The sequence below is a fragment of the Haemaphysalis longicornis genome, unplaced genomic scaffold, assembly GCF_048455015.1.
Source record: "Haemaphysalis longicornis isolate Haplotype H1 unplaced genomic scaffold, Haemaphysalis longicornis Haplotype H1 scaffold_12, whole genome shotgun sequence".
Taxonomy (NCBI): domain Eukaryota; kingdom Metazoa; phylum Arthropoda; class Arachnida; order Ixodida; family Ixodidae; genus Haemaphysalis; species Haemaphysalis longicornis.
In genome coordinates, this window is record NW_027526225.1 from 6,747,846 (window position 1) to 6,816,486 (window position 68,641).

At 48.4% G+C, this 68,641-nt stretch overlaps 1 protein-coding gene across 1 annotated transcript; it reads right to left on the reverse strand.

Moving 5' to 3' along the window:
- Window positions 1-46,086: 46,086 nt before the first annotated feature.
- On the reverse strand, window positions 46,087-60,314 carry LOC144161851 (receptor expression-enhancing protein 6-like). The gene is made up of 4 exons (XM_077692436.1): window positions 60,025-60,314; window positions 55,301-55,394; window positions 54,096-54,434; window positions 46,087-46,198 (listed from the first exon to the last, which is right to left on the reverse strand). Exons 1-3 carry the CDS (start codon window positions 60,140-60,142, stop codon window positions 54,098-54,100), a joined length of 549 nt encoding a protein of 182 aa, XP_077548562.1. The 5' UTR covers window positions 60,143-60,314; the 3' UTR covers window positions 46,087-46,198; window positions 54,096-54,097.
- Window positions 60,315-68,641: the final 8,327 nt, after the last annotated feature.

The window sequence follows — 68,641 nt, forward strand, 5'->3', positions numbered from 1 at the left end:
AGTTTAAGATAAAAAAAAAACACTATGTGCTATTCGATATACGAGTACGCTTTGAACTGGATTTGTGTTCAGGCGCGTAGATATATTGCTGATACGCTCACAGGTAAGAGAACACGCGCTTTGCATGTTCACCTCTGAATGCGACCATACTGAGCGTAAATGCAATGCACATGTCGGTATTTGTTTGTATACGTGTAGCGGGTAAAGCGCGTTGTCCAGGTTTTTGAAAGCCATAGCCACAACGTTTCGGGCAGCGGTCTGCAAACATGAAAAAAGGCACTGAGCCGCCTTAACAGTTCCGAGTTTTGTATTAGTGGGTTCATTTATTACGTTTTTTCTCCTGTGCCCAGCCTATTCCCCATAAGCATCGTAAAATGTAGTTTGCAAGTAATGTAATTTGAGTGATTACAAATATTCGTTTTTCTTTCCTCAAGCGATTAGGGTCTTTCGAAGTCAGCACAGAGAGAGAGAGAGAGAGAGAGAGAGAGAGTTCTTTGTGATCAGAGAGGTCTTCCGTCATGTTGTCGCCTATATGCTAGGAAAGGCGGGAATAGGGGCATTACAAAAAGCAATACGGGAGACAGAAAAAGAAAGGAGGAATCAAAAGAGGAGAAAAAAGTAAAGAAAAAAGCAGTTAGTCCGCAAATTTGCAGGTGTCACGTAAGAAGTCCTGACGGTTTGACACGGTGATAAGTAACCAAACAAAATCACCTGTTGTACACTAGAAAGATGTTCTCTAGATTTGGTTCATTTTTGCGTGTAATACAGTGGGTGATTCTACACAGCAAGTTGTCTTGTCTCGAGGGACTTATCATTATGGAGGAGTAGGCCAACGTGTAGCATTCACAGGGACTGGGGGCTCGGTAGGACGGCTCCTGGAATAAATCATGAGCGTACGGAAAGAGTCAATTCCAGAGCTCGCATGTCGACATCTACGTAATATGCTGCTGACCGTACGCGCATGGTGTTACCAGCTTTCTAGGTATACGCTATTGCTCTAGCATTACGTAACACACATTGAAATTTTTGGGCGTGTGGGTATTGCTTTAGGGGAAGTTATAGCCCATACTGGAGGAAGAAAACACACTTGAAAAGACTGGGGATCAATACCAAATTTCTCATTCTGAAGAAAGAAGGTGCCCATTCATTCATTCATTCATTCATTCATTCATTCATTCATTCATTCATTCATTCATTCGTTTTTTCCTTCCTTCCTTCCTTCCTTGCTTCCTTCGTCCGTGCACTTATTTATTCATTCTTTAGTTCATTGATTGATTGATTAATAATTAATTAATTATGTGTTCATTTATTTTTATTCATTCATTCTTTCAGTATTCATTCATTCATTCATTCATTCATTCATTCATTCATTCATTCATTTATTCATTCATTCATTGACTCATTCATGCATGCATTAGTACTGTTTGTCCGAATTGGGGACATTTACAATGTCAAAGGCACATACATTATACATAAAAATAACGTATCACTATAAAAGCAGCAACACGATTCATAAGATGTTTTTTCGGGGTTCTCATGAGCACCAGCAGCTGAAATACGCATACTGAAATTATATAGGCATACAGAAACAGTCGACGCTCTGCATCTTCTACAGATCTGCACAAAAATACGAAGACCATACGCACATCGTACGATTAACAAAAGAAGCAAATAATCATACTTGCGAAAAAGAGAATAAGCCACTATCTAATCACGTTACTGTTGAGCGAAATGGCGGTTGATATTTCTTCAAATAAACGAAGGGACAAACATTCGATTATAGACACACGCAACACATTCCACGCTTCGATAACACGTGGGACTAAGATTACTATAAAACAGTCATTCCGTATGATTAGTGGCGGCGTACACGTCCTATGGCGAGGCCTGGTGTGCTCTTGTGCGCTAAACTAAACAACAAAAATGAAGAAAGCTGAACTTGAAGGTATCCAAGGTGTACGCAACCTTCACGACCACCACGGCGGTTTAAGTTTACGATTGCAGCCGATTTACTTTTTCTCCGCTGCCGCAACGACCTTTACTCTATCATTGTTGCTATGAGTGTGAGCTTCCTTCATTTTTTTTTGAAAATGATAATCGTTAGACATCACCTTGTAGGGGCGTACGCTGCGACGTGTCTTTCTCGTTCCGAGCAACGGTTACAACGATTACGGCGAACGCTAGATTTTTTTTTTTATCTTGGCCAATCTCCCTAAGTGGGCGTGCTTGGCTTGACAAAAGTGAGCGGGGGTGCTGGGCTATCGCCGCGAGGCACACGCTCACGTGCTCTCATCATTTTCTTGGTATTTTTAACTGCGGACACGCAAAAGAACGATTTCCCAAACAGCTTCCCTGTTAAAAAAACTGCTAGATTTATCCTAAACGGAATACAAATAAACTAAAAATGAATTATATCCGCTTACTACTCAACATAATTTATATGCATTCACGACCTGGTATAATGCAAAGCTCGGCAGAATATTAATACCAGCGATCTTTATCGAAGAAAAAACCTAGCACTAAGCCGCTGTACACCTGCTGTATTATGCAGTTTGACTCTGTGTAAGGACACCTTACGATTTTGTAATATTGAATAACGGAATTTTTACGGTTTTACACCATCGCCTAACGCAAGTATTATCAGCAGCACTTGTGTTGGTGAACAGAGACAACATTTCGACCCATAAAATTTCATATTATGCTCGTGGCCATGGCAGATTACGGGAGCACAACATTCGTATGTTTAATGCTAACGTGCCGCTCTAGCGTTTCGTAGCGTCTAACATAATATTATGATAATTTTTTTCTGAACCATGCTCGTGCGTTTATTTTCATGCCTATGCTAATCGCATCGCCCGAAATGTGGTAGTCCGCCAAAACTTCGTCGTCTTATATTTAAACGAGTATGCGACGTGCACTCTGAGACGTGTATAGAATCACTATTCCGTTGAAACCATGTCAATATTTTCTCCGCTTTCAAAACGCCTGAAAATTCAACATCTGTGCCACGCGTGCATTCAGCGCTTTCGATGTTATCGTCATTACTTTAACGACTCCATATATAACGCTTCAGTTTACAGAGGTACGCTGTTTGTCGCTTTTCCAGAGGCAGTACCGCGACTTTTATTGCGATAGCGCCGTAAAACTCTCTACGAGCTCATTGTGGACTTTAAAACGCCTCTAATGGGTGCTTAGCTGCTCCGTTCACTGATCTAAGAGCTTAGCTAAACGATCCAATTTTTGACCTCTCGCCTGCCGTTCGGCTGGTACTAGATTGACGATGAGTCGTTTTATTTCCAGCTTGCAAGCGCCGCTCATTTAAGTACAAACAATAGGCGAAAAAAAGAAGGTGTATACAAAACTGGACAAAACGCGCTAGCAGACGATCAAAGCCTCGCCGCCTTCGTAGCAGCCGCAGTGGCAGCGGCTGCAGCAGCAGTAGCAGACGATACGACGCACCCCGCTGCGGTGCGTGTTGTATCGTCTGCTCAGACAAACGGAGCAGACGAACTTCATTTCCGGCGTATTCTTTGCTCCAGGGTCGCAGAAGGTTCCGAGACTTTTCCAGAGTGCAGGCGACACGTGGCGTTTTACGCACGGGGCATAAATGAAACGTAAACCTTTTTCGCGTAGCTTTTTTTTTTTTTTTTACGACCACGCTTGCACCCGAGTCCTCAAGGCTTAGTGAACAGTTCGCCTACATCCCTGTTCTCTAAACACGGAGTTAAAGCAACGCCGTTGGCCCAAGCTGATCGTTACAAACGCGGATGATTAAGACTCACAAGTCTTATACATCTCGCTGACGGAGTACAAAAAATTTAATGGCGCGTGGGCGAAAACGGAAAGCGGGTGTGCTATTCCAGTTCCGTGAATGACTCGTTAAAGTTTCGTTGTTTTTCTTGTCGGCGCATTGTAAGTCTGTTCTAAGGTTTCATCTTATTTATTTCATCTTACCTCAAAACTCTGTTTCATCGTCCTCTCGCCCTTTTTTATGCCTCGTGTCGTATATTCAGACGTCAATCCTTTCGTACCTACTGGAATCGCAAAAAATAAGTTACTGGAGAATGGACAAGCACGTCTGTATCAGCCCACGTGCCTCTGCTAGACAATTCAGATAAATGAAATATCTTCCAGCCTTGAGGTCATAACAGGCGAATCTTTCCTTTTTTTGCTATCTCGATAAAATTTATTATATAAATTCGCGTATTTTAGCGCGTTCCTTATAGCCGCCACCCATATAGGCCACTCGGTCGCTTCAACGTAGTATGAAGTCTGGAAATAAAAAGCATAAACGACACACATAATTAGGTGAAGAGTATGCATAGCCGTGTAATTTAACTATCACCTTTCGAACGCAGCAGATGGTTTTTTGTCTATTTCAGACTTACGTGATGGCGCCAAAGTGATTATAGAAATAGGTATTCCAAAGGGCAGCCTTTCTTTCTCGATACTAATATATATGCGCAATACCATGACGTCTACTCAAAGCGATCGGTAGAACGTTAGGTAACGCTCAAAAAGACAAAGGCCTTGCAATGAAGAAATGTTTTATGAAATTTCATATTTTAAGTCCAATTTGGTAATAACCGACGGGACTGACGATAAGAAGCGGACCTAATTGACGTCATTTCTCGACTCATTTTTCGACACTTTGCGTCCTTACTAATCTCTTTTGTTAATCCCTCCGTCATCTATTACTTCAAAGGGCAAAAATCCTTGCAGGGTTACCCTTTCAAGATGTAAGCGATTCAAGATTCTTCAAGATGTAAGCGACGAGTCAGGAGAGGTAATCAGCTTTAAAAGCGTGCGCGGCTCAGACCTATACCGTGATCTCAGAAGCAGGCGACTGACGTCCTCAATTGGCTAGTTCCAGCTCCCTGCCTAAAGTTCAGGGTGAAATATTTCACTTTCGAAGGACTGCCAAGAGCAGAACATCGGGACAATTGCCACGAGACGTCTCGGACGCAAGCAGAGATACGTGATTTTTCTCCCTCAGAAACTCCGTAAAGGGAGGAGCAGATCATAAATTTGCACCCTAAAAAACTTCACCATTCACAAGAAACGCGACAGGTTTTTCACATCAAAACTGCGTCAAAAGCGTCCGTCTCCGGCGGTTGAAGCTTACGCCAAGCATCTTTTGTGGACGTGCGCGGGAACAAGGACAGCTCGTGACGATGCGCTCAGAAAGGTTGGTCTCCGGTTCGATAAACGGGATGACTACAACCGCTGGGTTCAGGACGATAAATACTGCAGGTCACTGATAGACTTTCTGCACGCCACTGGACTGCATGCATACCTGTAGACTTGAAAACCTGTGGGTTTCGTGACCTTCTGTGCTCTCGGCAGCCCCTCTCTCCCTATTTTCTTCTCTTTCTCTTTCCTTCCTACTTTCTTCCCTCATCCCATCTTTAAAGCGCCTCTGATATGCCGCGCGGCAAAAACTCGAAGTTAAAAAAAAAAAAAGCCTTCGCTGAGAGTGCAGGCCAATCGATCGTCAAATCTTCTAAGACCAAAATCGCAAAGGAAGAACCAACCCATCGACGATTTTTCGCGCGCTAAGTAGACGCATGTACGGACAATCTAAATGTATGCCGATGCGAGGTTTACGAGACAAAGTTATACCAATGTACTCGTTCTTCGTAATTGATGCGTGCCTTATTGTCACGTCTGGAAGCGTTCCTTTTTCGCGATTTTCAAGCCCCGCTTTGACGCAGTGTTAGCCCGGTTTCGCGCGTGCGCCGTATGCCCGGAAATTTTATCAGAGCTTTTCAGTCGACCAACTGGCCTATGCGAAAATGCATCAGTTTTCGGACAGAACGCCGTCCCACTAAGAAAGCTTTATTTTTAAAAATTCTTCAGAAATTTAGTGCCATCCGATATACACGACGGCATATGCAAGCACTGCTCCGAAATTGCAAGCTTGACTCACATGTTATGGGAATGCCCCAGTGTCCAGAAACAAGATGTTAGCAATACCGAAGGAACATTTATTATAACTAGTAAAGAGCAATGGGAGACCCTGCTACGCAGCGCAAACCCTGACATCCAGCAGTGGGCCGTCCAAGGGCCGAAGACGCCGCCAGGAGTCAAGATATTTTGGTCGTCGTCTGAGGCGCCACGGGCCTGAATAGGCCTGTTCTTTGGACTAAATAAAGTTATTTCCTTCCCCTCCTCAGAAATTTAGTGAATTATCTATGTGTAGCATTCTTATGCCACTTGTCTCTAGTGTGAGTTTTCTCCAGCAAATGTTTTTCGTTTTTCTAAATTCTGCCCGACCAATTATCGCCATTTACGCTATTTTAGCGATTAGAAGTGGAACTTTCGCGAAATATGCATCATTGTGGAAATGCCGTGCGATATACGTTTTGCTTATTTCCGTACTTTTTAAATATTTGTCTTATTTTTTTGTTTTTCAAAATTTCGTTCGACAAATTATCTTCATTTACGCTATTATAACGATTACAGGTAGAACTTTCGTGGCATCTTCATTATTGTGGTAATGCAGCGCGTTACGGGTTTTTCCATATTACGTCTTTTTTATATTTTTCTTATTTTTAGTTTTTCAAAATTTTGTGCGATGAGTCATCTCTATATACGCTATTATAGCGATTACATGTGGAACTTCCGCGATATCTGCATTTTTGTGGAAATGCAAGGCGTTACACGGTCTTGGCTATGCAGGTACTCGGCAAAGAATGTCACGCATTAAAACACCTATCAATGCATGAGACTAAGGCGGTATGGAGGCGGACCACTACGATCGCCGAATGCGTAGAACGAGAGGTATGGCTAAAGCAAGAAGTAATAAACAGGGGGCCCTTACGTGATAGGATAGTGCGTGACAAGAGAGACGAGACAATCGTGCCATTCGCCTTGCGAACCCCTGCTGAACTGCGCCCCGTTACGTTCGATACCCTCGTAACATCCCGAGTAATATACATTGAGCTCCGAGTTCACGTGGCCCGCTTCGTTTAAGGGCACTCGTGTCGCCCGTTACGAGTCTAGGCGGCAACGTGCTGATGCTACTCGCATAGCACCAGGTGTGAGTGCGCGTGTCAATATTGTGTTACCTGGGAATCTAAAAGGGCGGCTGAATGATTCGGGGTAGCAAAAGGGGGACATTCTCTGCTTGTTCGCAAACGTGCTTACTGTTTGTCCTTACTTACTGTTTGTCCTTACTTACTGTTGGTCCTAACTGTATTGATTGTCCTTGCTGTTTATATGTACTATTATGAGCAATATGAAAGGGAACACAGGAACACGTAGAAAACACCCTCAGACCCAGATATGAGTGATACGCAGCGGCCGTCGTCCGAAACAAAGTGGAAAGGGGGACGCTGTTCTAACAACTGTTCCCATTCCCGCCGCGCGTCTTATCGGCTGTCCGACGATACCATATTATCGGTGAAATGACGTAAGCTGCGGCTTTGTAGAAATGCCACCGTGGTAGGGGTGCACAGTTAGTGGAAGAGCGCCCTCCTTTCCCCCTTCGTTTTTCACAGCGCCATCCGGGTATCACTACGAGTCTGTTTCGAGGCTGTTTGCCACGCGTTCCTGTGTTCCCTTTCATATTGCTCTCAATAGTACACTATAACTGAAATATTTTAACTTCAGGCTCGCAATGTTGATGGTTATAATGTATGCTATGTAACATATCGGGCCTGATATGTGTTGTTGTGTATACTGCTGTATGAACTACATGTATTAATACTTAACTATCCTAATGTGTCTGACCAATGTAATGGCCTAAAGGCTAACAGTATTCTGAAATAAATAAAGAAATAAAAAAAAATTAGCAGTGGCTTAGCTCGGCTATGCCAGGATAATCGTAGCGTGAGCTAAGGTTCAGCTGGTTATTCTTAGCTTTCCTGGTTGTCTAGGATTAGCTTGATTATCATGCTTACTGCTGCTTCAATGACACGCACATGGTATACGCATTATGTGACACGTGTATTTATTAAGCGGCTCCGGCGCAGCGTCACCAATCGCCCCAGAACTAAGCTGGTTCCACAGGCGCACGCCGGTGTTGCTGCGACGCACGAGCCATCGGTTCCACACCCGGCCACCCCTCGCATGATCATCAAGTGGACCGGGCCGCCACGTGCGGAACGGAGGTCGGCGAAGACGCTGGGCGCGTGGGGTGCGTGAGAGACGCCGAGCAGCGAGAAACGTTCTGTCCGCCGTGTGACGTCACTGCTCCTCGCGCATGCGCGGCACGGCTCTCCAGGAGCCATGCGAAACTGGGAAACTGCTCAATCTCGGCCAGTGTAGCTCACGCTACAATAAATAAATGTATCCCACCCTTTCTGCGTCCGAGGGAGGTGGGCTACGTGTTTATGTACGTTGCTGTATCAATGTTGGAAAGGTATGGAAGAGGCTTGCGTATCGGCTGCGTTGAATGGCCCGAGGCGCAAATCGGTAGACCCAGAACCAATTTACGTCCGAGTTTTAGTGTGGTTAGTTTTCGGTAAGTACGGAGCTATGATTGGCCTACTTAGTTGCCACAATTGTGCGGTCAAACAATGCGAAGGCCAGTGATGAATTATATCATATGAAGCTGTGCACAATAACCTGCAATTGTAAATATCACTGCCTTGCGCTTTGTCAAGCTCCTGAAGTGGCAAGTACGGTCATTATAGTTATACAATAAGACGAAAAAAAATCACGTATCTCCACGAAGTGAATCATGACGAGTGGGCGAAGCACTGGGGATCGTTCTTACCATAAACCACCCGTTGCATTGCCCACTCGCGCATGTAAATGAGTGACAACGCGTGCGTACAGTATATACAATTCCAATCCGATCTAATCCGATACAATTCAATATAATCCAATCCGATCCATTTCCATCCAATCCAATTCAATCCAATCAATTTCAATCCAAATCGAATCCAATCCAATCCAATTCTATGCTCCTCACGCATGCGCAACACTGTGTACACGGACGCCAAGCCCCGGACAAAGCGAGGTCCTGAGGTGCTTCGCGCCTAAAAAATATCTCTGTGGGGGAACTGCCCGAACTTTTCCCTAAATTGGGGACTTCCTTGATTTCTAGTGGCGTCAAGGTCAGCACCCCACCCCCTTCCCAAGCAGCAGCGCCGCTTCTTGTGGCAAAGTCGCGCAGTGCCGCTCCACGAAAACGAAGAAGGCCTGCGTTAGCTCTAACTTCACGCTCCAACGTGCTAATGCTTACACGCAATTCTTGGTCTGCTCCTTCTCGCCTTTTTCGCCACTTCCTTTCCCAGAATGCCCGCTTCTGCCTGTGGGGAACAACTGGATTGAGAAAATTATGCGAGCTCCTTAATGCGTTATCTTCAAAATCGCGTTAGGCGCCCGTGGAAATCCGGTTAGTAGAGAAGAACTTGAACTTGAATTTTTCTTATGCCATCTGCGGCCACTGCGCGCACGCGAGCTTTCCGAAATTGGCTATTCCACGCACGCCTTCGTCGTCCCTACAGTAATTGTTATTCGTAGTGCCTTTTTGTCCCCAACATGCGGAGCAAGAGGCACGTTTGAAGGGATGCACGAGCGGACGAAGTCCCGCTGAAACCGAAACGAGGGGCGAGAGGAGAACTGAAGCCGCAAGGGAAAATAAGTGAGTGTTAAGGGAAGTTGGAACATGTTAGTAGGGATACCGAAGGTCACAATGGGAAGAGCACAGCACTGCTCCTCATTCCACGCTAAAGCTTCACACGTGAAGTTTCGCAGGGAAGCAGAGATTTATGAACGTGGGGAGGCAGGAAGCATAGGTGCGCGGAAGTGAATCAGAATAGGAGAAATCAACTTCGGTGGTTCTGTTCAAGCAGCGCCGAACGGCGCCTCTTTTAGAACGAAAGCTCGACTAGCCCAGGTACAAACTCAGAAAACAGCCCGTTCCTCGTAGCGTCCATCTGACCTTCACGCTCAGCTAAGGTCAAGCGGCGCGATTGCGCAGTAAAAGCGCTTAATTGTTCGTTCGTACTAAGGTGCGGAGAGGGAAATGGAAGACAAAAGCAAGGAGGCATTGGATGCATCCAAGCTCCCTGCTCGATCACGCCTACATCACCGACTGCACCGAGCCTCGTGAATTCAAATTTTGCGTGCGCTGCATACTTAAACGAGGGACAGGGCCAGTGGAAAAGACATACCTAACATAAGTGCGCAGACTTGCAAATGGTTTATTGAAAGTATTGATTCACACATACAACCGTACGATGAGGTGTTGTATGGTGCAGTCTTGTCAAATAGATTAGATGAAATGAATGAATGAACGACTTTATTTGCCCTGGGAGGTTATTCAAAATATCCACTTGCGCGTGTGTTGCGGGCATGGACCATCGGATTTTTTCTTCTACACCATTGTGATCTCCCTACAGTAAGTGCTATTGAGCGCCCGCTGACACAATCCCCATGTGCTTCTGCACGCTGAATTTGAATTCAAGACTGTACCAGCTAGTCATTAAACAAGCCTTTGTTATTCGAGGAGCGTCGCTGTTTTGTCTTTCGATGCAGTTGTGTGCGCGTTCACTGCGCGCACTGGGCGCGAAAACGGAGCTTTAGCTTGATAAACTTGGTTTGGCCGCGTTCAACTTAACCACGGTGATTTTGTAGCGTGAGCTACATTGGCCGAGGTTGAGCAGTTTCGCGTGGCTCCTGGAGAGCTTTGCTGCGCATGCGCGAGGAGCAGTGACGTCACACGGCGGACAGAACGTTGCTCTCTGCCCAGCGTCGCTCGCCCCCCCCCCCCCCCCCCCCCGCGCCCAGCGTCTTCGCCGACCTCCGTTCCGCACGTGGCGGTACGGTGCACTTGATGATCATGCGAGGGGTGGCCGGGTGTGCAACCAATGGCTCATGTGTCGCAGCAACACCGGCGTGCGCCTGTGGAACCAACTTAGCTCTGGGGCGATTGGTGACGCTGCGCCGGAGCCGCTTGATAAATATTCATGCGTCACAGAATGCGTATGCCGTGTGTGTCATTGAGGAAGCAGTAAGCAGGATAATCAAGCTAATACTAGACAACCAGGAAAGCTAAGAATAACCAGCTGAACCTTCGTTCACGCTGCGTATTCCCTGGCATAGCCGAGCTAAGCCACTGGTAATATTTTTATTGCGTCGCCGTCAATTGAAATTTGTACCTCTGGATGCGCTTTTCTCAAGCGAACGCTACTTTCCACTCTTTGCGTGAGTGTTCGATATATCGTAGGCCATCATCGTGGCTTACATATCTAAAACAACGTTCGTATACACTCTTAAAGTTAAAACGGAGCAAACTAAAAGCCCAAACGCAGCCAGTAGCTCGCCAGAATTGATTCAGCACGCGCCATTACGTGACCCGACCTAATGACCCGGGTCGGAGGCAGTTATAGCTTCGACAACGAGCATTAGCACGTGCCCGTCCGCGTGAGGGAACGCTTATGCACCGCTCCGTCATTTGCAGGTTCCCAGCGTGTCAGGTCTTTTGTTTTTCAGTCGCTGCGCATATTGGTTAGGTCAATTAGTTGTTTTCCAGCTAAGCTACAGGGCGAAGTTATTGGCGTGCTCGACCTCATTTCGAGCGATTCGTATATTGTAAAAATGAATTTCCAGAAACACGGACAACTATTATTGTGAGTTCACCCGCGCGAGCGGGTAACTCTTACGTTCAGAAACATGCGAAATTGACATAGGAAATAGAGTGACAGGGTGGTAGTGATTAAGAGGTGTAGAAGTAGAGGATGGAGACGACGGAACGGCGAGCCGATTACGGCAACGTATGAAAAATATTGAGGGCTTGCCGGAGGGGATGCCTCTGGTAAGCAAGGCATCTCTGTGTTGGCCACAACGTGGCATCGTCTGTGTAGATGAGACAACTGACAAAAAAATTGTCCTGTAGCACTTTCATGCCAATGGTACATATGCAATATTAAACATAAAAGGCGACAGCACAGAGCTTTGCGGTACACCACGAATAGATGTAAGCACGCCGACAGGCTTCCCATCTACTCATATAGCGAATGTCCTTGAGCGCAGGAAGGAGTGCTTAACTCTGGTTAGATGAAGGGGAACCTTTAGCGACACCATGGTGCTGATGTAAAAGCGAAGCTTTCTAAGTCTTAGTGATGACGTATGTCGCGTTGCAAACGCATTGCAGAAAAGCCATCTGTCTTGGACGATGATGATGATCGGTGGTAAAATGGAAAAAAGAATCCTTCCCGTGGGCGGAATCGAACCCGGGCCATTCGCGTTATGAAGCTGGCGTCTACCCAACTGCGCCATTTCAAAACGCATTTTTAGTGCCAGTTCAGACATCACCTAGAATAAGTGGTACATATAATAAAAAAAATCATGCACCCCTCCGTCTAACGACGACGATGGTTGAACCCGAAGCTTCATCGTGGGGACTTACTTGGTTGTCGTCTGAGTCTAGACTTTGACTCGCGGACGGTTTGGACTGTAGATTGCAGCGGGTTTGACTTTGAACCTTCGCCTTTGATTTCGCGCGGAGAAAGCTTCGCGTTTAACTATCGTCGTCGTTAAACGGAGAGGTCTACGAATCTTCCTTATTTATCCCGGCTATGCACTCCTCTAGATATCCAAACTGCTTCAACAGTGCCGAATAACACAAACGAATTAGAGTTAGTTTATGGGGATAACGCCAACATCTTGAAGAGTTCAGGACTTTATTTCGACTCATGGGCACTAACTCCAGCCGCATACGCCGGCATCAAATAGTCCTGTGTGCCACCTAAACACCTAGGCGTTCCGCTGGACTCCTACCGACACAGAACCCGCTATTAGAGATGCCAGTTTTCATGCAATTCTGAGGGGCGTGAAAAAAAAAAGTTTTTTTTTGTTTTTTTTAATTGAAAAAAAAAACGATTGCGCACAGATCTATAAAAATTCGACATACTTCTTAAGGTGAGCTTAGATGCTTATGCTTAGATGAGCTACGATGAGCTTGGATGCTCATCAAACGCTAAAAGTGACCGTAGTTGCTGGTGACTACACGAATGAAACAAAATTACGGCCGCTGTAAAAAGAAAATAAGTAAACAAAATATACATCGGAGCTTATTTGGGTTCGAATGGTATTTGCGACCCTTGAGCCACAGCCAAGTGCGGTTACAACAGCTCTAACCCGGTACCGTGCCAGGATCGAACAAGAATTATCCGGATGATACCCGCCGCGGTTGCTCAGTGGATAAGGCGTTGCGCTGCTGAGCACGAGGTCGCGGGTTCGATTCCCGGCTGCGGCGGCCGCTGTTCTGATGGAGGCGAAAAGCGAAAACGCCCGTGTGTACGAGATTTCGGCGCACGTTAAAGATCCCCCCAGGTGGTCAAAATTAATCCGGAGCCCTCCACTACGGCGCGCCTCATCGCCTGCGTTGCGTCGGCGCGTTAAACCCTACAATCAATCAAATCAATCAATTATCCGGATGCGTGCCGCATGAAGGGTGAGCGTGACGGTACCGCAAACACAATGCAGCAGTGACGAAGTCTTCATTAACTGCTGGCTTTCGGCTTCAAATCATTTATGAAACTTAAGTGCCCAATGATTTTTTCCAGTAAAACTGAAAAGAATGTAATTGTTACATACTGCATCTCAAAGTCTCATCATAGATTCTGCTCTCAAAATCTGCACACGATTTCCGGTCAAGACATTGATTCCAGAAAGCGTTTCCCTCAATGCAGATTGGTCGCATCACAACAAATTTCCCCGGAGAAGATCTGTTTTTGTTTTCATTGTTACCTGGTTAAAAAAAGGAAAAAAAAACTTTTTCTTTTTTTAAATGCTTTTTTGTTTCGTTTTTTAACCGCTCACATCTCTACCCACTACTGGCGGGGACGGACTGAGACCCTTCGTAGTTATTTACAGGTTTTCGTTCCGCATAACTTGTCGCTTTTTGGAAGGGCCAAGGCATGTAACATGTTCTTGGCATCAAAATTGGCCTATTTAATGCAAATACTTCATTTCAGTCTGAGTGACGTAACGCGGTTCTGTCGGGTTTTCGCAACCTTTGTGTGGTCGTCTACCACGGAGCCAATGAGGCGCAACAACCTTTTTAGACCGGTTTGCGCTGGCGGTCTGGGCTTAACCCATCTGTTTGAACGGCAAATGGTTGCACGGTTCTTCTTTTTTCAGGACTCCACCCGCCCTATTATTCGCGCTTTTTTGCAAGTTAACTTCGCCGAGTTTTTGCTTCATCTTGTTGTCTCATCATCATTTTCTCCCAGACCTTGTTTGTGGGGGCTTATGCATGAAGTGTACACCTCACCACGATTTTTTTTTTGTTCTTTTTTTCACCGGATAATATGTTCACTTTGTCTCGTGTTACTATAAAATGACTTAATTTCCATGTTTTTCCAAGCACCACTGTACTGAACTGTTTATTCTAACTTGCATGGACAGGATGTTATCTTACGTCTCCGTAAAATGCAGCTTTCTCCCTCAACATAAACGTTCTACTTCAAACTGCACACCAAAACTTCCCCTGTTAGAACGTGGCTGCACAAACGGAATATTTCCGTGTCTTCGGTAAACAGCCACATGTAAGAAGTACCGGAAACAATTATAAAGATACCATACCCTGCTGGGATGTCCCCCAACAAATTCTTAAGATAGACTTCGTATTCACACGCAATAGTGAAAAGTATCGTGTATCACCCGAAGACGGTGATGACTCGATTATTTTTTCCTAATCGCTCTTCATATCTTATGGAAAACATTGATTCTGGATAGACACGCTGAACCCATGGTTTCTTCGAGATCACGCTTTCACTCAATGATAATTAATCTTAAAGATGTGTACAACAAAAATGATTCACGCCCTGACTGGTATCCCCTGCCTATTAGTTGTTCATTGCTGTCCCTGTTTGAAACGAATTGCACATAATTGTTCATTATGTTTATTTTTGTTTCTCATTTTGTATTCAACTCACTATACACAGTTGTAAATCTGTGTTGTAAGTATCATTTCATACATTCTCTTGTAGTGCAACAAATACCAACTGGAAAAAAAGTGGCGAACCGCCACTCTCCACTTTTTTTTTTTCCAGATGGTATTTATTGCACTGCAAGTGAATGTATGAAATGATACTTACAACACAGATTTACAACTGTGTATAGTGAGTTGAATACAAAATGAGAAACAAAAATAAACATAATGAACAATTATGTGCAATTCGTTTCAAACAGGGACAGCAATGAACATACACTAAAGCAAAAAAAAAAAAAAAGTGGCCCTATTGGGAAGACGTCGGCTTCATAACGCGAGGGACCGATGTTCGATTCCGACAACCGGAAGCGTTTGCTTCTTTCCCTTCACCCACGATCATCATCATGGTGAGAGAAAGTTGACTTTCCTGCAGTGCGTTTTTTGACGCGATACATGCCATAAGTGACACATAAAAAAGCTTCGCTTTAATATGCAACAGCTTTCCAAACCACTAAAACAGGTAGCATATTTCATACTTGTCCAGATGGTTCACCACAAAGAAAACATTAAGCATATTTGACGCAAAGCGTAGATACATCACAGATATCAGCACTATCTCACATTACTATGAAACTCACTACTTTATGACTCGCGGATTTAAAAACCATCGTGAACAAATATTAGAAGCTTGATAAATACTTATCAATACTTACAGCGGCCTAGTTTGCGTATTTTAGGGTAGGTCACTTCTACGCTGAAATAAAAAAACAAAACCCTTGCTTGCTAGTCGCCCAGCGCCATCTAGTGACAACTGGATGAACGAAAATGCCTTTCTTGTTTATTTTTTATCTCAGTAAAGAATTTATATATATCTCCAAAAGAAGCAAACTAGGCCGTCAGGAACATTTCTATGAATTTGTAAAACCTTTCGTATCGGTACGCGGCGCTTTTTAGGCTTGCGGGTCATGAATTAGTATATAAGTCAATTAGGAATGTGATCAGGTGAGTTCCCCGTAAGTAAATATAGACGTGGGCTTGATTTTCGCCATACCAAATAAAAAGCGCGTTAAAAACAGTGTTACGACCACTAATAGAAAATGATCTCGTGCGAAAGCCTCGACCTCGTGGTGGCATTTTCTCCAGGCCCAACAATGACAAAACGTCCTAACAAATGGCGCGCGAGCAATGCGACGAGGGAACTTTGAATTGATTGTAGCGAACCAATAGCGCGTTTGAAATGGGAGGCACGAGACGGGTGGGGAGAGCTTGGGAGGTGCGCGGGGAGGGAGGAGAGGCAGAAGACTATCGTCTTTCAACGACATTTGCAATGGAGTAAGCAGATACGCGGTCACTTTTTCGGGGAGAGTTTTTTCGCGTGGACGGCATAAAATCCCGGAACCCAATCAGACAGCTTCGCTGTAAAACAAAATTCGCGTAATTCCCTATCTTTACTTTGTCTTTCTATCTTTCCTTCTAATCGCCATTGTGTCTTTCTATCTTTCCTTCTGGGCATCTTTTGTGTCTTTCTATCTTTCTTTCTAGTCGCCCTTTGTGTCTTTATTACAGCTTCGCTGTAAAACAAAATTCGCGTAATTTCCTACCTTTACCTCGTTTTTCTATCTTTCCTTCTACTCGCGTTTTGTGTCTGTATCTTTCCTTCTAGTTGCCTTTTGTGCCTTTCTGTATTTCATTCTGGTCGCCTTTTGTGTCTTTATATACTTCTTTCTAGTCGCCTTCGTGAAATTAGAATAATTTATTTTTTATGTGGCTGCCAGCATAAATTGAGTCTGTGCGGCAAGTTTTTGTTTTACGATGACTTTTTCGAAAAGTCACTTCCAGGTTGCTGGCTAGGCGCATGCCGGAGAAATCCCCTCAAAATCTCCAACCCGTGCTCTGTTTACATTTTATTTCAGCTGTACGTGAACGGGCAGCGTGTGTTTGTGTGTATGTGCCTGCGTGCAGCGCCACATGTATGTATGTATGTATGTATGTATGTATGTATGTATGTATGTATGTATGTATGTATGTATGTATGTATGTATGTATGTATGTATGTATGTATGTATGTATGTATGTATGTATGTATGTATGTATGTGCGTATGTATGTATGTATGTGCGTATGTATGTATTGTTCTTTATGAAGAGAGGAAGGTCGACCCCCGCAGCCGTAAACTGTCTCGCCTAGGGGCGGACACCGGAACGCCTGCTGGTGTAGGGGACGCGGGATAGCGAGGAATGAGTTCATAGAAATAGGGGGATAGGAGAGAAGGTTTACATGAATCATATATAACACATAGGCAAGACTAACAAGGAACATATATAAAACATATAGGCAAAAAAAAAGAGGAGTTAAACAATTGAGCAAGGTACGAAAGCATATAAACACACATATGAGTTAAACAGTTGTGCAAAGTACGAATACATCTAAACACTACACATATACAATAAACATCAAGGTGCAGAACAAAATGGTGTAGCAGAAGACACCCACACACGTATACGCACCCACACACGTATACGCACACACACACGCACACACGCACACACACACACACACACGCGCGCACACACACACACACACACACACACACACACACACACACACACACACACACACACACACACACACACACACACACACACACAGAGAAAAGCTGCAAAACGCCACATCGACGCTGTAATTTCTAGTGCGTATACTAGACTGCCGCAGCAAGGCAGGTCATCCAATCACATTCAATACTAATGAATCACTGTCTTGTTTAGGATACACAAAAACACCGCCTGCTACTTGATAGGCAAAAACAGATTGCTATGTCGGAGTTCCTCGCGACCTTTGAAGAGTTCCGCGCTTTGCAGCTAACAATTTTATCACATACACAAAAATACGCGGTACATACTGAACAGCTACGCAGCGCTCGCAACAGGGATTTGTGGGCGCCTGGAGAAGCAATAGCTAGCGCGTAATCAGTTTATCGGCCCGGAGAGGGGTCGCATGGCTGACCCGAATTCGGAGGCGACCGCAGTTATTTCTTCGCCGACAGGCGGCTGTTCTTCGAGCGGCGTTAATGGGACGCGGTTAGGTCGTCGGGTTAGGGTTGCCGTGGTCGGAAGCGGACTGGTCTCGTCGAGTGCAGTGCTGAGGCACGCGAAAGCGGTGTTTCCAAGCCTGCGTAACATTTCTCATTTGAGGAATAGCTAGCAATAATGTAGTACACCTCAACCATACTAGGGCAGAGTTTATGATTTAAAGGGCAAAACTACGCCATCGGGGAGTTGGAATCACCGTTGGATTTAAAGATCATGAACCGTTCTTCAGTGTGATAGTGGATCACCAGGCAAGCTTTATAACCCGATAATGTTTTTATTCACGGATACACGAAGATTCCGCTGACGTCACGGAAGTTACGCAGATACACGTAGCAAGCGGCCTGTAAGGGTGCACCCCTGCACACAGGGTCTTCTTGCGAGGAAGCAACCTTAACTACTGAAGAGTGCGTTATACCAGAGTCCTTAAGGGACTCTGGTTAAACTTAGGGCCGTTCGTTTTGAGGTTTTATATTTTAACACGAATGTGTTTTATACCGCGATACCCCAGGATGTGACTAACGTCATATGCGTCACGGAAATGGCGCCAGCACGCCTTTGCCGAAGCGACCCGCAAGCAGGACGTCGCTCGCTAAGTACACCCACAAGACAGCCGCCGACCCGCAAATCATGCTCAGCTGCAGATTTCGCTGCACATTTCAATTTCTTGTTTTACTGATTCCTATGACAGAGGAATCAACCACAGTTTTTTTTAAATGCACACGAAATAGAGGTGAAAGAGAATTTAGTGAAAGCTATGTGCAAATTTTGTTTCTCTCGCAGGTGGCCGGCGGTGAGCCCGTAGAAAGACGCATACATAGAAGCGCACACTTTTATTTTGACTCTACCGGTCTTGAAAAGGATGCTTATTGATGAATATAATCTACCCCTGATCTATACCTAAGTGACAAGGTATATAAGTTTGACGTCTAGGTTATGTTTTCGTCTCAAAAATGGGTTCAATTGTGAACTAATCTACTCTAGATGCATAATTGGGAGATGACACGTGTAAGCTTGAAGTCCAAATCATGTTTCAGACGGCGCGTGACTTGGTGGTGTGACTTTGGTGGTGCTGGCGTGTTAACAACACACACACACCGGGACATATGTTGTCAAACTCCTAGCGCTATAGAGCGCGATTCAAAGACACCTAAAGCCCCGGGAGTTTCCGTTCTCGGACCCGAAGAATACGCGTAACACTGGACGTTCAAATGGACTCTGCAACACTTCCGATAAACGCTTTCACTCTTTCACTCTTTCCTTCGCGTCTCAAAGCACTGAGAAAGCTACATTTATCTCCAGCACTGAGCGGCACTGTATGATTTGTTCGTCGCAGCACATACGCCTTCCGTCTCGGCTTTGCTTTTGTGACTTCCTTTTTAAAGTGGCTATCGAATGCGTTCATTGCTGCAACTGAAGAAAAACCGGACAACAGCCGCTACAGCGCTGTAATGGGTAATGTAATTCGAGCGCTCGACGAACGCCAAAACCGGTTGAGAGAAATTTCCTTTTCAGCGAGTTCCTAAGCTATCTAATGACGGGCATAGAGAAAAAATTTCTGGATGAGGTAGTTTGTGACCCCCTATTCTAAGTACTGGTTGTGTTTGTTGACTACGTTCTTAAAACAGTAGGGATTTAGAAAAAAAGTTAAAAAGAATGTTGCAGGGTCTCTTTATGCTCAATCAATAAAGTTATCTCTCTCTCTCTCTCTCTCTCTCTCTCTCTCTCTCTCTGTCTCACGAGAACTTCATAAAACCATTGCAGAAAGTGATATCTCGCGTAGAACAATGAACCTTGTAAAAACTGTTTGAAAAACAATAAATAGTTTTTTGTGTAATTGCTGTCAGGAGTTACGACCCATACATTAGAAGCTCATAGTTTCGATGGCTCCGGAACACTGTAGAGTGACACGCTAATCTTGAAACTGCGCACAATGCAAGCCTTTGCCATCAATATTAGCTGTGCGAAAATACTTGGCATTACCCTGAGTAACTCAAGTGTAATGACTTCGGAAAGAACTCTGACGAACCGGAAAGCTGTACCAGGGCTTAGAATTTAGCCCTATAACGACGCATGAATATCTCCCCAGAGTAAACAGAAAGTTCGTTAGGCGTGCTCAGCGGCAGCCGAAAAACTTCGAAACACCATCGAATATTTGATATCGCCACAATTCGCTGTGATCGCTGCACCTTCGTATGTTTTTTCAAACGTACGGGTGACGCGACACAACTTTATAGATGTCTTGTTTTTGTTTTACAAAGTAATAGAAGATGAGTGGGGGGAAAACAGTTTGTTAATGGTGTATTTTCGGCTACGTTTTTTAAGGCGTCGAAGACACACCTTAGCAACATTTCCTACTCCCCATAAAGCACACTGCATTGCGAAAACCGGGGCAAGAATCGGAGCTGCAAGAGAACTGCGATGCAGCTTCAAAAAAGCGCTCGTTATCGGGTAAGCCCTCAATCGTCACGGAACATATGCTATAACGCCCCAGTAAGCAAGGCGGGGCGCTTTAGTGCATTGTTTGGTGAAGTGTATTCATAGCAGTGTAATGCGGCATGCTTACACAACTGGGTACAAGAAAGGGTTTTTCGCGCACAGCAAATAAGCTATCATATATATCCTATTAAGAACAATTTTATATGTCGAAGTTACTCCCCGGGTATAAGGCATCAAACTGAATGTAGTTAAGGACTATGGATTAAATGGCCACCTGGGCATCGTTAACGTGCGCCGAAATTTCGCTCGCAGACCCCAGCGTTGCAGCGTTCAAATTTTGCGCTAAATGCGCTTACCTCAACACGTATCGATGAATACTTTTCGGTAATGGCCACTGCGTTATAAGTAGCCTGAAACAAACAACAATAGGGAAAAATATACTTTTAAGGTTTGGTTAGTTGTGGGATATGTGCGATTTGGACCTTCGCACACGCTACTGTTACGACACTCCACTCACTGGGGCGTTTTTTGACCACTGGACCGGGGCGACTCGCGGCATGCCCATGAAGCCGGCTTTCACGCCATTCTTTCACGACAGAATTTGGGCCAGTTGGAGATAGTTTCTAACTTAACCCGGTACAGTTGAATATCGTTATAACGAACACTGATATAGCGAATTATCGGCTATAGCGAACTAAATACAGACTGGTTGGTCACGCTTTATTTCAATGACACTTATTCTTTTATAACGAAACCGAAATCGTTAGAGCCGCGCGATATCGGATATAACGAAGAAATATTGGATAAGGAGGCTGAGAAGTTAATTGGAAAAACCCCCGTATTCCTAAACTGCAGAAGTAGAAAATGCCCCCTTGTTCGTGGACACTGTGGGAAACTTCATCCCGCTCAGTGCTGCGAGTAGCCACGAGGCGAAGATCACATCCTTCATCAAATAAATAAGGACGCAGACCTGTTTTGTCAAGTGAACTCTGTTGTGTTGTAATTTCACGCACTCATGCTCCGGTTCATTGAGCTCCAAATGCAACAAGGAGAAAGGTAGGGGTTACCTTGTGTATAGTGGGTTCGAAGCCTCGAAAAATGCGTTTTTGTATCAAGTATTTTGGCGCGTGCCAGATTGTCGATTTGTTATAGTCGATTTTTACCTCTACTGTTATAACGAATATCGGTTATAACGAACTAGTTGCTGTCCCGATACTACCTCATTATAACGAGGTTCGAGTGTACTCATTCATATTGGGGCCGGACTTTTCTTGTGTCGTCGCGACACAGGAATTCTGGGTGGTCAAAAAGTCATGCGTTGCGCGTTGGGCTGCAGCTTTTGATACAGCAGGGCAGTGGCGGTATTTATGTCCATCGGCGCTGCCTGCAAACACGCCAACTTCAAAGAAGGTAAACTCGGTGACCTTAAAAGAGCCACGAAGATAAAATACAAGTTTGCTTTATTGGAAATATGTGGTGTTTTATAATGACCCCAGCGCTTGCCCGACAGCAAACAATGCTTTATTCACTGAGAAATAAGAAAAAATTAAACAGAGTCACAGAAGATAGTGTCATTTAGGCCAGTTATCCAGTGAAAGCTCAACGCGTCGGACGGCTGGGCAGCTATAATTGGCGTAGTGCGCGCAGTACGCACTGGTGCTTCTATGTTTACGAGTGCGTTCGTAACTTCCATTGTTTACCTTACCATTCTTACGAGTATAAAAAGAACGGGCACTAAATTTAAACGCAAATAGCTTATTCAGTAACCTTATAGTTCCTGACTAATTTGAGTAGGATTTTGCCGGCCTCAGCCAATAGCACCGAGCCGCCCATAATACGGCTTGAGTTGAGTGCAGAAAAGTAGCAGGGTTGTCGGAAGCCCATGCTCTGCTTTCCTCATTACGTAGATTAGTGAAGTTCGCGTTAAATGTGGTGTTAGTGTGATTATAACGAGGCATTCTTTCAAATGAATCAAACTTGCATTTTGTCTTCATGGCCCCTTTAAAGAGACCCTGCAACACTTTCTTCAACTTGTTTTGACATTTTAAATGCGCTGCAGAACGTAGTCATCCATGGCACCCAGTATATGGATTAGGGGTGGTAAAGTACCTCAGCCAAAAATTAGTTCTATGCTCATCAGATAACCTGTAAACTCGCTCAAAAGATTTTTCTCTCTTACCCGGCCTTGGCGTTCTTCGACGGCTCGAATTACGTCAGTAAGGGCATGTAGCGGCTGTCGGCCGGTTTTTTTTTCAGTTGAACCAATGAACGCTTTTCGATAGCAACTTAAAAAAAAACCCACAAAAACAAAGCAGAAACGCAAGGCGTATCTACTCCGACGAGCAAATCACGCAGTGCCGCTCCGTGCTGGCGATAACTATAGCTTTCGCAGTGGTTCCAGACCCGAAGGAAAGGGTGAAAGTGTTTATCGGAAGTTTTGCACGGTCCCTTTAAGCTTTGGCGATACTCAGCCTTCCTTTCCCAACGCCGGAGTAGCCGATGTCTGATTGGGTGTACGACACTCCCCTTTCTACACTCGTGTAATTCCCGCAACTCCAAAAAATCACGAATAAAATAACGTCGCCATGTTCAGCGAGCACTTCTGAAGCATGGGCCGTAGCTGCAGCGGTCTACGACTCCAAATTCGAGTCGCGGCAAATGAGTCCTGGCGTTTAATTGAATTTCGCATCATTGATTTCCTTTGAGCTGTGTGTGTGTGTGTGTGAGAGAGAGAGAGAGAGAGAGAGAGAGAGAGAGAGAGAGAGAGAGAGAGAGAGAGAGAGAGAGAGAGAGAGAGAGAGAGAGAGAGAGAGAGAGAGAGAGAGAGAGAGAGAGAGAGAGAGAGAGAGAGAGAGAGAGAGCTCTTTATTAGAAGAAACCAGAGAGGTCTGCTGGCATGTATTCGCCTAGGTGCCACTCTGCGGGGATGGGGTGAAGGGAATAAAGGCCCTAAAGGAAGCAGGGCGAAAGAGAGCGGGAAAAAAGGAAGAGGTAAAACATAAGGTAACATGGAGTGTTCCGTTGGTTACGTAAAAGTCCAAGTGGTCTCACAGGATGACTATGCATACTTCTACATTGTTTCTGCGACGCCAATATCATGTAAACAGTCAAACACTGCATCTAATACTTTTCGCTGGGGTGATGGAGATGACCATGGTCCAAGGAGAGCTTTCAAGGATAAAAGTTCATTATTGAGGCACTCGATCTTCTTGACGAGGTGGCCCTTTCCTGGCTGTATGCCGGACACTCTAATAAAATGTGTTCAACAGTTTCTGGCAAACCACAGTTATCACAATAAGGGTTCGTGGCTTCACCAAGGCGATGTCGGTAGCAGTTCGTAAGAGCTGCGTTGAGGTGCAACCGATGGTAAAGCGTCTCAAGTCGACGTGAGATTCTGTCTGGGAGCCTCATTCTCAGGTGAACGTCTATATGGTACAGAAAGGGGTGATGAGTTTTGGGGAAATACCAGAGGCGGTTTTGTTCCTCTAAGGCAAGCTCCTCCGCTAGCGCTGCAGCCTCTGGCTTTGTAAAAAAAATTTTCCTTATATTACGAAGTTGTAGCCTTCTCCTCATCTGCTTTCTCGTTGCCGATAATGCCACATTGTGCGGGTATCCATTGTAAGGTCACACGATACCTATCGACGTAGGCTAGATGGTGCAGGTAGGTGACGTCGCGGGATACATGGTCGTGAAGGCTGAAGCAACTGGCGTGCCGTAGCGTTGCCTTCGAATCCGTGAATATAGCCCATTCTGCTGGTGGCTGACGAAGAATGTAGCGGGGGGCTTGCTTAATTGCATTTCTGGGGGAACTTGCGTTCTCCATGAGGCCTTTATCGCTTGGGTCAAAGCTGCGCCCACGCGGATTCTCCAAATCGCCACCTCCTCGCGGCGGGTTAAACCGCCAGAAAGGTACGACCCACGCGGGGGAAGAAGGGCACGCGTGGAGCGCCGGAGAGACTCCTTGTGAATGATGAGGGTGTCACTATGCGACAACTGGAGCAGGGGTAGCGGCCCAGTTACCCTCTGGGGATGGCAGGCCGCGTCAGCATCAGTGTGGGCAGGTGTCGAACGTCTATTCCAAAGCACTCGCACGGGACATGGAAATGAGTTCACAATGCGATGCACATCGCAGGTCGAGTCGAGCGACTTGGCGACGCGTCGGAGTTCCCGGACTGCCTGTGTGGAGTCTGTGTACAGGTGAAGGCACGACGGCGGGTTTATGCGTAATCGAGGCTCTAATGAGGATAACCCATCCCGGATGGCCAGAACTTCTGCCATGATTGAAGGAAGCGGTGCCTCGGTGAGTTATGAGCAGGTCTGCTGCACTTCTGGATGAGTGGGGCACACAAGGCTGGTGTGTAGGAGATTTTGGGCCATGCCTGCGTCGACGTAAACTTGCATTGCATAGGCTGTGCCCTCCCACTTCGAGGGAAATGGGTTGGCCTGCAGTGACTGATTAGGAAAACAGCGCAGCCGGGTCAGTGGCCGGTTGTCTGTGGATTGGCTTCGGCTCCAAAGGGGTAGGGCAGGCGATTTTCGTAATATTGATACGCGGTAGTCCGGTATCTACAGAAGGCACAGTAAGACCGACTAAGCGCCGTCCAAGCAAGGGGCCGGAGTCCACGCGCGTCCCTCTCAGCGTCTTCTTTCTCTTCCCTCCTTGATGATGATTCCGACTTGATGGTGATGTCTCGTAACAGAACCCCCCTCCCGTAAGAGCACCGTCTCGGTGCTGCTCAGGGCATAACTCTAGGCTGGGAATGGTAGGGCTTTAGACGGACGACATGGACGATGTCAGTCTTCGGAGGGCGCGATGAGTCAGCCGGAACGACAGGGGTGATTTCATAGTTTACAACAGTCACTTGGCGCAGGACACCATAGGGGCCGTAGTAACAGGCGAGCAGTTTCTCAGAACGCTCTACTTGGCGCGCAGGACACCAGAGCAGCACGAGGGAACCTGGCTCAAAGTGGCGGATGCTGTGGCGTCGATCGTAACGAGACTTTTGCGAATCTTGGGATGACGTAAGCTTGGTGCGCGCTATGCTGCGGGCAAAGTCAGCCAGGGCAATGGCATCTTGGGCATAGCCAAAAGGCGGCGTGTTGTCTTCGATTAAGGTGTCTAGGGGCAAGACCGGCTCTCGACCGTAGAGGAGGTAAAAAGGCGAAAATCCGGCCGTATCATGACGGGACGAGTTGTATGCGAATGTAATGAAAGGTAAATCAATGTCCCAGTCGCGATGGTCATCCGAAACGTACATGGAAAGCATATCCGTTAGGGCTCTGTTAAGTCGCTCCGTAAGACTGTTGGTCTGCGATGGTAGGAAGTAGTAAATTTGTGCGTGGTTGCGCAGGAGCGAAGTATGTCGTCGACTACTCGCGACAGGAAGTTTCGACCGCGGTCAGTCAATAGCTGACGAGGAGCACCATGATGGAGGATAACCTCGTAAAGGAGGAAATCTGCGACATCAGTAGCGCAGCTGGTAGGAAGGGCCCATGTTATTGCGTAACGGGTCGCGTAATCAGTGGCCACTGCAATCCACCGATTTCCGGCCGCAGACTACGGAAAGGGACCAAGCAGGTCTAAACCAACGCGGAAAAATGGTTCGACCGGTATGTCCAGTGGCTGAAGAGGGCCGGCGGGTGGCGTCGTTGGTGCTTTCCGACGTTGGCACTTGTCGCATGCACTGACGTAACGGCGAATAGAGCGGTAAAGCCCTGGCCAGAAGAAACGCCGTCGGACACGGTCGTACGTTCTTGAAACTCCTAAATGCCCAGCTGTTGGATGGTCGTGCAGTTGCTCCAAGACGTCCAAACTAAGGTGGTCAGGCACAACAGGGAGCAGCTCGGGACCTTCCAGGCGTGAATTCTTGCGATAGAGCACACCGTCCTTGAGTTGGAAAAATCGTACTGATGGGTCCGAAAGGGAGTTACTGAGGCGTTCAATGATCTGGCGCAAAAATTCATCCTGGCGCTCCTCTTTACCAAGGTGGAGGAAAGAAAAAATCGCTCGCCAGAAGGGATGGAAATGCGTCGGAACACGTAGGCTCAGGAGGTTCGACAGGGTAGCGTGAAAGACAGTCGGCGTCCTGGTGCAGGCGGCCCGATCTGTAGACGGCTGAATAAGAATACTCCTGGAGGCGGAGAGCCCATCGCCCGAGGCGGCCGGTTGGATCTTTCAGTGATGCTAACCAACAGAGCGCGTGGTGATCCGTCACAACGGAAAACGGTCGGCCGTAGAGGTATGGACGAAATTTGCCCACAGCCCACACAAGAGCGAGACACTCCCGTTCTGTGATGGAATAATTTCTTTCTGCTGGAGATAGGAGGCGGCAACTGAAGACGAAGAAGGCCCGTAGAACAATCGATGAGTGCTGCATGCTCCGTCAAGAAATCGCGGCCAAGGATCACGTCGTGAGGACATTTGTCCAAAACAGAGAAAAGAACAGTGGTATCGTGGCCGGCGATGGTGACGCGACAGGTGCACATACCAGCGATCGCCGGTGTACCACCGTCGGCAACTTGAACATGCGAAAGGGCAGGTGTGAGGACTTTTCGCAAGCGGGTCCGTAGATTAGCACTCATGACGGAAATATGGGCCCCTTTATCAATCAATGCCCGAACAGGCACACCATCAACTTTCACGTCGAGCAAATTGTCCCTCGTCGGCAGCAACAAAAGAGGATTTTCGGTCGGGGTCCGGAATGCAGCATCACCTCTGGGAGCTGCACTCGCTAGTTTTCCGAGTCGTGGTGTCCGTAGTGGGTCGGCGAGGTAGAGCGGCGGGGCTGCTGTGCCTTTCAAAGTGTGGTCAACTTTATCCTGCTCGGACATGTGGTCGTAAGCTTTATGGCAAAGGGCCAGTACATCTAGGATGTAGGCTATGTACGGCTCAATTGACGCCTGCGCTCGCGACGCAAGCTGATTTTTGGCAGCGAGCTGGCGACTAGATGACTGGCCAAAGAGCTTAATCATCTCTGCCTTGCAGCTGTCCCAACTAGTAAGAATTGCTCCGTCGGTATTGTACCACGTCTCCGCTACACCTTTCAGGTGGAACGAAAGGTTAGCCGGCATAAGGGTGGGATCCCAGCGATTGTGGGCACTCACACGCTCGTAGAGACTGACCCAGTCCTCCACGTCGACATCGTTGGTGCCGTAGAAGAAACCTGGGTCGCGAGGGTGGCTCACGATGACAAGCGGTGTAGCGGCACTGGGGGGTGCAGAAGGCGGTGCCATGGTGGCGCCTTGCAGATGACGCCCGCTTCGAAGATCCGTGATCAGGACGTGTGAGCCAGCAGTGTCCAATTCTCACGGGCCACGGAAGGGGTTTGTAGAGCAGGACGGGGCCGAAACAGCACTCTCCACCAAACGATACGCGGTAGTCCGGTATCTACAGAAGGCACAGTAAGACCGACTAAGCGCCGTCCAAGCAAGGGGCCGGAGTGGTGGTGGTGGTGGTTCCAGTGAAATGGCGCGTACCCACTCAGGGGGATTGGCCAGGAAATGGGCGCCTTACCGAAAGAAATTAGGTAATTTTTGAAGGGAAAGAATAAATTTTAATCATTAGGATGGATTAGCAGTAGATGAGTAGAGAAATAAAAGTAAGGAGATTAGAGAAATAAAAAAAAGGTAAAAACGAACACCCTTTAATGAAAATTGGAAGTAAGAAACACGAAGAAAGTGGTACAGACGAAGCAGTGAGCTTGGCGCGCATATTCTTGACAAGAAAATCCAGTTAAGCTAAATACTGTCTAGCACGGCAGACGGCCTGATTCCAGGATGAATGAGTGCAACGCACTGCAAAGATCCCCGTGGCAGAATCCCAGTTCCTTCGCCCCGAATGACAAAATAACTGTAGCAGATAGCGGGAGGTAGTCCGCGCGCGTCCCTCTCAGCGTCTTCTTTCTCTTCCCTCCTTCATGATAATTCCGACTTGATGGTGATGTCTCGTAACAATATAACAGGTGACTTAGAATCGAAGTAGTGGGACAATGCCGCAGCAACGGGAACTGTTTGAATTTTCAGACGACGTGCCCTCCTCCGCTGTTCGAAAAGCTCGTCGAGGGTGTTGAGCTGGGCCTCCACTTGTAGCGTCGGAATTGGGGTCATACGAGGCAGGCCTGTGATGACTCCCATAGCCTCTCGGTTTACACTTTAGGTCCGAGCCCCTTCGTGTGAGATGCTGAAACTGGGCTTGGTATATCAGCCGGGGTTGCAAGACAGATCGAACTAGGATACGTGCCATGCGACTACAGGCACCGCCGGTCTTCTGTGAGATCCGTCGGAAGAGATGAAGCGTCTTGGAGGTTTTGCGGCGCACGCAGTGGATCCATGGAGCCGTGGACCCAGAAGCGTCTATTTCTACTCCAAGCACTCGCATTGACGATGCGGGATTGAGGACACGGCTGTTTAAGGCCAAGAAGAGGGGCGTCCGCCCACCTATTTGTGATCGACATGAAGGTCGTCTTCGCAGCCGAAACTGTCAATCCAATCTTGGCACACCAATGCTCTGTTTTGTCTAGGGCCGCCTGGAGGCCTGCCTGCTGTCTGTTCAAATCTGCATGTACTGACCAGACTGTAATGTCATCGGCGTAAATTAGAAAGAAAATTTCCGTAATGTTAGCTAACTGCCACGCGAGGGGAAGGAGTGCCACATTAAACAACACTGGTCCCAACACAGAACACTGGGGTACTCCCCGCTCTGAGGTGAAATGCACTACCCGTTCCTTGCCGATTCCTATAGAAAAGGTACGACTGTCGAGGAAAGACCACACCAAGTTGCAGACCATGACTGGAGCTTTCAGCTGACGTAAGATGGTAAGGATCGCTGAGTGACTGACATGGTCGACAAGCCTTTATGACATCCATGGTTAGGAGCGTTCGTATGCTGCGAGCTCTGCCACCCAAAAGTACCCTGTTCGAAAGATGTTCAAGGTCATCTTCTGTACCAAGGTGTTGGCGGAAGCCTATCTGAGCTGGATGATACCACAGGTAGCGCTCAAGCCACCAGGACAGGTGAGTAGCGAGCATACGCTCCAGTAGCTTGCAGATAGTGCACGTCAATGCAATCGGCCTAAGGTTACTCATGCGGTCCACTGGCTTGCCTGGTTTTGGTATCGGCAGCACCTCCGCATGTTTCCAGGAAGCTGGGAGCTCTCCTGAGGCCCTGATTGCGTTGAGTGAGTCAAGCATCTACTGAAGAGCTGGGCCATCAGCGTTCTTGAACACTTCATAGGTGATACCATCTGGTCCCGGAGCTATGCGCAACTTTGCCTGGTTGATGGCAGCCACAAATCCCGCCATTGTAAAGGGCCCTTGTATGCCATCAATGTCCACCTGAGCTGGGTACGCATCTGCTTCAGGAGGGAGGTAAAGTTGGCCGATGAATTGTGGTGGAGCCTGGTCGAACGCCGAAAAGAATGCTTTGGCTAACTCTGGGGAAAATTGTTTTGGCGTTTTCCCAGAGGCAAGGCACGCACTAGTGGCAGGGTCCGGTGGTCGTGCACCAGCTTCCATGCTGCGGAATGTCCGCCAGATGGAAGATGTCGTTGAGGACGGTGCAATGGACGCACACCAATCTAACCACCCTTGTCTAGAAAGGCGCTTCTCGTGGCGGCGGGCAGCGGCTGTGGCAAGATTTAAAGAAGCTCGCAATTCTGGAGATCTTGGATACCGGTTCACAGCCCGTTCAGCACGACGACGAGCTGCCAATAATCGAAGGAGATGCAGGTCAGGAACTGGCCTAGACTCGTCCACCCAAGCTGTCCGCGTTGCATCCTTAAGGGCGGCGCATGTCCACGTTGCATCCTTCAGGGCTGCGCATAAAATAGGCACTGCACTGCATAGGGTTCTAGGTAGGGAGCTGTCTAACACCCTCCTAAACAAGTCCCAGTCAGTCACACGACAGCGGCGCCGTAGACATCGTTGGGACCCTGGAGCTAAACCAAGACGTAGGGGATAGTGGTCACTGCCCCAACAGTTCGGCTCACGGTCCCATGAGACCGGAGTTACGCCTGTCTACCAGGAAAGGTCCGGGGCATAGGGGGGCGCGCGAGGATGATCCCAGCGACGTGTCGATATGTGCGGAGCATTGAGTAGCACAAACTGCTGGCTTGTAAATGTGTCTAAGACTGCCACACCACGCGCACTGGACGAAGGGTAAGCCCATGCCTCATGAGGCGCATAAAGTCCCCACCGACTAGCACAGGTCGCCCGGGGTACGTGCGGCGAAGGTGAGCAAGCCAGCCCATTCGCAGTCGGGGTGCACTGCCACTGTACGGACGCACGTAGCACGACACCAGGATCACGTCTGTGCGGGGTAGGCGAACCAATACAGCAACCACTTCCTGCCACGCACTGCACCAAGACACCAACGGCACTTGAGTCTGGGGGTAACAGGTGGCTACGTACACCGCCACTTTACCAGGTGGACCAGATGCATTGCTGCAACGGCGGTCCGGAATAGTAGGTGAAGGGTACGCAGTGAATCCCTTAATGCGTGGCATTGAGTTGGTCTCCTGCAAGAGCAGAGCCCACGCTTGAAGTGTGCCCATGCGGAGACGAGACTGCAGCTCCCCTACCTTGGTCGCGAGACCTCTGCAGTTACACTGGAGTACACACTTGTGTCGTAGCGGGCTTGGGGAAGCATTCGCACCTTGAGAGGCCACTGAAGCCATCATGGACGTAGGTGTGCCAGGAGAACCGTCGCCAGATGTTGCAGTTGCTCCGCTACAAAAGTGAGAAGTTCTGTGGCCGTAAGGTTAGAAGAATCAGGATGTAATTGCCGAAACGGCGCTGAAGTAGCAGGTGGAGGAGCAGGTGCATCGTGGTGCTGTCCTCGTTGCGCAAAGGTCGCGCGACGTTGCACTGATGTGGCAGTTGTTGAAACAGGTGTTTCCTGGTGCTTCGCCCGTTGCGCTAAGGTTGCACGACGTTGCCGGATACGCTACAGTTCTGCTTCTAGCTCCGCCAAACGGTGGTCCAAAGCAGCCACGCTATCCGCGCAATCCGTAGTTGAAGGCAATGGCTCCTTGCGGGTATTGCCTGTGGTTGACGTCACCGCTTCACCGCAGTAGCGTAGGTGTGGTCACCGAGTGGTTGGCTCCCATTTGGCTCCGTAGATTCGTCACATTCCTGTTATTCTGCTAATACTTCATACCTGTTCGACAGTGCTAACATAGTGTCAGTGTCTGCCGTAGGTTTGTTTTGACGCATTTGTAAAAAAAAAAAAAAAAAAACGACGGTTTTCCCGCAGTTTCTCTTTTGCGCGGCACTTTGTTGGGCACTTCGCAGACGTTATGTCGTGGTCGTTGCTGCGACACAATGAGCAGCGATATTCTGGCGTTATCGGGGCTTCCATGTCTGCGTCCTTTGGAGGAGTCGGACAAGAGGCCGTCATATGTCCAGGTCGTAAACACTGGTAGCAGAATGTCGCGGACGGCCGGTACGGGCGAACCCGAAGGATACACCCAAAGTAGTAAAGGCAGGAAGGTGGTTCCGAAGGCCCACTTAAGGTGACGAGGCATGTACGGCTGCGTCCTAGGTATCGTGCCGACACAACCTTATGAGTGGGACAGGTGAGGTCCGCACTTAAAGTCGCTTGATCCTGCCCGACATCTACTCCGCTCACAACGTACCTTTTGAGGTCGGTTCCGGAGGTGAGGTAGGCTTGGACTGGGAGGGTAAATGTTTCTGTGACCGGTATCGATTGGAGGGTCTGCAGTTTGGCGGTGGCTTCCAGGGTAGGCACCCACACGGAGATCGTGTTGGTGGGGCGGTGGTAAGTGTAGCCACTAAACCCTGTGGTGCCGAGACAAGCATCAAGAGTGCGTTGCATGACTTGATTGGGCAGTTTTGACATATCGTATAGGCGCAGCGTGGCTTGACAACCACCTTGTACGACCCTGCAGATGTCGATGTCAGGAGACCAGTTGATGGGAGAGTCGGACACTGGCGCTTGGCGCTGCAATCTTGGGAGGTCAGGTCGGATGCTGGTACCGAAGGGCGTTGCATCGCACTTTTAGGAGGCGGCGTAGTTGCAGGAACCGTTGGGGTACCTCGTAGCTGGCCGGAATTCAGTGAGACACAATCCATTGCTGTCGAGGACTCCGGGGCCACGCCCGGCGTCGATGAGTCATGGTCCATAGGCGAGCCATGTTCCGCCGGTGGAAGAGTCAACAAGGGCGGCGCAAGCCCACGTGCGCCCGCCGGCGTGCCAGAGCAGCCAGCTCGAGAACTGGTAGCACGTGCAGCAGCGGCAGACATCGGGCGGCGCTCGCGCATCTTGAAGCGGCGATTTAGGCCTAGCCGCCGAGCGACCGGCAAAGCATTCGTTTCAGAAGGCGGTGGTACCGGTTTCGAAGCCAGGAGCACTCAGAACGTTGATGGAGTCCGTTCTCGTGCACAAGGAGTTGTATGGGCGCAGGAAAGTCGATGCAAACGGGAGCAGCACAGAGACACGTCCACACCCTCACAGGCCCCCCCAGCGTCTTTAGATTAGGTCAGTTGGCAAGCAGCGTGGCCTTCCAGTACCGCGGCGAGAGCCGGTGCTGCCGCCCACCAGGCGGTGGCGCTGCGGTAGCGTTGAGATCGGTCTCGGTGCGTCGTCTGCTCCTCTTTCCTTGCTACTCTCGGCGCTTTCTACACCACCCATGCCCGTCACTTGCGCCTGTTTTTTCGCCCAAAGGCCCATCATTATGGCAGGCCGCAACACTCCCTTTGGGTGGTTTTCTGCATGACTTTGGCGTATTTTTTTTTGACAGGTGCGCAGGTATTTTAAGGAAAATACGGTGCACCGCGCTGTCCCTCAGAATCCACCTGCCTCCCGGTATCCTTAGTTTGACCGTTCACGATGATTCAGCTTCTAAAGGTCCAACGAGACGAAAGATCCAACGAGACTAAAGGTCCAACAGTAGATATTCCGTCTCGTTGGATCTTTCGTCTCGGTGGACATTCAGGCTCAATTGGACCTCCCGACTTGGTGGATCTTTCGTCTCGTTGGACATTCGGGCTCGATTGGGCCTTCCGTCTCGGCGGATGTTTCGTATCGTTGGACATTAAGGCTCATACTAGTAAATGAATGTCCGGAGCACTCTAAAGTTACCTTGAATTCCCTCTACCGCAATATGGTTGTGGGACCTTCTAAATTTTCACATGCAATAACTTTTACACGATAATTTGAAGTGAAATGTACGCCTGGCCCCTCTGATTTCCGTCGTAAAATTTGAGTCTGCTTGCATTGCTATTGACGAAAGCAAGCTTGGTAGCGAGTACGTTGGTGAGGGTGCCTAAATAGGACTCAGTGTTTTTCATTCGGACCTGTTTTATCATTTGCGCAAACTGTAAGGGTTTTTCAGGGTTTTTTGGTGTTTGATAATATGAAGGAAAAAATAACGTTCCCGAGCTTCATGCGCGCGGCAGGCACGTGAGCGCTACGCAAACAAGCAAACAGTCACGTGCTGTTCCATCAAAAAAGGGAGGGTGCTATAACAGTCGCCTGAGCCCTCATTCTAACAGCCGTTACCTTCACCGTCACGGCACCGCCAGATCGAAAAACTGCGACAGAGACGCCAACGGAGTAGCGTTCGTACTGGAGCTCTCCGTCAGAGTACAGCGTCGTCTGCCTAGCTAACAGTTTAGCGTTGAATTGAGCGTGCTTAATATGAAAAGTAACGAAAATGGCTTAGATTTTTGCGTGTGCTCCCTTCTCACGAAATTTAGCCGTGAAAATTTGTTTTCTGACTGGCTGGTTTACCACGAGCGTGGTACCGTCGCGTCGGTGGAACGGAAACGTAGAGTTCGGCTTCCCGTCACCGTCTCGCCGTTTTCGGCGAGAAATCTCCCGAGAAACCCTCGCCCATGACGGAAGACGGTGATGTGATGGTGACATGACGGGGTGAAAAACGGCTGTGTGAATAAGGGCTGACACTCACCGCGTACGCGCGCGAGTGTCCCTCAACTGCTCGCAGCACGTAAGAAGCGGTCGATGCCGGTGAGGGTTGTATATTCTCAGTTCTGTCTCATCAAGGCGTCAGTTTGATGTGTCATTTGTCATCCAGAATTTCACATATTAATCAGTTATTGAGATAAAACGTCCAACTTGAACATCTTCCCTTCTGGTATTTCGTTTAAATTTCGCGTACACTTATACAAACGATGTTATTGTACTTAACGCTGTCACAATTAGGAAGCCCAAATACCAACTTCAAGCCTTGGAAGTATTCACTTTTCAGATCTGGAAACGTTTAAAAACCGACTTCTTTTCATCTATTCTCTTTCCTGATCCGTCCGCAACACTAGAAATTTGGCTAGTCTTCTGTCCGATACCCTCAGCAGCATAGACCCAGCACCAGGACATACAGGGTGTTACATCGATAAATGGAAAATTTTACAAAAAATTCCTGAGCGTATCGCTGTTCTGTTCGCGCTCAAGCTTCGCACGAAGGTCGCATTTTGTGGCCTATTTTGTTTGGCACTGGGAACAACGACACCTTGTATCACCTTGTATACAATGAGCTACGTGTTCTGGAGTCCGACAAGGAGGATTCCTTCGTAGTTATGCCGGAAGTTCTTTTTGGTGAGAAGGCCTTAGTCGCGGTTGCGAAAAACCTTACGAAAACCGATGTTAACTTGCTGGCAAGGAAATGGAATGTGCTGTCTGTTGACTGATATGAATTTGAACAAATTGGCTCAGGCAGTCAAGAGGGCCAACAAGCTTCACCTTGATGTTTTCTTCACCCCTAAGACGCACAAGCCTAGCATTCCTTTTCGTGTCAATCATACATAGCGAGACACGTGGCAATATTGTGTTTCTGGTTAAGTGCATATCGGCTTTGCACGCGGAAGGTCCTTTTCTTGTCCCACTCGCTGTAGCGAATATATTATTACGCATACCCTTTCAGATACCACTGCCATTAGCATTGATGTAGAATGTTTGTTTTACTCGCTTCCTCATGTTCACCTTTTGCCAGCTGTTAAAGAGTGTATTACTTTAGAGAATGATGAAATGGCTTTCAAGAATGCGAGCGTCATTACCGTCCCGTCCTTCATGGAGCTGTTTTTATTCAAATTCTTTGGTAATATATCACGACGGTGAGGTGCTTGTGCAGAAATCCGGTGTGTGTATTGGTTTGCGAGTGCACCCAATTCTAAACAATATCTTTCGTGCTAAAGTTGACCGCTTCCTTGAGAAGAATTTAAGCGGTATTGTCAAGAAAGTTTTCCGTTATGTGGACGATTACTTGGTTATTTTCGACACAGCTTCCAGCCTCAGGTCTGCGGCAGACATTTTAAAGGTTTTGAAAGAAAGGGGTCCTGGCCTTAACTTTACGTACGAAACACTTAAAGAAGGTTGCATTCAGTATTTAGACTGGTCTGTTCAACTTAACAGAGACTCCATACTTGTTTGATGTACAGTCGGGATCAATTGAAGGTTATCGCTGGATCGCCGACCGACCGAGACGACAGTGCCGTTACGTGACACTTTTTAGCATAAGCCACAACGAGATTATGCTACGCTTGCTTCTCCCTTGGCTGTTCCATGCAGAAGCGATGATGGCCACGCACGTTTCTTTTTTTCTTTATTCTTTCCTCCCGCCATCGATATACTTTTCACTGATACGCAGCCTTCTCGGGGCAACTATGTCGGCATGCCGGAGCATTCTAGTATAAAAAAAATTGTAATTTGCTTCCGCAATGCCGCAAATGTCGAGGTTATCAAATCGCCGAGAAACTAAACGCGGATACGTCATCCAAAAGGGAATTAAGAAAAAGAATGTGGAAGTCGGCCTTTGCAGAAGGGGGTGAGCGAATTCTATGCAACAGCCAAGGGGTGAGGGAAGGTAGAATAATCTCGTCTTCGCGAGTGAAAAAAAGTGCCAAGAAACGGCGCTGTCGTTTTTCTTGGTCGGTGCTCCCGCAATAACCTTAAAATTGCCCGCATTTCCCCGAGGGGAAGAATGTGAAAGTGCGAATGCACGAGTTGAATTTGCGCGGTTCGGTAATGTTCGCGAAAGAGAGATCACACACACACACACAACTACAAAGAAAGAAAGATGCATTTATTCATAGACACCTATTTGTGTTGTCGTTGTACTTGATTGCTAGAGCGGATCTCAGCTTTGAAATTTCGTGTCAGTACTCCTTTAGGCGGGTGCATTAGCCCTTCTCACGCCCGATTCCTGGCCAAACCCCCACGTGGGTATGTGCCATGCACAGACACCTATTTGTGTTGTCGTTGTACTTGATTGCTAGAGCGGATCTCAGCTTTGAAATTTCGTGTCAGTACTCCTTTAAGCGGGTGCATTAGCCCTTCTCACGCCCGATTCCTGGCCAATCCCCCACGTGGGTATGTGCCATGTCAGCGGCCAGGCAGCGCGCGCCCATCTCCCCCCGTTGCCAAGGAAGACGAGGAGATTCCTGGCCAATCCCCCACGTGGGTATGCTATGCGGACATCGCCGGTGGACGCAGGTTCAGGGTCGCTTAAGAAGTGCATTCGCACTTAAAATGGATCCTGACTGTACCCCCCCCCCCGGGTCTGTTAAGCCACTGCTGCATTATTCGTCTGGTCGTTCAAAGCTAGTGAAGAATGTCATCGCTTTATCATGTTTGCGTTCTGCTATCACAAAGTCATGTGTTCATGAAATGGGGAATAGCTTCGAAGGCCAAGGGGTAAAGTTAAAGCTGGCCGGATTCCCGGAAGCCCTGTTAACTTTGACATGTGAAAAACTCGTGAAATTCTTGAGGTCTGGAAATAAGAATGTCGCTGTAGAAGTTGACACCAATGGACAAAGAAATGTTGCTGTAATTCCCTACCTTCATGGCATTACGCATAGGCTGAAGAAAGTAGGGTTGCGCTATGGTGTGCAGGTCGCTATAACAGCCCGCAATAAGCTTCGTTCTCTTTGCGCCGTAGTAGATAATAGGGCGAAGCATAGGTCTGATAAACAAGTGGTAGGCTGTGGTGTTAAGCATGCGAACAACTATGTTTCTTGCGCAATGGGAGTTGTTTATAGCATACACCTGTCATGTGGGCGAACGTATGTGGGCCAAACGGGCCGATGCATAAATGTACGCTTGCGTGAGCATCATTTATCGTTGAAGGGTCCCGTCAGTTCTCATTTGTGATGACACTGTACTAAATGTTCTTATTGGCAGCCACAATATGGTTAGTATATAACAATAGGCAAACAAATGAAAGTTGGCCAGCAAGCAATAGAAGGAAGTCGAACTGCGAGACTGACCTAGAGGTGTCATTGTTCAGAGAATCCAATGAACCATGATATAAATCAGACAAGGGCAAGACCGAAGACAGAGTTAGCTTCAATTTAGGCTTATCTTATGCATACGCTGCGGTTCTTTGAATTCTTTCTTGTTGACTTTCTCAGAATTAATATTTTTAGCGATTGTTTCAAACGCAAACATTACCTGCCGCGGTGGATCTGTGGCTAAGGCGTTGTGCTGCTGAGCACGAGGTCGCGGGCTCGATTCCCGGCCGCAGGGCCGCTTTTCTGGTGGAGGCTGAAAGCAAAAACGCCCGTGTGTACGAGGTTTCGGCGCACGTTAAAGATCCCCAGGTGGTCAAAATTAATCCGGAGCCCTCCACTACGGCGCGCTTCATCACCTGCGTTGCGTGGGCGCGTTAAACCCTTCAATCAATCAAACGAAAACATTCATAACTTCTGCGGGATACTGATTTCTAGTAACACTTGGCACTATTTTTTTCTCACATGATGGGGTGTGCAACAAAACTCAACAAGTAAAATCGCGCCCCAAGTTTTGATATGGCTCCCTTTTTCACCAAGGCGCACTTATGGTATCTCAGTAATGTGTCTCATTAATTTCGGCTCACTGCACGTGTTAAACTTCACTACCAACCACGTTTTATTGGGTCAACTTAAAATAAAGTGTTCGCATGATAACAACATATAAAAGACATAAGATATATTTTCTAAGGCTGCCATATTGGCCTAAAAATGCTTTATGGTGTACACCAACAATCTGCTTTTCTCTTCCCAAAAGTTTTGCACTGAAAACTGCGATGACCAGCGTTAGCCGTAAAATACAGGCCAGAAAAAGGAAACAAAAGGGACAAACCGGTACAACAGATATTTTCCATTTAGTCTCGAATTTGTTCCCACTTTAGATTCTTACAACGCAGGAAGCTGAAAAGGCAAATATTTTGACCATATAGGCTCAGAGCTTCTTCAAGCCTTCGGTAAAAGTATATTTGGTGCTCTTGATTGTGCATAATGCACGTGTTGCACTAATGCCTGTGAATACTTTTTTGCAGTAATTCTATCTACTTACACTTCTGCGTAATCAAGACTTACGAGCTATAGAACATAAAAAAATCGTCCTTAAAGCTTCCTCGCCAAATTTAGCATGCACTTACGCATCGGAAAGCGGAATTTTCAAAAGGCAGATACGTTTAACTTGTGTTCAGTCGACCAGCGTAACAAGGAAACTGGCAGTAAATTGTGTGCTAATTCGGAACACTAAGAGGAAATAGCAACCCGTGCGCATATACTCGGAATTTTAGTGAAACCCCTGCTGCCACGTCTTCATAATTCTCTTTCATTTTTCTTTGTTCAGGTCTTTACCTGTCTCCCTTTTTAAAGCAGTTAAGAAGGTTAAATGCAACAGTATAATTCGATGGAGCCAGCCTTTGGGTCACCCATTCAACTCCACACCAGCCCGCAAAGTCGTTTTTTTTAACCGAGGAACAATACGAACAATTGAAAAACATTGAAATTTTACGCCACACGACGACAGCGGTGATGTAATAGAAAAATACCCGGTCTCTTCGGTTGAAGAGCACCACAGCGCTTAATTGCGCGCATCCCCACAATACGTTTAATTTACTAAGCCCATCTCGCTTTTATGATTAATTTACACAGATGGCCGCAGAGGAGTACGCGGCATTTTGCAATGACGCAATGCCGCGCGCGGCGAGCAGTACGCACGACTCGGAATCACCTCTAGACACATATGCATTGCTGGAGAGCCATTTATTCAGGGGCACTATCGTTTGCCTTGGCCAACCCATGTAACCCCATTCGCACGACCTTGGAGTGAGCACATAGCTCCACCCTTCCACCTTATTCCCACTACGTTCGCTCTCCCCTATCTATGGGAGAACGGGTGGACCAGGCTGTCAGGAAACATATTAGATGCAACGCATTTCATTCACCCGCCTTGTCCCTGCATCCGGCGTTGTCGTCGTCAGCGTCTGCCCCTCCCCCATTCTCCTCACCGCGCCAGCTGCGCTCTACGCCGCTCACCCCCTCTCCTCTCCGATAGCGAACACTCTCTCGCGAGGGGCATTGGATTGGATTCGATTGGATTGGCTTGGCTTGGCTTGGCTTGGCTTGGATTGGATTTTGATTGGATTAAAGTGAATTGTGTTGGATTGTGTTGCGTCATAGCCGCGGCAGACGCAATGGCGCCGGCGCGTCCCATCACCGTTATGCGCGCTGTAAAACGCGGTGCCTGCGCGGCTCCGCTCCATCGTTCCAGCGCCGTTCCTCCGCTATCCAACGCTGCAACGTGAACCCCCTATGCGTCGCATCTACACAGGGGTTCCCGCGAGGGGAGGTGGGAGTTTGTTTTGGCGAGAAGCCAGAATTTTGCCCAAACTGTACTGCAGAACCTAAAATTTCAACAAAAGGTTACGTCTGTGAAGCGGGAAAATTGCGCAATGCGTTCTATCAAACCGCGTAAAGCGCAGTTTGCGCACTGAAATGTTTAAATAGCGACTTGCGTAGTGAAACTCAGAGCTGTCCTTGCTGCTCTTCATTTTACTCCTACGGAGGGGTAAAGTGCCGCATATGTGCGAAATGCACAACTCTCCTGAACTCATACAACAACCCTCCGACTACCTTCCTTTTCCTTTTCCGACTATCTTCCTTTTCCCCCTTACCTAACAGAGTAGCATGAAGGCGATTTTGTACGCCGGCTAAACACTGTTTTCTAATAAAGAGCTTCTCTCTCTCTCTCTCTCTCTCTCTCTCTCTCTCTCTCTCTCTCTCTCTCTCTCTCTCTCTCTCTCTCTCTCTCTCTCTCTCTCTCTCTCTCTCTCTCTCTCTCTCTCCCTCTCTCCGACTACCTTGATGAAGGTGACCGGGAGCTCCTCAGCCGAGCTACAGCTCCTGACCACCACTAGGGCTCAAGATGACCCGGCGCGCCCCCCTCACCTTACGGACACTCGCTGCGACTGAGCCTCACCCGAAATAAAGTTATTGTACCTCTCGCTCTCTCCTGAACTCAAATCTGTTCATTCCATTCATTTCTTCACTCCGGCTGGGGCAACAATATGTTAGGTTTTCATCTGAACAAACCTCGTCCCAATAATTAGGCTCCTCTCTCCCTTTCTGTCTGAAATCAGTGTTTTGTTTCCTTTTCACTCCCACAGAGAAAAACCATACCCTAGTTTTGAGGGAAAAGGAAAGAGAGCAGGAGTGAGTGAGTGAGTGAGTGAGTGAGTGAGTGAGTGAGTGAGTGAGTGAGTGAGTGAGTGAGTGAGTGAGTGAGTGAGTGAGTGAGTGAGTGAGTGAGTGAAGACTTTATTGAAATCGCCTGCTCTCGTGTCCCTAATGGAGCACCATGACGCGGCCTACGTCATCCTGTCGTAGACCCTTCACTCGACAACCGCCTCTCTACTCCCCTCGAGGTCCTTCAGCCGCCCCTGGATGGTGGGCCGGGCCCTCTCGGCTTTCGAAATGCTTCTGCCTTTCAAGGGCCGCCAGGATCAGCTGGACGGCCTGGAGTGGCTCGTTCTTGTCGATTCTCCGCGGCGCAGCCTCGAACAACGGCGGGATCGTTGTTGCTGTTGCTGCTTCGAGGAGGAGGAATAATACCGGTTAGGAAACGGAGCAGTTTGATTGAGGGGAAGAGGTGCCCCTATACCAGGGCCCCTGTGGCTCTGGCCTCACCAGGTCTCACTGATCTTCCGGGTGCCGGCTGAGGAAAGCAGCTGTACACTGGCAAGGAGTTGGGTTGGGTATTCGGAGAATGTTCGGAATGTCGGGACAGGCCCACGTGATGTGGTAAAGGGAGCTATACTCAGTTGTACAGGAAGGGCATTTGTTTGAAGGGTAAATTGTAGGGTACATGACGTGGAGTCTTCCTAGGTGCGGGAAGGTGTTTGTTTGCAGCTGACGCCAAAATGTCACCTCCTTTATCGTTAAAGATTTGTGCGGAGGAGGCTTGTCGGGTGAGTCGCTGGGGCTGTAGAATTGAGTTGTACTGCAGCAGTATGGGCTCCGGGTAATAATCCTCCCGTGGCGCCTGGGAGGCATATGCTCGGGCGACAGCGTTAGCTCGCTGATTTCCACGAAGAGAGTCGTGACCGGGAGAGCATACTATTGTGACATTGGGGACTTGCGCCTCTCTGGGCAAGAATGCGGTGCGCTATAGAAGAGACCCTGTCCCTTGCATAGCTCCGGCAGGCGGCCTGGAAGTTCATGGTCACGCGTACGTGTTTTAATGCGTAGCATTTTTTGCCGAGTACCCCCACAGCCAGGACCGTGTAACGCCCTGCATTTCCACAAAAATGCAGATATCGTGGAAGTTCTACCTGTAATGGCTATAATGACGTAAATGGAGATAATTGGTTGGACAAAATTTCGAAAAATAAAAATAAGAAAAATATAAAACCATCAGGGAAAATAGCGAACCGTGTAACGCGCTGCATTTCCACAATAATGCAGATTTCGCGAAAGTTCCAATCCTTAGAATAACGTGAATGGAGAAAATACCAAAAAATTAAGGAAAATGGCAAAACGTATAACGAAAGGCATTTCGACAATAATGCAGATTTCGATATAGTTTCACCTGTAATCGCTACAATAGCATAAATGGACATAATTGGTCGAACGAAATGTGAAAAACTAACTTAAGAAAACTATAAAATAATTACGGGAACTGGCGAACCGTGTAACGCCCTGCATTTCCACAATAATGCAGATTTCGGGAAAGTTCCAAATCTAATCGTTGTAATAATGTAAATGGGGTCATTGGTCGGACTAAATTTGTCAGAACGTATACCGCATGACATTTTCAGAATAATGCGGATTTTGCGAAAGTTCCACCTAGAATAGTTATAATAGCGCAAACTAAAAAAATAAGAAATAAGTAAAATAATTGTGGAAACTGGCGAACTGTGTAACGCCCTGCATTTCCACAATAATGCACTTTTTGCGATAGTTCCAAATGTTGTCGTTGTAATAACGTAAATGAAGATAATTGGTCGGAGGAAATTTTGAAAAACAATAAAAAATAAAAAAAATATAGAAAATTACGGTACATGGCAAAACGAATAGCGCATGACATTTCCATAATGCAGATTTCGCGAATGTTTCACCTGCAATCTTTGTAATAGCGTAATTGGAGATGATTGGTCGGACAGGATTTAGAAAAAACGAAAAATGTGGCTAAAAAAAAAACTCCCACTCAAGACAGGCGGCATAAGAATGCTACGAATTCGTAGATAATTCTCTGAATTTCTGCAGAATTTTTTTCATCTGACGTGGTGGATACGATGGCAATGGCTATGCTTACATCCTGTTCGAGGTTACTGAAACGATCATGCTACTTTTCTGCGAAAAAAAAAAAGCGATCGAAACGCTTGGGAGCCACCTTTATCGTCTGAAGTGCATTTTCAATGGCTTGTCTGGCCGCTTCACAGTCGGATATTGCCGACTGCGAAGCGGCAGGACATTTTTCAACTTCTTTAAGCCGTATGAAAATGTAAGTGATAGGTCACGGAGGGTGACTAACGGGTTAACATCCGTGCCGGAGATCATAACTTCACGTGAGTTTTCAAACCCTGACTTAAAATAAATGTACCCGTCCGTCTGACGACGACGATGGTTGAACGCGAAGCTTGCTTGCCATAGATTCTTTGGTTGACCAATCTCACACTGAGAGTGCGTGCTACTCTGGATGTACGCACTTTAGAGGATAGAAAAAATGACCCGCGGCCAGCCGGACCCACTAAATGTTACCACAAACCTGTTGCGGATGTACGGAGGAGGTTGGCTTGCGAAACCGCCTGACGACATGCTCCCTCCTAAAATTTCCTTCCATTCAATCTCGTAATGATACAAGTCGCAGAGAAACTCAACCAGATTGAGGGTGTCGAGCACACAATCTACGTGGACCACACCACGCCGTGGGTTTGTGGGGACAGCGACGCCCACTCAGAAGCAACCCTACAAACAGCCGTCGACGCGATTGAAGACTGACTCGAGGGTACGGGACTTCAATGCTCACCGAGGAAGTCCGAGGTAGCTCCCGAGCAACAGATACCATAGGAAAAGAATTAAGAGAGAATACGAGAAAATCCTAATTAGAAGCAAATCGGGGATGGTGATCCCGACGGTGAACAGTATCACAGTGCTCGGGATGACCGTCGAGGACGACGGGAGAAACGGAGACACCATCAGCCACCTGACCGGCAAAGCGGCAAATGAAATCGGACTCCTCAAAAGAGTCGTGACGAGGAAGAGTGGCATGCGAGAGGAAAGCCTGGTCAGACTTATTCGATCATTTGTGGTCTGCCACATTGCGTACGTGACGGCTTTTCACGGGTGGAAGAGGAGTGAGAAAAGCAAGATCGACATAATCATACGAAGAGCCTACAAGACGGCCCTCGGACAGGCGGAAACCACCAACACGAACCGGATACAGCAACTGGGTGTCCACAACACGCTGGAGGAAATGGCCGAAGCACAGCGCGCAGCCCGACTTGAAAGACTGTCGATGACTAAAACAGGCATCCTAGACAAGCTTGGTATACGATACCACGACCAACAGGGCACCAAGAATGCGATACCGGCCGAAATAAGAAGTGGCCGCAGAGTTGGCCCTATCCCCAAGAATGTGCACCCGGAGTACAACCAGAGAAGAAGAAAGGCGAGAGCCAAGACTACATGCCGGCGACGAGGGCGTCCCGCGGCCGAATACGCCGGCCACAAAGGCTTCGCCGTAGTGGTGGTCGACGCCAACGGGAACACTCGAGCGGCGGCCAGCACCCTAAGCGTTCAACCAAAAGAGGCCGAAGAGATAGCCATCGCCCTGGTCATCGCGGATCGGGACTGCCAGACCGTCCTGAGCGACTCCGGCAAGCCGTAAGGAACTTTGCCAAGGGCAGGATCGCGCCGGCGGCGATCCGCATACTACAACAAGCAAGAAAGGACAAGAACGTCCGCATCAAGTGGTTTCCGCGCACGCACGAAAGGCGTCGGAGACAAACGAGAAGCACAACGAGACGGCACACGCTGCGGCGCGAGAACTAATTGACCGCGACCGCAACGGTTGTCGAGCGCTGTGGTTCAGCACCAAAGACCGCATGGTGAACTACAACGAGATGACGAAGTCCTTCAGACTGAGCCGCAGGCATCTCCCACCACCCTGTAAAGGGCTGGTCAGAGCCCAGGCTGTTTTGTTCCGACAACTGCAGACGGGCACCGTACCCAGTCCAGCATTACTAAACAGGATGTACCCCGAGACATGCCAGAGCGACAAGTGTGCGGCCTGCCGCCGGGAGACGGCAACCTTCACTCACATGCTGTGGGACTCTACCAGGAACCCCAGGGAAGCAAAGTTAGAAAGCATACCGCCGCGACTGGAAGCCGCGACGATGAGTGAAAACAAAGTACTACTACTTTGGGCCGTCCAGCAGGCCCTCGAGGCACTGGCCGGGCAGGGGCTCCGCGAACCGGCAACGGCAAAGGGTGATCCACGCCGGGCACCTGCCCCGAGGATGACGTAGGCTCAGTCTACGCGCGCGCGCGCGTACTACAGGCACCAGTAAAGTTTGTCCAATCCAATCCAATCCATGGGTCGCCCTCCATGGTTCGGCGTTTCCCTTTTTTTGAGCGGAAGGGCCAGGCAAGGCAGGTGTACGCTCCCCCCCCCCCCCCCCCCCCTTCGCGGAGAGCGACGGAAGTGTACGCGGAGACCAGCTTGCATTGTTCTCCCGCCGGTGCGAAGGCCGTAAGAACGGGGCGCGCACACCAAAAGGCAGCCAAAATACCCTAAATCCCATTTATAACGCATAAAGATATCAAATAAATTATATGTGGGATAACAAATGTTAACATTCAAATATAACAAACCCTTGAAAATAAAAAAAAAGCGGCAACGGGATTTGAACCTGGGTTAGGATGTTCGCTTCGCCGGAGCGGAACTGCTGCACTACGAAACCAAGCGGTTCTGAGCGATTAAATTGAGTACCACATGCAGGTGGACAGCTTCAAACATGGCGCATGCGTCACTTGGCTGTGCTGACTAGGAAACGCCTATACGCCTCCGGCGAGTCCATTAAAGGGCTTTGGACTGTGCTTCGTTGTGTCGGCGGAAATCGCTCTTCCGGGGCCGCTGTTCAACTCGCCATCTCCTGTGGCGGTAGGGACTTCTCCACTGTATGACATGTGGCCACGACCGGTACAGTCCCCTTCAACAAGACGGCAGTGTAATGAAAAAAAGCGGACAGTGTCGGGCCTCCCGTAGCAACGACGATGAAAACGACATAAACGTTCGTGCAAGTACATCACACCGCCTTTTAATATATCACTTAATCTGGCATGGTTCCTCTCACCTTTGTCCTGCCGCCACGTAACACTATCGAAGTACCAGAAACCTGAAAGGAAATGCGAAAGAAGCAACGCTCGCAGGTTGGAATTTTATTCTGCAATCCGGGATGCCCTTGTCCGGCCGGAAAGACGCTGGAATTTCGTGAGCCTAAATGAGTAGCGGCAAGGCAGGTTGGCGCCCGGGAGACCTGTAACAACGCAAGCAGTGCTGTTTAGATTCCTATTTCCAACACCAGCACGCTTTGCATACACCCAAACGGTGGTTCACAAACATGTGAGGGAAGGGGAAACTGCACCCACCTGCGACTGTCCACTTACCCCCAGAAAATAACCACGCCCGAATGCGTGTTTCCAAACGCTTCGCTGCACAGAGCACCCACGTGACATGTGTGATGTCAGTGCGGGCGCTATTCTTTTGAGCGTTCGCTACAGCGAGCCCAACGTTTGGCCTCTGTGGCCTCGATGTAGAGTACTGAGTACTGGCTCTGGCGGCTTGGGTTCTAGCCCCAGCAAGTCTGACTCTTAATTTTTTTTTACTGCTTTACTTTTTTTTAATTGTATAATTTTTTTCGACACTCAGTTCTACTTGTTCTTGTTAATAGAGATTTGGTATGTTTTAGGTTGCTTTAGGTTTGGGGCGCCGCTAATGACGTTTAATTACCATTCTGCATCGCGCCAACAGACATGTCACGTGGGTGCTCTGTACAGCTCAGCGTTTGGAATTACGCCGCCCGGAAGTGTCTCGCAAAAGCTCCCATTTCTTCACACTTGCGCGGAATCGCCCATCCGCCAATAATATTCGCCTACACTTCCTTGTTACGTTGTTCAGTCCCTGTCCTTTTTCCCAGCTCTTCGGGAAATTGCGTGAAGGCGATATTGTGCGCCGGCTAAACACTGTCTTCTTAATGAAGGGATTCTGTCTCCCTCTTTAAGAAACATCAGGAAGGGCACTGCACCTTATCTGAGATACGTAAAACATGGTCTCGCAGTAAGGCGCCAGCAGTGTTAAATTCACCACCTCTACATTGTCTATGTCGTCCGGGACGCCCCTACCGACACTACGCGTTGAGGTCCAAAACGGAGCGCTAGCCCGTATGCGTGCTCCGTCAGCTGGCAACAGCGACGGCCTACGCACAAACTACGCGCAGGCTCGTGTTCTAGAGAAAGAGGGGAGCGGAACGTACAAGGAAGACTGTCTGCCCACTACCCCGTCTTAGGGCGAAATTCCCACGTGACCAGGTCTGTGAAAATGCTTCGCGGCGGCGTGACCACGACATGGAACAAAGAACTGGTGGAACCAAAAAGCAGAACGGGCTAAGACACTACCCTAAAGAACCCCCACTCAAATTTCAGAGATATCAAGTGAAAACACGGGGTGAACGATCTTTCGGGCGAAAGGCTGCAAAAAAGTGGCGGCATCGCCAACCAAAAAGCAGCTATGCGCCGGCTGGGCGTTCCTATTGGCTGCGAATACAGTTCACACTTTGTGCTGCCCGCGACAGCCGTTTGAGAAACTGGCAGCTGTTGGTTGAAATCAAATTCACCAAATTTGGTGCGGCAGTCGTTTTTTGTTCTGCTTAAGGGAGCCATAAAGACAAAATACAAGTTGGGTTTATTGGAAAGACTGCTTAGTCCCGATAACAATGATACCAATATCATCGCAATCTTCGAACAAATAACGGAGACATGAAAGAAAACGTGTGAAGCAGTCGCGACCCCCTGGCCAATTTCCCGCAACTTTTCTATGACGTCACGGAACCTTGTTTGTGCGATTGGCGGCCGCCTAACTGACCTGTCGCGAAGACACGTGACTGGACCTCTGTCATGGGGACTCTAGTTCCATTTGACCGCATCACTTGAATGCTAACGTGCAGTTAACGCACTGAAAATTGTTTTATTGTTGGCCCGTATGACGTCATTCCTGCTCATAACACGTCACTGTGGCGCAAAATTTGAAAGTTTTTAAATAGTTCTTGCTTTTTTTAGTTAAAAACTTCTTTTGTGGCTCTAATGGGGCTGAGTGAGATACTGAACCCTAGTTCGTTCAAATTAAACGAAGTTGTATTTTCTCTTCAAGGCTCCTTTAATCCGGGGACAAAGAGCCCCAGTTTTAAACAAGGCTAAGCAGAAGGCGGCCTCGCGAGACTGCGTCCTCGGAAAAATGGCGATATTCACGTGCATGTGGAGTTTCTGGATGATTTTGGGGTGTAACGCGCCGAAGCTACGCATGAGATATGAGGTACGCCGTACTGGAGGGCTCCGGATTAATTTTGACCACCTGGAGATCTGTACCGTGCGCCTAAGTCTAGACACGGGCGTTTGCGCTTTTAGTTTTCATCAGGAAAGCAGCCACCACGGCAGGAATCGAATCCCCGACCTTGGGCTCAGAAGCACAACGCCTTGTGAAGTTTCGGGGAGCGTCACGCTCATGGAAGCTTCCTATACTGTTGAGCATCATAGCTTCGCTGCATAAAGTCGCGGTGAACCTCGCTCTGAAGCTGTTATGTCTGAACAAACACTACCGTCGTAAAATATTTTTGTGCGTGTTTCAAAAAAGGTAACACCGCTTCAAGATAGAAGACAGGATTTATGAAGCACGGTGACGGTCTATCTACCGTATTTTCGCGCACATAGCCCGCCCCTGCATATAATCCGCACCCCACTTTCAGCCCGCCGGAAAAGACAAAAAAACCTTTGCGTATTGCCCGCACATTTGATACAGGAAAGGCTGCACCAAAGCTATACTGCTCAAGCAACACATCACATGCCATGATCTTTAATCAACTGAGTGGACACAACGTTCCTTCGGTGCACAACGGGCCACGCTTTAACAGGCACTGGATATCGCACATGATCACACGTGTGACGTCGCTAGAGCACCAGACAAGACCGAATTCGTCGCCATTCACGGAGCCAGATGTACAACGGCGAAACAGGCGGAGGAGGAGGCATGCTGACGGCGAATTCGAAGCTATGAGATCTCGAGGAAAAAGTTAATCGATTTCTAGGTATGCACCTGAAGAACAATTGTACCGATACCTAAGGACGATGAAGATATGCAAATTCTTCACATTTTGAAAAGTATTTTTAAGCCGCACTCGAGGAGTCAATGAAAGGGAGAACCGGCTGATCACGCAAGCACTGCTAGCATGCGTCATCGTATACGGACTTCCATACCACCCTGTCAATCCCAAGCAGAAGCTTGCACTTGAAAGACTGCTCATGGAGGCGAAAAGCGAAAACGCCCAAGTGTTCGAGATTTCGGCGCACGTTAAAGGTCCCCAGGTGGTCAAAATTAATCCGGATCCCCACACTACGGCGCGCCTCATCGCCTGCGTAGCGTCGGCGCGTTAAACCCTACAATCAATCAAAGATTGCTCAGCGAAGCATCACGCATCGTCACGGGACTTCCTCGCGACACCCCGTGACAGCCTTCTACGACTCGGCTAAAACACTACCCTAAAGAACTCCCACTCAAATTTCAGAGATATCAAGTGAAAAATACGGGGTCAGCAATCTTTCGGGTCAGGTGCGAAAAACTAAAAGTGGCGGCACCGCCAACCAAAACTGCAGTGATATCAAAAAAAAAAAAAAAAAAATGCGAGATTGGTGAGCTTTCGGGTGAAGTGCATAAAGGACAAATAAGCGACCGCATCAAAAGACGAATCGATGATTCGCGTTTATTTTCTTCACTCATCGGCGCTAAAGCCATCAATTTGAGGGGTGAGCGATCTTTGAGGTCTTTTAGCAAATAGAATATTTCCCCCCTAAAGGGGGATGAGCAATGTTTTGGGGAAGGCCGTTCTCAGACCTTTACGGTAGTGGTCTAACATAACTCCCGCGACACACGTCCGTGGGAGCATATTGCCATCACGGATTGCAAACCATGGCTCACGTCTCTCCAGTCTTGGTCCTACTGGGTACGCCATCAGCTTGTGGCGTGCGCCGCTGCTCTTCCTCCTGAACCCCGCAGCACCAGTCGTCGGCACAGTTATCCCTTATCCCTTCAGTTATCCCTTCCCACTCCCCGTTCCCTAAAAATCCCCCTACCAATCCCTTTCTCATCCATAGGAGTGCCTAAGCGCAACAAAATAGAATAATCACGTTTTTCCTTAGCCCCACTAAAAGGGCACTTGGTGTACGCGTCGGCACGGCCATCGCTGTTAACCGACGCGCCTGTCATCGCAGGGGCAACGCCTATTCGGGAGATCACAGCGCTCTGAGACATTTCTTTCGCTGCCCAGGACAAGCATTCCCAGCATTGTCACGCAACGAAGCTGCTAAGTTGCCTTTTAGAAACGCCTATTGGGGGCGGACCAGTGTCAAAGATTCAGTACGACCTGAAGGCCGGTGAAACGTTTTGGTTCTCTTGCACTGTTCGTCTTCATCCATCACACGTGTCTCGCTACGAGTGAGTTTGAAGCATCACGTAGTACCTGGTTGCAACAAAATATCCACTCTTTCACGCATACCGTGTGTTTATAGTCACTTTCCCCTTCCTGGCCAAATTTTGAGACTTTCACGGTAAAAGCTGTGTTTTACGGCACAAATTCCAAGAACAGTGAGCAATTTGTGCAGACTAACTTATACCGGAAAGTCAAAAGCTTAGTTACGAACATACGTACGCACCATTATCTCTGCCGCGGCCCTGCCTTTGCAACTCAGTAGCAGCCAATTAAAACAACCTCCTCCGCAAACGTAGCGGCCAGTGTGCTCTAAAACTTACTTTTCATCATCTATCTGAACTTATGGTAAGTTACCCCCCTTTCTTTCGACTTCCGTTGAATCCGTACATCAATTCTTTGGTGTCATGCGGGGCAGGAAACAAGGCAACCGCAATTTGAAACGTTAAGCACCAGTTAGGCTTGTTGGCAGTACAACATCAAACGTTTGCAGAGCAGAACAACATGGACAAAGAACAAACGAAACAAGACGAGAGCTAGTTTTCTTTCATAGCGCTTTGTTACCGTTTCACAACACAGCGCTTGTCCTGTTTCGCTCGTACTTCGTCCCTGCTGTTCTGCGCTGCAAACGTTCGATTTGAAACATCTTAGGCAAGCAATTGATAAGCAGCGTCTATTTGCGTATACACGTATACACCGAACATAGACGCTCCGTTACCCGCATATGAGACATCGCCCCCTCCTCCACCGTGAAAATATCACAAGTTAAGAACGGCGATAACTCATGTAGGGAATCACTCAAACGAAGCGACAAACCCGAATGTAAAAGGCGCGCGCGTTTCGAAAGGAGAGTGCGATAAATGTGCGGCAGCGGCTGCTTTTTCCCAAGTAGTTTATTCGTCATCGCTGCAAAAGTTTTCAAGCAGATCAAGTCCGAAGAATCACGGAAACGACTCAAGTCACGTTCAAAATACTCGCAATAATGCTCTGTTTGCGGAGCGCGGAGAAAGAGTATACGCTGCGGCGATGATACGAGGAGCAAACCTGAGTACCCCGCTTCTGGCCTCTCCTTGAAAAGGGCAATAAAATAAAAGTTTTTATTCAGAATAGTTTGTGCTTTATAGTACCGCCAGCGCTTGTCCGGCAGCAAACGATGCTTTAGTCACTGAGAAATTAAACATTTTAGGCCAAAATGTTGATTCTCTCGCTGCTACGTTCGTTTTATGCCGTCAGATGGCGCAGCAATACCGCTGAAGGATCGCTGTTCGCACGTGGTTTGCTTTCAATACCGGACTTTACTTGAAGTACAGTGGGAAGCCGGGCTATACTCGGAGACAAGTTATACACGGCAACGATGATGATGATTGCTAGTGGTATCCCCTTTGTAGCAGGGTGATAATGTGTCATCTTACAAAAAAACTGGGGTTGATTCCTCTCTCATAGGAATCGCTAAAACACGAAATGTGGAGCGAAATCTGCAGCTGAGCATGATTTGCGGGTTGGCGGCTGTCTTGTGGGTGTGCTTGGGGAGGGACGTCCTCCTGGCGGGTCTTTTCTGCAAAGGTGTACTGGCGCCATTTTCGTTGAAGGATATGACGTCAGGTAACTCTTAGTATATGCCGGCATAAAACACTTTCGTGTTAAAATATAAAACCCGAAAATGAGCAACCCTACTCTTTGGTACTAAAGGTTGCTTCCTCGCAAGAAGCCCTATTTGCTGGGGTGCACACTTTACAGGCCGCTTGCTTCGTTGTACTGGTGTCACTTTCATGGCGAATATGACGTCAGCGAAATCTTCGTGTATCCGAGAATAAAACCCTTTCGTGTTAAAAAAAACTAATATACCTATGTTTTATACCCTTCGTTTAATACTAGCGCTGCTCTTCCGACAGGTACAAAAACTAATTAGGCACAAAATAGTGAGTTTTTCTGTTGCACGTGGTAGCTGTAATTGGCAATATTGCCCTTTCTGCTTTTCGTCCACAAGCATTTGAATCTTTTCGTCGCCTCGACAGCCTGGAAGTTAACTCTCTCTCTGCTACACTCAAATCCCGGGGCTTCTGGAAGCAGAATATTTTCCTGTAGACTTGGATGGACACCGTCGCATTGTGACACTATGTGCCGCATAGCTTATGTTTCCTTTCCGCAGACTACGCGTACCCCAACATTTTGTGTATACTTCCCCACAAAGCTCTTATTTCGCAAGACCCCTGAATTTCGAATGCGAAGCACTGCCTTTTAAATTATCCCAGAAATTTTCCTTTCCGATTTCTATTACTCAGCCTTTCAGAAGTTGCCCCTGCGCCTCCTCACCGCAGGCGGCTGTTACTCCGCGCGGCGCAAGTAGTGCCTTACGGCGAGTACTTTGAGCATGACACGAGTCGCTTCCGTGATTTCTCGCGCTTAATATGCTTTTAAATTCCTGCGGCGACTGCAAAAAGACTATGTGCGAAAAACAAGACGCTTTTACGCATTAAGCGCAATCTCGTTTCATAACACGCGCCCGCGATGGCATCCGGGTTGGTCTCTTATTCGGCAAAGCGATACACTACGTGAGCTATTGATTGATTGGGGGGGGGGGGGGGGGGTTAACGCGCCGACGCAACGCAGGCGATGAGGCGCGCCGTAGTGGAGGGCTCCGGATTAATTTTGACCACCTGGGGATCTTTAACGTGCGCCGAAATCTTGTACACACGGGCGTTTTTGCTTTTCGCCTCCATCAGAAAAGCGGCCGCCGCGGCCGGGAATCGAACCCGCGACCTCGTGCTCAGCAGCGCAACGCCTTAGCCACTGAGCCACCGCGGCGGGTCTACGTGAGCTATTGCCGTTTTTAACGTGTACCCGAATAAAGTTGAAAATGGCTCATGACTGGAACTGCACATAAGTGTGCGGAATCCTTCAAATTAAACGAAGTTCAATTTTGTCTTCATAGCCCCTAAAGGGGTATACAACTTTATTCTATTTGAAAGAACTAGCGCTGGGTAACCCGGATCGATTCCATCCACGAGATACTTTTTAACATATAAAAAACGCTATAAATAAAGGGAAGTTTTCAAATTTCGCGCTACAGTGAGGTAGTATTGGTCGGGGTGACGTCATACGGGCCAAACTAAAAAACGTAGTTATCTGAGTTGAGTGCACGCTGGCATTTAAGTGATACGATCAAACGGAACTACATCTCTGCTAAAACCACTCCGCCATGCTTCTTGGCTGTAGCTTAGGTTGATTGCCGGGTTTAAAGCGCCGACGCAACGCAGTCGATGAGGCGCGGCGTAGTAGAGGGCTCCGGATTAATTTTGACCACCTGGGGACCTCTAACGTGCGCCGAAAATCTCGTACACATGGGAATTTTTCTTTTCGGGTCCATAAGAAAAGCGGCCGTCGCGGCCGGGAATGGTAGCTTAGATCGGCAGCCGCCAGTCCACAAACATCCTGTGACGTCATAGAGAAAGATCTGGAAAGTGATGGGGAGGCACCACTGCAGGAGCATCTACGTGATTGTGTCGGAGTTGGCAACAAAATTTGGTACTATCAATTTGATGGGAAAACTTGTATTTTGCATTATTGCCTCTTTAGCCCTCAGTCGCGGTGAAGGGTTTTTTCCGCAGCCTCTTCATTTTCTCCTTAGGGACTCTTTGGAGAGCAACGAGCCCGACAACGAGACGGAGGGACCGGCACTCACGTTCACTTCTTCATCTTCCGGCTGTTGTCGGACATCTCCCTCTTGCCGCCGGCAGCAGGGGCCGAGGCCATGGCGGGATGGCCGCTGGGCATGGCTCCGCCGCCCTCCTTGAAGACCTTTCCGGCGAAGGCCTTCTGGAAGATGATGGTGGCGCCGTTCGCCTGAATGGGCGCCGCGCACCAGGCCAGGAAGAGCAGCCGGATGAAGTAGATTCGCCGGAAGTGCCGGTAGATGCCCACGAAGATGAACCGGAAGATGACGTTTACCAGGGCGTACACGATCCAGTAGGCGGTCCACTTTTGCATCGCCAGGACGTCCGCTCGGTCGATGGCCCGGATGCTGCGAACGCCCCATTTTAGCTCAGCGAAAATGATCGGCTTGAAAACACGCGTTAGCCGGTTGAATAAAATTAGCAGTGGCTTAGCTCGGCTACGCCAGGATATATGTAGCGTGAGCTAAGGTTCAGCTGGTTATTCTTACTTTCCCTGGTTGTCTAGGATTAGCTTGATCATAGTGCTCACTGCTGCTTCAATGGCACACACACGGCATACGCATTATGTGACATGTATATTTATCAAGCGGCTCCGGCGCAGCGTCACCGATCGCCCAAGAGCTAAGCTGGTTCCACAGGCGCACGCCGGTGTTGCCGCGACGCACGAGCCATCGGTTGCACTGCCGATCACCCCTCACATGATCAAGTGCACCGGGCGGCCACGTGCGGAACGGAGGTCGGCGAAGACGCTGGGCGCGTGGGGTGTGTGAGAGACGCCGGGCAGCGAGCAACGTTCTGTGCGATGTGTGACGTCACAGCTCCTCGCACATGCGCAGCACGGCGCTCCATGAGCCAGGCAAAACTGCACAACCTCGGCCAGTGTAGCTCACGCTACAAAAGCCCCAATCCACCTAGTCGAGGTTGCGATTTCAGCGTAAATGCATGCTTGTGTGGCGATAATACCGGGACGCCTTCGGCCTGTATCCGGAATCTGTGTTCTACAAGTCATAGCCCACCTAGCGTGGCCTTGTCTTGGTCTCTTTACTACTTTTGCTCCGTACGCTTCTGAATCAATCTACTTAGCAACAATTCATTTTGTGCATATGGGTTACTTTCTCGAAAAAAGGGGGGATTATTCATTGCGAGGCAAAAGAAAGAAGAGAAAGCACTACGTGAGTGAGTTCCAGGGTTCCTGGCATTGCTTGCTGCTCACCTTCCAAGCATGGGCCAGACCGTAGTGATGAACACGGACGCCTTGGCGCCCAGAATGTTGAGAAGGAACAGGAAGCAGGTCACACCCACCATGGCTGCGTTGGAGAACCGAGACACTCGCTCTGCCCAAGATTGCAATGGCATTTCCTCAAGCAGCAATCTGTGCTTCTTAAAACTCGGTGGTCTCTGCTAACGGGACAGTAATGGCCTAGCTATATGTTCTATTTGGAGTGGCAGAAGCAGTCTTAGCCACCGCGGGGGCTCAGTGGCTAAGGCGTTGCACTGCTGAGCACGAGGTCGCGGGCTCGATTCCCGGCCGCGGCGGCCGCTTTTCTGATGGAGGCGAAAAGCGAAAACGCCCGTGTTGAAGACATTTCGGCACACGTTAAAGATCCCTAGGTGGTCGAAATTAATCCGGAGTCCTCCACTACGGCGCGCCTCGTCGCCTGCATTGAGTCGGCGCGTTAAACCCTACAATCAATCAACATTACTCTTCGGCAACACTCAAACAGGGTTACGATAGCATCAACACAAATGACCGATTGCTGATCTGCGTGGTGTCCCTAAGCATTAAATTTAGAGATGAAGGTGAAACAGGAGCGTTCTACAGTTCTTCATGATAAACTCGCGCGAGGAATAATTATCCCCACACCATCGTGTCCCGTACGATGTGCCGGAAATATGCACTACCACAAAGAAAGATATTAGGGAATCCAGTAATGCTATCCTGAACTCCATTCGTCGACCTTGAATTAGACATGTGAACGCAGCGGATTGAGTTCAAACACTTGATAGGCGATATGCCTTACTACTCAGCTTAAAAATCAGCGGCCACATTACCGCGATTTAGGCTTGCCTATCGGTGACTTCCACACGCGCCACGGCAAAGGGCGCCCCCTCTTCTGTAAAACTTGGATATTTAAATTTTGGAACTGACGCTTTCAAGCCGCATTTCGGCTCGTTGTTGGTGGTGGTGCATTCTCACCATCGGAGTGGGAAGGGAAGGAGGGAAGGGGTATCATCGCCGCAAAAACATTGATAGTGCCTATTACCCCGGCAAGCGTGAGAATTACTCAGAAATTTCTCACAGCAGTCGCCTCTCACTGGCTAAGCACGGAACGCGGAAATTCTTTGGGATAAATATTCCCTACAAATCTGTGTTTGCAACTGCCCCTGTAGCGCAACTGCCCCTGCAGCGCAAAGTACTTCGTTTTAAACGAAAAGGTTCAGGTTCGAATCCGACGATTTGCTGCTTTTTTTTTTAGTTTCATGATTTTTCAGTCATCGGGATTTTGCTAATACTTTTTTTACTCTGGTTTTTACTATATCAAGAGATCCACGCGCAGGAGTTCTAAATGGTTGAATTACGTTTAATATAGGCTGTGTTCTCTGTCCTTGGGCTTGGTAAGGTTAGGTTTGTTGCAGTTGGGCTGGATTTCTGTAGGTTATGACGCGTTCGGCTAGGTTACGCTAGGTTCGGTGAGGTTATGTTATATGTTAGGTTACGTTGGGATGTAATGTTCAACAAATTTTAGAATAGCCAGGTTTTATGGAAACTGCCGTGAGAATTTTCCGGAGGTAATTCTCAGGACTGCCGTGAGATTAGACGCAGCCCTCTGATAACTTCCTGCTCATCCTCGCCACAAAAACAATTCCGCGATAGAAGTTGAATTTGAAAAATCGGGCTAAGGAGCCGTCTCGGGGGTGTCGTTATGAAGCTGTAACGGGCAGTTTATGGGCTTCCACACCCGGCCGTAAAGATCAAACTCCTTCCCTCGCACGCATCGACTGCACTTTGTGGACATTAAAATACGGTACTTTAAAGTACTGCCATAACGTGAAACATTAGTGCAGTGGAAGGCAAGCTTCAAAAATGATGCCACACGCTCGTCATTTTCCACCGGTTCCGCCCCCCCCCGCCCCCCGACTAACAGGGCGCACATCCACACCTTGTTTAAATTGGCGCGCTAATCACGCTAACTATAACATTTATTACCCTGTTCAGTAAATAATAATTGAACAGGGTAATGTGCCGAAACCGCGCCCGTCTACCGCGAGTCACTCCAAGTTAGCTTCGGCGATCTATATCAACGCGCCCGTTATTCAGTGGCAAAGCCTGCCGCCTGCGCGGTTCACTGTTGCTTGCCGATGCCTAACCACACAACAACGCCAAGAAAATGGAGGCACGCTTCAAGGCGCCCCTGTAGCCTCGTCATTGATGAAAACTTTCCCCGGGGCACCAACTTCCGTTGACATACTTTGAAGGCACCGACAAATTTGCTACAAAGCCGGGCGATCATATGCCACACCAACTAATTTGCTGCGATCAACAGAAATGACCCGCCGGGCGGAGATATCGCGGTGGCTATCTGGTCACACATGCGTTCCTTTACTGCGCTTTCCTTAAAGGAGCCATGAAGAGAAAACATAAGTTTGGTTCATTCAAAAGATTGCCTCGTTAGAATCCTACTCACACCACTTTTAACGTAAAATTCGCTTAAATAAGCTGCATAATTAGGAAAAAAGGGAATGGCAATGCGACCCACTAACTCATTTCCCGCAACAGAACCTCTGATGTCATACCAGCCTGCTCTGCGATTGGCGGAGGGCGGCAAAAGCAAACGCAAACTATAGGCAGAGCTTATAAGCATGCCGAACGAGCGACTTGCGCTTAAATTTAAACCACATTCTTTTTGAAGCCGTACGAATGGTGGGACAAACAGTGGAAGTTACGCAAGCGCAGATAAACACAGAAGTACCGATGCGTACTGCTGTTGGTACTGCGCGCACTATGCTTAATTGGTTTAGCTGCACAGGACTGCGAGGCTTTGGGGTTGTCTCAGACGACACTGGCTGATTGACGCAAGTAACGGTGTCTTACGTGACCCTATATGTCGAGTGAGCACTATGTTTCACGAAACGATTATTTTCTCCCTGAACAAAAACAAGCCAGGTTTAAATACAGTTAAAAACACACCAAAGGCCCAAGACGGCTTGATGATGATGATGATGGTGATTATGATGATTGCTGTTGGTTTCCCCTCTGTAGTGGGGTGATGACGCGTCATCTAACCAAAAAGGACAAATATACCTATGTTTTATACTCTTGGTTTAATACTAGCGCTGCTTAGGGCAGGCACAGTAAACTTATTAGGCACAATACTTTTTTCTCCTGTTACAGATGGTAACTGTCCTAGGCAATATTCCCCTCTCTGCTTTTCGCCCACCAGCATTCTAATCTTTTCGTCGCCTTGACAACCTTGAAGTTAACTTCCTCTGTTAACTTCCTCTGCCTTGCCACGGTATGGTGGCGCCATCAAGGTTCACTAACGGTAAACAAGGCTCCCCAATCGGCTGCAGGGCGGTCGGTTATTGTGATGTCATTGCGGACCACGAAAACACACGATTGAGCGGGAGAATAAAAAAATTAACTTGAATGAATTTCTCAGTGAATAAAGCATCGTTTGCATTCGGACAAGCGCTGGGGGCCACTATAAAACACGAAATCTTTTGAATCACACAAACTTGTATTTTGTCTTCATGGCTCCTTTAAGGGAACGACGGTTTAAGGGAACGACTTATAGGCTTTCGCCTTGAAAGGGCACACGGGAAGAGCGTGGGGTAAATGAGAAGAGTTTTGCAGGAAGTGGTGTCCTGAGGCTTGCTATTGCGAAAACTACCAATGGCCGTGACTCCGCCGCCAGACTGTTGCTGCCACGTGGGACAGCTGCATTCAAATTCACCGAGGAAAGGAGCCCTTCAACAAATTCGGCACTAAGCATACGACAAATCAATGCTCTTTGCGGAAAGGCCGACAGTAGGGAACAACATTAGTGACTCCCAATAGGGCACCTGCAATTCCCCGAGCTCTCTTTATGACGGTGAGAAAACACACCCACGTACGGGGGCGAAAAGGCACGCCAACGTCAAGGATATTTAATTCCGCGTTCACGCGGACATCGACACATGTTCTGAGAAAGTAAAAAAAAGAAAGCGAGCATGGCATACCCGGCTTAGGTTAAGTTTTGACAGTGAGGAGGGACTGCCAGAAACAACGCTGAATCAGAAACATTGTACGCTATGAGAAGCGAGTGGACAATTCCACGTTTCCGGCACTGTTTCGCAAGGTAAGCCTCAAAGGTTGGTGATGAGCCAATGGGATATGAAGCGTGCAGAGATACCTGTGGATCTTGAAAGTGGGCCCATATTTCTCTCGTTTTTCGCCTCCATCAGAAAAACGGCCGCCATGGCCAGTATTGAATCCGCGTCCTTAAGGTCAGCCGCACAATGAAAGAAATTAATCTGAGAAAGAAACGCTTTTTCGACCCATTCGGCGCGTGTGACAAGCACGAGGCGAAACCCCGATCCCTTTTCGCTACAACGAACATCCCGGCGTGTTCTACAACTGCGGCATACCCATCGAAATCATAAGCCGTTTGAAACGCGACGAGACACGTTCGTTTTCTAAAGCCTCACGCTGAAAAGCCACGAGCAGCCTCGGGAGCTCTTGTTCGCATTTCCGAGAACACATGAAATCCTAGCCAAACAACGCTTCTCCTAAAAAAAGCACTGCCATTTGGCCTTATCGCAGCGCGCAGCGGAAACATAGGCGCACAGTGCGCCGAGCGGTACGAAAGGCAGGCTTCGAATCTCGCGCGCAGGGCTCGGCACGCAGCCGCCATGACGGCCGCCTCCGCTGCTCGAGAGGCAAGAACGAACACTCACCGTAGACGACCTGCTCCCGCTTCATCTTGGCCTTCCTTTCGATGTTGTCGAAGGTGTCGCCAATGACCCCGCGCTCCCGCAGCACCCTGCCAAGCTCCTCATTGATCTCCTGGGCCATGGCGGGGCGTGGAGCGCTGGTCCGCTGCTGCGTCGGCGGCCCTCGGTGCGCGAGAATGCTTCGGCCTCCTCGGCTGCCCCCGGTCCTGCCACGCGGCGGGTGCACGCGCGTGCGCACGACCGCCCCCTGGGAGAGAGATTGGCCCAAAACAAAAATAAAAACCAGCGCACGGCTTATTCAGTGCGACCTGTTCGGAGAAGTTCGTAAAGAAAAAAATTCACGCATCTCCACGAAGTGAATCATGACCGGTGGGCGAAGCACTGGGTATCGTTCTTACCGCAAATCACTCGTGAGAGTGCTTACTGCTGCGTAAACGATTTCCAATCCAATCCAATACAATCCAACCAAATGCTCCTCGCGCATGCGCAGAAAGGCTCTACAGGAGCTATCTCTCTCTCTCTCTCTCTCTCTCTCTCTCTCTCTCTCTCTCTCTCTCTCTATCTATCTATCTATCTATCTATCTATCTATCTATCTATCTATCTATCTATCTATCTATCTATCTATCTATCTATCTATCTATCTATCTATCTATCTATCTATCTATCTATCTATCTATCTATCTATCTCTCCTTTTGCGAACCTTTTTGTTCACAGATGCTTCGATTTATACGGTGCTGTGCCGTGAGCACGGACGCCGGACGCAGGACAAGCCTCGGCCTTAAGGTGCTTCGCCCCTAAAAATTGGCCGCGTATGTGCTCCTTTCCTTGCCAATGTCGACAAAACACAGTAGTGTTTGTCAACATTTGTCAAGTAAATGCCTCCCTTCGCTTTCCCGCTCACCTCTCATGTTGTTCCTCTTGCATCGCACTCCTCCCAAGGTAAACAAACTAAAGGTTTGCTCAAGTAAATTTAAATTCACCCCGCTGCACTGCTCCAGGCCGGGTGCCTCGATGCCAGCGCTGCCGTACGGCGGAGGCGCGCGTGAATCGAGGCGCCCTACGCACCCGTTTATAGAACCCCGTTGGTAGTCGTGGTGGCCCATAAACTGGCGCATCCCCACGCAGGGGAATTGGCCAAGAAGATTTTTTTTTCATTGAAAAGTACCAGATAAGGCGAAACAGTACAGTCGAAGAAAGAATTTAGTACGTAGATTGAAGAGAGAAATAGAAAAAGACCCCGTTGCCCTATTCCACGTGCGTTCCAAGCGGAACGTGAAACCTATCTAGTGGAACCTTTCGTTACTGTTGCCGCTTGATTTCTTAAAATTCCCCCACAAGCTATAGTGGCGCCGGCGACAGTAGGTGAGAGCGTGATTTTTTTCTGCAGCGGGAGTAGTATTTCATTTCGCGAAAATCAAGCATCTATGAAATTGTTTTATGAAGGAAGACTGTAAAGATTCCTTGTGTATTAATTTTCTGTCTTATTTTTGCGTGATGTCTTGTTCTTGTTCAACAATGTTGACAAGTATGAACATATAAACCAGAATTAGACGTTTAGGTTCGGCTGTGACTATATAAGACTACATTGCGCAGACTTCGTTTCACTTTGGCCGGGTGGCTGAATCGAGTCACAGCCAGCCAGCCAGCCAGGCAGATAGACCAAAATTTCTGGGCTTAAGTATAGCCCAAGAAAGACTATCGTTTTTAACATGCAGTTAGCTGCAGCACAGCAACGTGACGTGAACAGCAACGTGAAGAGGATGCAACCTGAAGAGCAGACAATGCGGAGAACCGTATCAAACAATTACGCTGCGTTAGCTCTCGAGAGATGAAAAAATTAGCAGTGGCTTAGCTCGGCTATGCCAGGATATACGTAGCGTGAGCTAAGGTTCAGCAATACAATACAATCCCATCCAATCCAGTCCAGTCCAGTCCAGTCCAGTCCAGTCACTGCTCCTCGCGCATGCGCAGCCCGGTTTTCCAGGAGCCACTCCGCCATAGCGGCTCCGGCATAGCGCCAGACTTGGCTACTGCGCAACGGAGGTGCACAGCTGGGCACGGGCTGGCGCCAGTGCGTCTGCCGCGGCTATGACGTCACTGTTCTGGAATGCGCAGATCGGCGAATGTGCAGACCCACTTCTCCACACACCCGTACTCCAATTGGAAGAAATTTCCAATCCAATTTAATCAAATCCAATCCGAATCCAATACAATCCAATCCAATGCCCCTCGCGCTTGCGCAGCAAGGCCCTTCAGGGTCCATGCGAAACTGCTCAACCTCGGCCAGTGTAGCTTGCGCTACAAAAGATTGCATTAAATACAGCCGAACAGCGAAGCATGTGCGCGATTGAGATACCAGGCAATCGCGCGAATGTAGGGACAGCCTGCCGCGAATGAGGCGCTGACTAAAAGGGGCGACGGAAACAAATAGGGCCGCACAGAACCCGATTATTGGGGCAGCTGTAATAGCAATCCGTCAGGACCAGTGGAGCCAATGAAGCAGAAACACGCTATGTACGACCACTTATAAAGGGGATTCTCAGCTAAGGCGCATTCCGAACAAAAGGAAAACGTGGAAAATTTCTTTACTGACTAGATGCTGCCTTCTAGACACCGTACTGGCTGGAAGTAAAAAACCCGAAACGAGTCGGCATAGATAATGATGATGACACCTTTGAAGAGTTTCCAGCGAGATACCGTCTCCTTTTCCCTTTTTCTAGCATAACACCTTAAAGCGCTATTGGAATTCTCTGAATGAATTCCAAAAGGAAAAGAGAAATCTCGACAGCCGAAAGTGTTTGTTTTTATCTCCATTTTTCTGTTATTCAATGTTTATCAACCAGATACAGCCGGGAGTTTCTTAACTAATAGCGCCGGTAAACCGATTAAAGTACCCCCCCCCTCCTCCCCTTCTTCAGTAAAAGTTTGTTTATTCTAACCGCAACTGAAAATTGCCTCAGTTCGAAACAATAAAAGTTCGAACTACTGGAAGTGATGAAGAACAACGTTACACTTCCACAGGATGCCGTAGGACGTGTCAACAAGTATAATGGTCCAAAATATTGAGGATTGCAATCTCCCGTTTATTCTTGAAGGCGACAGCCAGCACTTTTCACTCTAACGAGTCAGTGAGGTGGAAGACCTTCACTTCGCATTATTCAAAACTGAAGAAGATACGGGCGGCATTGCATCTGGCTATTACTTCTGGGTGTGGGCAGGGCATGTAATGCGAAGGCAAAATAACCGTTGGTAAGTAAGGGTAACAGAGTGGATCCCTAGATAAGGCAAGCGTGGAAGGGGGTGGCAGAAGGTTAGATGGGCAGATGAGATCAAGACGTTTTCGGGGATAAATTGGTCGCAGTTAGCACAGGACCGGGATAATTGGGGATCCATGGGAGAGGCCTTTGCCCTGCAGTGGGCGTAGATAGGCTGATGATGACGACTGAAACCCCAACGCTACACTCTCCTACGCCTCGGCTGCTACGCCTCGGCTGCTACGCCTCGGCCTCGGCTGCAGTCTGATTATGACGATGGTGACGTCTGCAGCGCGTAGCTGCACTGGCGCTTCGCTTGCATAGGCTGCGGGGGGTTCGGCGCTCCTGAGGTATGTCCTCATGTGAGTGAACCACACACCACTGCACTTGCGTCCCTATCGACGTGGGACACTTTGGTTTTCAGAATTTTACCCTGAAAACCATTTTTTGTCCGATTTACCTGTTATCTCCCGTCTTCCCTCCGTCGCGGAGGCGACGCCGGCACGTGTGTAGGCAGAGGGTGCGTACCCTCTGCCTACACACGTAGGCAGAGGGTACGCACAACACGAAACACGCACAACACGCACAGAGGGTACGCACAAGACAACCTGCCGGCGCTGTGGCCGAACTCGCTCGCGTTCGAATTGACGGACTTTGCTATAGCTTGTATTCACTGGCCAGGCGTGCAGGCAACCATGGGAGTGCGCCGTCACTGGTTACGTCAGGCTCCGCGGGATGGCGGTACTTCTCCGTGCTAAGCACATGATTTGTGTCGGACGTTCCAAACTCGACCCCACCGAACGCCTCGACTCCGATGTGAGTGTGATTAATAACATCGCTGTTGATACCACCTTTGAGAATTGGGTTGAAACGGAGCAGCTGTGAAAGCTGAATTGTATTGGGGATTGCTCTCTTTGCGAAGGAAAAAAACTGCGTTTGAAGTTTTCTTTTCTGTCTTTCATGGGCAGACTGGAATTGACCGTCGTAACTCTTTCAGTGAACCCAGTTACATATCTAGTCGTAATGACCACCGACACAAAGTGAAAGAGTACCGCGCAAGGACAACCATGTCTTACAATGCCTTCTTTGTGATGACCATCAGAGATTGGAACTGGCTGCAAGGCAAGCAAGTGTGCTGTATGAACGAAGAATTGTTTTGTTCCAGTCTGTAACCCCCCTGCTGTAACGCCTTTTTGGCAAAGCGCGGCACTCACCGAATAAATAATAAAGAATAAAGACGACGCACGCCGTTGTTTTTTTTTTTTTTTTTTTGCGTGCAGGCGCAATGGCACGTGCAAGCCGCACCATGTCCGTGGCGCATCGGCCATGTCCGTGGCCTTTTCCACCAGTGTTGCCAAGCGAAGAATTCCCAGCTAAAATTTTCAATGAATACCACCTATACATTGACCTCTATGGAGCTCTGGCAGACCAAATCGTGCAGTTGGAATTAACGAGCTTTCACTGTGCAACTGATTCCCCACGTGCTGACAATGCAACAATCTAGACCGCCGGGGGCAGCGACGGCGGCACGAAGTTGACAAATTCGTCTCCTCCCGCGGACTCGCGTGTTCGCGCCAGAAGCAGAGTGTCGAACCGAAAACCGGATTTTCGCCCGGAACCGGAACTCAACCACCATAGCCGGAACGAATCGAAGGAACCGTTTCGCACCGGTTCCGGGAACGGTTAGTGAAACAGTTCTGAGAACGGTTAGTAAACGGAAAGAATATCGAGTCGGTCGGACCAAGATTGATATTTTGGGGGGCTGAGCACGAGGTCGCGGGTTCGATTCCCGGCCGCGGCGGCCGCTTTTCTGATGGAGGCGAGAAGTAAGAATGCCCGTGTGTACGAGACTTCGGGGCACGTTAACGATCCCCAGGTGAGATTGACATTTCGCACTGACGCTAGTAAATAGTTGCCTAATGATTATTTTGTTTTATCCGAGGGTTATTTATATAAGATAAGACTGTGGGAATCAACTAAACTGAAAGAAAGGAAAAAAGATAAGACTGTGGGAATCAACTAAACTGAAAGAAAGGAAAAGAGCGATAAACTGGTTTGATGCGAAGAAAATCCGATAGGATTCTTCAATGCCTTCACTTCATTTATGCTACCGTTCTACAGCCTTGGAGTATCAGCGACCACTACCGGAGCTTGCAAATTCACTACGGATCTTCACTACAACCCAATCGCTGCCTCCTGTCGCTGAAGTGTCACTAGCAAGCTGCTGTCGCCGGTCTTTCGCTATGGTCAGTGAATCATCATAACCGTTCCTTCCTTCTGGCCCGTCTGTTATAGCAGGCGGAAGGATGGTAGAATGAAATCCCTCTCAACGTCACCTGCCACGCGAGACAGGTGTAGGTTGACGCCGACGCCCGACAGTTTTCGACTTATAGCACTGCTAATGCTATCGCGTTAAGGATAAAACGCCGTTTGAAACTGTAGGTACATGAAAAGCGTAGCAGACAAACCAATTTCCTTTTCGATGCAAAATCATTACTTTGTGTTTGTGTGTACGCACGCGTGTGCGCGTGTGCGTGCGTGTGTGTGTCTGTATGTGCATGTGCGTGCGCGTGCGTGTGTGTGAGCGTGCGTGCGTGTGTATGCGTGAGAGAGAGAGAGAGAGAGAGAGAGAGAAGGCTCTTTAATGTAAACTGGTGAGGTCAGCCCTGCTAGGGACAAGGCTTGCTAGACCAGATGGTGGGTGACTACGTTGATGAGTGGTGAATATTAGACATTAGGGTTACAGCAGGAAGAAGACAAACAAGAAGCGTTGAAAAAAAAAGGAAAGTAAAAACAAGAGAAATCTGCCAGCATAGTCCGGACATAAAAATACAATTGAAAAGAGAAGCGTTAATGTAAACACTGAAACAAAACGAAAAGTAAACGACGCGAAAAAAGAGAGTAACACCAACCCAAGAAAAATAAATAGATGAACGCCAGTGACACCAACACAAGCAAAGTAAAAAGATGAACGCCACAGTGCGAAAGAGTAGATATCACGACACACTTGCTCTGTCTGCTATCTAAAGAAATTTGTCTAGTTCAGTGTCTCGTAGGAACTGGTGTGTGTGCGCGTGTGTCTGGCGGAATTTGATGGTACCAAACAAAATGGAGGACGGGCAGGCTCTGTGCTGTCTAGAAAAATTGCCTGCCCGGCAAGGAGGCTGCCCAAGGATGTATTACTTGGAGGAGACGTGCGGCCCGTCACTGGGCGGCGGTGGAGGGGAGCACAAAGCGGCACTCCCTCCGATAAGATTCTTCAATGCCTTCACTTCATTGGCGGCGGCTATGTAGAGTCATTGTTGTTTTCCTCACGAAAGCAATTGCGCTCTATAAAACCGCGGGTTTATGAGCCAAGAATTAAAGAAACTAATTGTATTAACGAACTAAAATAAATGAATATAATCTTGCAGCCATAAAGAGTAACGCTTTCACACTTACACACGTAAGCAGCCTTGAGTGTGCCTGGGAACCTTTACTTCGCATAAGTCAGTGTTGTACTCATTGGCCTCCCCATGAAAAATATTTTGCAGTCGATTGTACACTCAAGTTGGACACGTCGACGTTTACAAAAAAGAAAACCTACATTGAGAATTTGTTTTTATATCGACCTGACAGAGAAACGAAGAAACAGAAACGCAGCGCTAAAAAAGTAAAACAAAAGAAGTCAAACCCTGCCGTAACCGGCATGTAGTAAGTGAAACGATCCTGGCCAATCCCCCAAGTGGGTATGCGCCACAAACTGCGCAGGAGGCCGCCTGGTTCTTGCTGCGGCAGGAAACTAAACATCCCCCTCGCGAGGGGCACGATCAAATGCAGAGCATTTCCGGGGGCGCACGACGTTAAGTAGTTTGCGTTGCGTTAATGTTGTTGCACTTGTTGCTGTTGGTTGTTGTATTGTAATTAAATGAGGAGACGTAATTACGTGGTCACGTGACATCATTTATTAGCAGGTGGGTATGATTATTGTGGCGCAGTGGGAAGAGCACCATGTACGTCGGGTTCCGCCCACAGGTAGTGAATGCGTTGTATCAGCAGCTTCTTGACGTAGTTTGAATGAGTCAAGGATATAAGGCGCGTTCGTAGCCCTCCATTCTGTGTCGTCTTTGTGGTGCAGTGGGTAGAGCACCATGTACCTTGCGTTCCGCCCGCAGGGTCGTGGGATCGAAACCTGGCGCCAGTAAGTATTATTTTTTAAATGCGAATGCATTTCTTAGGCGGGGGTTGTCGTGCGTTGGCCGGCGTGCGCCTAGCAACAGCTGTGGCGCGCCTAGCAACCCGAGCACATGGTAGCTCGGGCGGGAGTAGCGGAGGGCAAGGGGTGAGGAGGAGCGCGCTCGGCGTGTGAGGGCGCTCGCATCGCGGAGCTCGGGCGGAGCAGCGGAGAGTGAGTGGAGAGGAGGAGCGCGCTCGGGCGTGTGAGGGCGCTCGCATCGCGGAGCTCGGGTGGAGTAGCGGAGAGTGAGTGGAGAGGAGGAGCGTGCTCGGGCGTGTGAGGGCGCTCGCATCGCGGAGCTCGGCGGAGAGAGCTCGCGCGCGGGGCGGGCGTGTTGCCCGGGTCTCTCTCTCTTCTCCGCGTACCCTCTCTCCGCTCGCTGCGCTCGGAAAAATATATATAAATGCAGTGGAGCGGGCGCCTCTCTCAGTGACTGCTTGCCGCAGCGCTCTCATCGGTGCACCCAATGCATTCGCATTTCCGCACGATCCCCTTCGAGGAGGTGGGGGAGTTTTTTTTTATATAGTGTAGGGGGAGGGGTGCGGACGACGATGGACAACTAGAACGGGTGACATCGTGAGTTAAAGAAATGCTCTGCATTTAAAAACACTCCTGCTTTGTTCTCCGAACCCGTTTGAGCCCATTTGCGCAGGTTCGAACCGGAACGGAATGGTGCTCGGGAATTGAACCCGTAGCCGAACCCGAAAGATCTGAACCCGAACCCGAACCGGACTCGAAAAAATTCCGGCTCGACACCCTGGTCAGATTTCGGAAATCCTCTTCTTCAGACTTGCCACAACCACTAGGAGGCCGCGGAATGATGCCGACATGCCGGTTCAGCTACAGCGAAGCCTCATATGACCTCGAACAGAGTGTATACGCATTCTCCAGCTGCGCATACAGGAAACTGGAACCAATACGGCCACAATACAGGTTTTACAAAACACAGCTACTCAGATTGGCAGTCTCATAGCAAATAATAGCCAACAGACAGCATCAGCTCAAAGGGCAACATCCTACGTCTTGTACATGCTTTCATTATAAGTAGAATTACCTACGTCACTCCGTACCTCAATCTCACTACAACATGGAAAAAGTTGAGCGAAATATACTCCGAGCTGTCAAGTTGGCAGTGGCCATCCCAGTAT

Excerpts from the sequence above, each read along its gene's own strand:
- LOC144161851 (XM_077692436.1), bottom strand. The coding sequence starts at position 60,142 with ATGGCCCAGGAGATCAATGAGGAGCTTGGCAGGGTGCTGCGGGAGCGC. Across the intron at positions 55,395-60,024 it reads GCGGGAGCAGGTCGTCTACG|CCATGGTGGGTGTGACCTGC; the intron begins GTGAGTGTTCGT and ends TCTCCAACGCAG. Across the intron at positions 54,435-55,300 it reads GTCTGGCCCATGCTTGGAAG|CATCCGGGCCATCGACCGAG; the intron begins GTGAGCAGCAAG and ends GGGCGTTCGCAG.